This window comes from Numenius arquata, chromosome 11 (genome assembly GCF_964106895.1).
Source record: "Numenius arquata chromosome 11, bNumArq3.hap1.1, whole genome shotgun sequence".
NCBI classification, from domain to species: Eukaryota; Metazoa; Chordata; class Aves; order Charadriiformes; family Scolopacidae; genus Numenius; species Numenius arquata.
In genome coordinates this window covers 25,052,809-25,122,271 of record NC_133586.1, presented here as the reverse complement: position 1 = coordinate 25,122,271, position 69,463 = coordinate 25,052,809, and the positions used below count along the sequence as shown (strand labels likewise).

At 50.6% G+C, this 69,463-nt stretch overlaps 2 protein-coding genes across 2 annotated transcripts; one reads left to right on the top strand and one right to left on the bottom strand.

Annotated features, from left to right (window-relative positions):
- Positions 1 to 4,781: 4,781 nt before the first annotated feature.
- On the bottom strand, positions 4,782 to 11,477 carry STING1 (stimulator of interferon response cGAMP interactor 1). Its single transcript, XM_074156462.1, has 6 exons — positions 11,233 to 11,477; positions 10,446 to 10,626; positions 9,482 to 9,590; positions 9,085 to 9,326; positions 7,360 to 7,546; positions 4,782 to 4,972 (listed from the first exon to the last, which is right to left on the bottom strand). The coding sequence occupies exons 1-6, from the start codon at positions 11,475 to 11,477 to the stop codon at positions 4,782 to 4,784; spliced, it is 1,155 nt and encodes a 384-aa protein (XP_074012563.1).
- An 18,203-nt stretch (positions 11,478 to 29,680) lies between these two features.
- UBE2D2 (ubiquitin conjugating enzyme E2 D2) lies at positions 29,681 to 60,733 on the top strand. Its single transcript, XM_074156604.1, has 7 exons — positions 29,681 to 30,251; positions 39,755 to 39,818; positions 44,249 to 44,280; positions 44,372 to 44,449; positions 44,538 to 44,643; positions 57,225 to 57,318; positions 59,056 to 60,733. The coding sequence occupies exons 1-7, from the start codon at positions 30,228 to 30,230 to the stop codon at positions 59,099 to 59,101; spliced, it is 444 nt and encodes a 147-aa protein (XP_074012705.1). The 5' UTR covers positions 29,681 to 30,227; the 3' UTR covers positions 59,102 to 60,733.
- Positions 60,734 to 69,463: the final 8,730 nt, after the last annotated feature.

The window sequence follows — 69,463 nt, the reverse complement described above, 5'->3', positions numbered from 1 at the left end:
TCAGCTATGGGTCTCTCCATAAGGCCTCTCCTTCATCCTGAGGGCAGGGAAGAGCTTCTCAGGCTATGGAGCATTCCAGGTGTTGGGATCAGCAAGACCACCCTGCTGCTGGTGGGGCTGGTGGGCTGTGACTGTCTTGGTCTTTAGCTCTTTGAGGCCTGGATGCCTGGGACCCAGCAGCCCCACTGCAGAGCTGACTGGAGAGCTCAGCTCCTCATCCCACACATCCTCACCCACTGGAGAAGCAGCGGAGAGAGGAAGAAGTAGGGCAAGAGCAGTGCCAGCCACCTCTCACTGCTGCACTGAGCCCATCCGTGAGTCATCCCCATGGCTGTGTGCTTCCTCCAGGGATAAGCCAGAGCTGGGCCTCATAGCCCTGTGTCAGGCACCTTTCCATGATGGTTGGGCTTGGGGCCATGCTCCTGTCCCCCACAGCTTGTGCTCGGGGGGCTGAGGTTGAAGATGCCCCCTAAATCTGCTCATCAGCCCTCACGGCCCTGGTGGTCCCTCCACGTTTGGCTCCAGGTCAAGGTTGTGCCTGTGCCCCTCACACACTTCTGCCTCCCCTGGCAGCCATGGCACTGGGGCACAGGGCCCGAGCACTGTGTGATGACCAGGAACATCTGGGGGGTTTGTCCCCTCATGGCGGTAGGCACAGTGGGGCATGGGGCTGCCCTGGTGCATCCCAGCAGTGGCCAGGCTGCCCTGTACTGCTGACACCCTGTGGCACCTCCAACCACCCCAGAAAGTAGGGAGTCCTGAGCCCAGTCTGATGTGGAACACTGCAATTAGCACAAAGTGAGTTGATTTATGCTGTTGGGGAGCCCAAGGGGAAACTGGTTGTCTTCTGTTTGCCAGCTTGGGCAGCAAGCTTCCACTTCTTCTGAGGTTTTCTGATTCTCCTGCTGCTCTGATTCAGCTCTGCCTGCGACTCACTCTGCTCACAAAGGCTTTCCCTTTGCCATTTGCTTGAACAAGGTTGTCCTGTCAGGTTTCCTCTGGGCTTGTGCCTTTCTTTCTGCTAATGTGGGCTGAGCTCGCCAACCGTCCTCAGCCCAACCTGACTGGGTGATGGGCAAGATAAGTGCCCATGTGGGAAGGGAGCAGGGAATCAGGAAGGAGATGGTGTTTGTGTCCTGGTGGATTTGAAGGTGCAAACCCTCAGGGACTGCGGTGGTGCTGGCTTTGCTGCTCAGGCAGCCACCTCTGGCTGTTCCCGTGTTGCTGAGCTCAGCCCTGATGCCGTGCATTTACCTTCAATCTTAGCAGCATTTGCTCTGTGCCCTTGGGAACGCTGCTCCAAAAGAGGAGGTGCGTGATGAGGACCCATGTCCCACTGCCCCATGCCCCAGGGCTGGACCCCTTGGGCACAGCACTGTGCTCCATGCACCCAAGGGTAGATGTCTCCTACCACGAGCAGGAGGTCCCTTGCCTGCTCCCACCTCTCCAGCCAGAGCAGCACCAGGCATTTGGCACATCCCGGAGGCCTTGACAAAGATCCCTGACACCTCTGCAAACCAGCAGGCCAAGAGAAGCTGGCTCTTTGCAGTGGCCTTTGCTGTCACAAACCCTCCCTTAACAGCCCTTTCATCTGTTGTTTTTGTCTTTTACACAGATGCAGTACCCAGAGATTAGGCTGCAGATTAAGGCTTTACTAAATCCTGAAATGGGTTCCAATTTCCAGTCCCAGCAGGACCAACATGCAGTTGAATCTCCTCTGTAAGCTTGCTGGGCTGGAGCCAGGGGGCGGCATGTCCCACCAAGTTCTCCTACGTGCATGAAAGATGGAGCCCTGTTATTCACCCCGGGGTGCTTTGCTGAGGGGCAGCTGCCAGGTAAGAGCAGTTTTACCCTGGGAAGGAAAGGTTGGGAGAGACAGAAGGAACTAGAGCTGTTTCATGAGTGGCTTTAGATGGGAGAGGAGTAAGTTGTAGCTGATCCTTCTTTACTCAGGGTCGCACTGTGGGCAGAAGGTCTCAGCACAGAATATACTTCCAGGCCAGGAGAGTGCTACCAGCCTGCGAGGGCCAGCAAACACTGTCCTACAGGGCTCAGAGGGCTCGCAGGCATCCCTGGCACCTTGCCACACTGGCACTGCATGAGGGAAAGGACATCCAGGGGCTCACTGGCCCTGGGCTTGTTGCCCAGGAGCCTGAGGAGGTCCCAGGGCCCTTTTGAATCCCAGAGGCTTCAAAAGGTGGTCAAGGAGCTGAGTTACAGGCTCTCTGTGCCTTAGTCTGGGTCTCTTAGGGCAGTTTAAAGTGCTCAGCTCTGCAGGCTTCATGTGGCTGAGCTGCTGGTGGCCGGTGGTGGAGGATTTTCCAGGCTGCCTTTTTCCCAGCAGAAATTGCAATCATCCAAGCTTTCATCCATCTGTTCAAAATAGTCCACCCAGGTTTTTCTCCTTCCACTCGCAGGGGAACTCTGGGTGGTGTGACCATGCTTCTGAGATGAGCCCAGTGAGCTCTTTTTGGAGGAAACAAGGCTGAAGGAGCACTGTCATGTCAGCCCCAGCCTGTGCTCACCCAGCCCTTCCCATCAGTGTCTGTCTGTCTTGGGTGAGCCTGCGCAGCCACAAACACTGTCGCCTTGGCCTGGCAGTGACAAAGAAACCCAGTGCCCTGCCATGATCCCAGCAGCTGTGGTTGGCTCTGTGCTCCTGGCTGTTTTTTTTACCCTTGCAGTGCATTGCGGCCCTTGCACAGGCTGTGCATGCCCAGACCGATGGAAGCTGGGCTCCTGGAAGGAGCAGCTTGCTGTGTGCTGCTGGCAGGTGCCATGTGGCAAGAACATGGTGAGGCTGGGCAGCCATGGCTCTGTGAGGAGCCTGAGACTGCTGCTAAAGAGATTGCGTACCTGGCACCCGGCCATCGGCCACCAGGCCCAGACAGGACTTGAGGGGCCCTAACCACATTGGAAAAATAGCAGTAGAAAGGCTGGCTTAGCTGGATACTCACCAATGTCCACAGAGGTGGCAGCATCTTGGGACTGTCGTGTGTCTGGATCCAGGCATAGTCACCCAGGAAGCCGTGAGTGGAACCAGGAGGGAACCAGGCACAGGAATCTCGTTGCCATCCTCAGCCATGTGGCCAGGTCACCTCCTCTGGGTCCCTGGACTCCACAATCCCCTTGGGGGTGGCTACAGCTGTGGCTGGGCCCAAGTGCTGGAAGTTCAGGCTGAGGGCGAATGGGAGCTCTCAAGGGGCCTCAATTCTTTTGCCAAAGTCTTGGGAGTTGGGAGGGACCAAAGGGAACACATCCATGTAGGGGTGCTGCAACATCAGAGGGTAATGAGACAACTGAGCTGCCTCCTGCCTCCCCTTCCCTCCCAGGGCAGAACTGGCTGGCCAGATCCTCCTTCAGCTCTTGGCAAAACGGGAAACTGAGGCATGGACCAGTGGCTCTGGCCCCTGCTCTATGGCCTTGTCAAGCTGCACCCCAGCAAAGCTCTGCCATGATCTCTGGCAAGCAACAAGCCCTGGGGCGACCATTCTGCCCTGTGGCCCACAGGTCTGGCCATGCTGTGTCACTCATGCTTGGTTGCTTGAGGGACTGGCTGGTTTCCCTGCCCCATGGCTGGCCCTGGTCTTGCGGGGCACCTTTGGGACTTTGCTGTCTTCCCAGCTGCCCACCATGGGGACTATTTCTCAGCTGCTTGCCAGGCCCTGGCAGTCCCTTGGGAGCAGGCTCCATCCCTCACAAGCTGGGGCTCTCTGGCAAGTGTGGCCTTATGTGGGGTGCCCGGTCATTGGGGCTGGCATGGCTACAGCCACTTTTTCAGCCTAGGCATCTCCAGGCAGATCCTGGAGGAGCATCTAGATGGGCAGAGCCAAGAAATCATGTGTCTCAGAGCCGCGCATGTCCTCTGCCCTGCTTCTGCCTGACTGCATGGGGCCCAAGTAGGCTGGGGGGGCCCAGCTTGCTGTACATCTTGGGGGTACCTCACCCCCAGGCATGGAGGGCTGAGCAGACATGTGATGTCTTGCACCAAAAACCCCCATGCAGATTGTCCCAGGACTGCACCCTGCCCCTTTCCCACAGCTCCAGGGGGTCTGGCACATCCCTTGGGGCTGGAGAAACACTTCTGCAGGGTGCTTGGGATGAATGTGGGCACAAAGGGCATCAGCAGGCACTGCAGATGGCTCTCGGCATGAAATTACTGGATGGAGCAAAGTCAGGGAGGTTTCCCGCACTGTGGGGCCACTGAATGTCAGAGCTCCCCAGGCCTGACCACCTCTTCCTCCACCGTCACATCCCAAGTGTGTGGAAAGTGAGGATGCTCGTGTGTGACTGCATGATGGGTCCATCAGGCCGGAGGGTGCCTTGGAAGTCCTTGTCCCCGCAGAAGCCATCGGATTAGCCAGGCCACGCTGGATGTGTTGGACTTAGTGCACACTTAGATACTCGTGGCTGGGATTTCCAAAGCCCTGTCCAACACCACAGGATGTCCAAGGGCAGATATCATGCTCAAGATTCAGGATAATGCAACCTAGTCCAGAGGAAAATGCTTTATATGATATGAATCAAAGCAGATGGAAAAAAACCACACACAGATTCATATATGAGATACATACAACAAAGAAAATGGGAAGTATGTCACAGGACTGTGGTTTGAGCCAGCTGTTCCCAGTAAACACGATGCACAGGAGGTTTTGGTGGGCAGTTCCTGCAGGAGGTTGGGGATCGCTGCCACAGGCAGCACTTGCTGCGAGAGGAAGGGGCTTGGGGAAGGGGGAGCGGAGCCCCGAAGCGGTGGTGAGGGGCTGGGCAGCGATGGTGCTTTAGAAGCCGTCGCTTCGCAGAGGCTGCGGCAGGTCTGCATCACTGATCTGGAGGTTGAGCTCTGTTGAGCTGAGGGTCACGGATGGGTTGTGCGGCTGGTTCTCCTCGTACATGGCGTACTCCTGACGTTGCTCCCGCAGGTGCCAGAGGATCTCTCTGGACAAGGAGTGGGTCTCTGCTTCACCCAACTCTGCAACAGGAGAAAGACAAAACTCACCTTCGCTGGTCTGGGCTGAGGCAGGGCTCTGGGCAGGGAGCAGAGCAGAGTCTCTGGGAGATGCCCCAAAATATGCAGAACTTCCTGAGAAGTCAAAATATGGTTCTTACTTCCCCCTTCCAGCATGCCAGAAGAAAGAAAATATAACACAAAATGCAGGAAGGAGAGTTAAATACATTTTGCTGGTTTCCCAGCAGTGCTTGTTGTGATGGGAACAACCTCATTGGATAGAAATGCTTCTCCCCGTCAGGGAGAGCGCTGAATTTCCTCTGAAAAACAATGAGATTCATTTCAGCAAGAAGCAGCAAGCTGTTTTCAAGCCCTGCTGCTCTGGCAGAGGTGAGGAGAAGGGAAATTAAGAGGAAGAAGGGACAGCCCAGCTCCTGCTTGTCCCCTGTCAGGAGGAATGCCACCAAGCCAGCACACCCCAATACCCGTCCCAATGCTGGGGAAGGCTTGACGGCCCCAGCCATTTTTCCCAGGAACACCAGCAGGAAAGGAAGCTGCTCCTTCGCCTGGACGCCTGCTGGTTGTACGTAATCCTTGAGGGAGCTTTCTTGCTGCCACAGCAGAAAATTTCTTTTCTCAGATCCTGCACCTGGGAAGGAATAATCCCGTACACCAGTACAGATTAGGAGTTGACCTGCTGGAGAGCAGCTCTGCAGAGAGGGACCCGGGAGTCCTGGTGGACAACAAGTTGACCAGAAGCAGCAATGTGCCCTTGTGGCCAAGAAGGCCAATGGTCTCCTGGGAAGCGTTCAAAAGAGCATGGCCAGCGGGGGGAGGGAGGTCATCCTCCCCCCTCTGCTCTGCCCTGGGGAGGCCCCATCTGGAGCACTGGGACCAGTTCTGGGCCCCCCAGTTCCAGAAGGACAGGGAACTGCTGGAGAGAGTCCAGCAAAGGGCTACAAAGATGATGAGGGGCTGGACCATCTCTCTGCTGGGGTGTCCCGGTTTGAAGTAAAACCGAACCAATTTTCTGTTCTGTAACTTTACATCCTAGCTAGGCCTCCTCTAACTCTCTGAAATTAACGGCATATTGTGGAGAAAACTGCTCGTTCTCAGAATGATAAGCCCAATGTTTGTGCTCCATGCCAAGGAATGGTATGCAGGGAGGCCCTTGCTTATACTTATTGCTGTAACAACCAAGGTCAGCCAATTTCGTTATTTGCCCCCTTAGAGGGTCGGAAACGGAAAAAACATAGAGGGGTCACATCAGTGGGGAGGAGTGGACAGGACAGGTGACCCAAACCTGACCAACTGGGGTATTCCATCCCATCTGCCCCATGCTCAGTATAAAAGCTGAGGGATCAAAGGGTCAACCCCCTTCCTGCGATGGCCGATGTCCAGAGAGGACTCTGTCTGTTCATCTGCCTTTGATCCCGATCCGTGTGTTCCTGACTCCAGAGCTGGAATCCAGTTCCCATTTGTGACTGAGTCCAGTCTGGGACTTCCCCAGTGCCTGCCGGTGACGTGACTGTCATCCTGGGAGCTTGATACGGTTTTGTATATATTGTATCTATTTCATTATTTTCATCTTTATTTTTATTTTAATATTAATTCTTCATTAAAGTAGTTTAGTTCATTCTAAACTTCTGAATCTCCTTATCTCTTTCTCCTCCTCTCTCCTCTTTTGGGGGGGAGAAGGGGGGGAAGGGCCGTCTGTCGGTCTGGTTTTGGTAAATTCGGCCGAAACCACGACATGGGGAAAGCCTGAGGGACCTGGGGCTGTTCAGCTGGAGAAGAGCAGACTGAGGGGGGATCTCATTGATGCTGAGCAATAGCTAAAGGGCGGGTGGCAAGAGGATGGGGCCAGACTCTTCTCAGTGGTGCCCAGGGACAGGACAAGGGGCAATGGGCACAAACTGGGATGCGGGAAATCCGCATCACGAAAGTGAGGAACAACTTCTTTCCTGTGAGGGTGGCAGAGCCCTGGAAGAGGCTGCCCAGAGAGGGTTTGGAGTCTCCTTCTCTGGAGAGATTCCAAACCCACCTGGATGCTTCCCTGTCTAACCTGCTCTGGGTGACTCTGCTCTGGCAGGGGGTTAGACTAGATGATCTTCAGAGGTCCCTTCCAACCCCCACCATTCTGTGATTCTGTGGGTGCCTCTGGGGACTTCAATGGGGTCCAGCTCTGCCAGCATCCTCCCCACTCCTCTGAGACCCACAGCAAGAAGTCTATCTGTGTAGGGAAGCAGCAGGGCAGGGACCCCTGTACCCATGTGAGTGGGGATATCAGCCAAGCGCTCCATAGATCCTTCCCTCCTTCCCCTTCTTTGCCCTGATCTGAAGTCACTCCAGGGCTGGGGGCACAGAGCCGCAGTGCTCGGCACCCCTACCCTCTTCCCTTCTTGACTCACCCTGGTATGCAATGAGCCGGTAGGTACCCGCACACTCCTTGGAGTCTTTCAGGATCTCCTCCAAAGTCCTGTAGAAAAGCTTGGCCTGCTCCAGGCGGTCCTCCCGGCTGAAGGCAGCGCACTCATCCTGGGACATGGCGTAGAGGGACTGCAGTGGCGTGGCATACTCGACTGCGCAGGGCCAGAGCTGCGGGGATGGAAGAAAAAGAAGTGGGGGCAGGAGGACCAAGCACCTGGCAAAGGGCTGCCAGTGGACCCTGGTGCTGAGCCCTTAAGACCCCTCTGCAGCGCCGTGGCCTGCCCTGCACTGGACCCCTAGGACAGGGACACTGCCCTGTGTTGAGCGACTCTTCTCTCAGGGAGGTGGGTACAGCCATGCCGTGGTGGGCTCAGGAAGCTCTCTCCCTCCCACAGGACCCCAGGGTGCAGCCACCGGCTTTGGTAGCACCCCCAAGCCACGGTCTGGGGAGTGATTTTCCCCATGAAGTTTGGTCCTTCGTGGAGATGCCCCTTGCCCGTGTCTGACCGCACCTTCCTGGTGACTTTTCTGCTAGAGGAGGGGAGGTCTGAGCATCATAATGGAGAGTAGGAGAACTGAGGAGGATAAACGCTGGGAAGGTGAATGCACAGCTAGAAAGAGGCTGAGCAAACAAACAAGGAGAGATTTGTTAAGGCCATAAAAAATCCAGGGAGGAGCAGGGTTACCAGTAAGTCTTATACTGGCCAAACTGGAAAGTTTAATGAAGTGCATTGAAAGGAAGAGGGGCAGAATCCCTGGGTAAAGGCAGTGTAGCAGGAAGAGCTACCAGCCTCAGAGGGCAGGTGCCAAGGATGGGAGCTGGCATCGCCACCGTGCATGGGCTCACCCGCCACTGGGCAGCAAGTGCAGGGACAGATTTTACTGACAACACGCAGTGGGTCAGGACAGGTCCAGGCTGCAGAGCTGCTGGAGCTCACTCGGTGCCGAGTGACTCAGCAGGAGACTGGCAGATGAAACACAGCATCATAGCAGGAAAAACCCGGCGCTGACTGTACTTCCCCAGGAGCAGGGCCAGGAAAGACGTTCTGGAGTCCCTGCAGAAGGGGCTTTAAAAGCTGCAGCTCAGCACTCAGCCATCATCAAAGGGCAAGTTAGGGAGACCCAGATGAGGAGCATTGCTCTGCCAACACCTCTGTCCACGACCATGTCAGCAGGACCAATGGGTTCCCTCCTCCAAGGGTGCAGGGGCAGAGGCCCGTCTGCCTGGAGATGTGGATGGAGATGAATGTGGTGTGAGATGGAGGGATTTAGGTCTCGTCAGCCCAGAAGAGGTGACTGGGGGGAGAGAGTCAAATTTATATAATGACTCACACAAACGTTCTCAAGCACCTCTTTACAACAAAAGGAAATATTCATTTGTCCCATGGGAAGTGATGCTCTGGACCCCATATCTGTTTTTTTCTGCTCAGTTTTCTGCTGTTTTCCAGACTTAAATCAACTCCTGGAGGGGTTAAGTGGAGCCCAACGTCCCTGCCGGGGCTGAGCCTGGGAGGAGGCAGCCAGGAGGAAGGGGTGCAGGTGGCCGGCATGGACAGGACCTCTCCATCTTGCAGAAACCTGCTGAAACCTCAGAGTACCTAATAGGAGGGGGGACACTGTCCTGCCCTTGTGGCCACTTCTGGGCTGGGATCTGAGGCCAGGAAGACCTTTGGGCTGATGTATGCCGGCTGCTCTCCCCACTTCACCTTTACCTTGTCTTCATCCCTGATCATGTAGAGACTGTGCTTGTAGACCCTTTTTTTGGTGCCAGCTCGAGTCAGGGTGGTTTCACTGAGGTCTGTCAGGTACTGGATGTTGCTGTCAGCTTTCTCCAGGTCATCATAGATGTCACAGCTCAGAGGGACCAAGATGTGGAGCTTCCAGGTCTCCCTGCAGGCCAGCACATTGGGATTGGCTCTGCTGAATTCCTCCATCGCCTTTTTCACCCCTGGTGGAAGAGAGCATCGGGCAGAGGTGCCTGGTGTGAGTACAGCTCCCTTCTACCGTGCTCCGTTTCCCTGCTAATACTGTAAAAGTGGGAGGATCGTTATTAGGAGCTATTTCTATCCATAGGCAGGATAATGCAGGGAAACAGCTACGTACGTGGCAGGACTATTTTTAGGTACCCAACATAATAAGACCAGGCAAGCCCATGAGCGACATTCTGCTTGGACCTCTCAGACATCTCAGATATTTCCACCGCTGAGGGCTTCTGTGGAGGGAAGGACAGACAGACGGGTGGTGATGAAAGTAGCCACCTGGGCTCTTCTTCAGCCCTTGGTTCTCTACAGGGGCTGGAGACCAGCCACCTTCTCCAAAGAGATCTGGAGAGCGAGCAGCCCTGCTGCCCCCTTCCACCACCACCTCAGGCCGCGGGGCCAAGAGCCTTGGTACCCACACAGCCCTTGCAGATGAGGCTGATGCTGGGGTGAGCTGGGCATCTTTGGCTGCCCCCTCCATGGGGATTGCGTGTCCTAGTGCTTCCAGCATGTGGGAGGAGACATCCCAGCACCTGATGGTGGGATTTCCAGGGCCACCAGTGGACCCTGCCAGCTCGGTGTGTTCAGTTAGGTGGAAATGGGTGTTGAGTCCCTACCGGCACCTGACAGCTGCCCTCCCCAAAGCACCTTCGTGACCGCTCTCCCCTTCCAGCTCTGCTGGGGAACAGCAGAGCCCTCACAGTGCTGCAGAGGTACCTGGAGCTTGGCTAATTAACCCTTTGGAGACCACACAGGCTCCTCTCTCCCCTCAAGCACCAGCTTGACTGACAGATTTAAAAATACCCTGGTTTTTTGTGTGTCAGTGGGGCTGTGGCTGCGGCAGGGCTGCTGCCAGCGCCCCGGGGCTCTATGCTCATTAAAAGGCAGCCTGTCCCTCCCACCGGCGCGTGTGGCAGCATGGGGCCGAGGAGATCAGCTCCTCGGAGCTGAGCTAACCAGAGTGTTTCTCCCACTGTGGGGCTGTACGTGGCCGGGGACACGCAGAGCCGGGCCATGTGTCCCCATGGCTGCTCACAGCTGAAGTGTTCCCTGGGAAGGTGGCTGGGCTAGAGGTGTTGGTGCCTTACCTGGAGCCCCAGAGCGAGGATGAGGAGCTCGCACAGGCTGGCCAGGCCAAGGTGGAGGCCAAGTGGCTGCCCATCTCCATGGAGAAGAGCCACGTAGGCTGAGCCGCAGATGAGCAGCATGGGCCCGTGCCAGTGCAGGGAGAAGCAGGCACTCAGCACCCTCCAGAAGCTGCCATGGTGCCTGAGTGGGAGAGACAGGAGACAGGGGACAGGCTGGTGGCCACCCGCGTGCCATCCCCATCTACAGCCCATGGAGCACTGGCCAGGGTATGCTCCCACCTCCCTGCCAGTGCCATTGGCCTCCCAGAACAGTGCGGAGCCGAGGAGCCCCATGGGTCCCTGCTCAGCACACCCAGGGTGCCCCCAGCCGGGAAGGGGCTTGGCTCTCTTGCTGCACCCATGGGTCTCAGAGGGGAGCAGATGCCATGTCGCCCTGGACAGCAAGGGAGGACCATCTCCAACATCCCCCTGCCCTCCTGCACTGGGTGGTGAGGAGAGGCTGGGGGCTGAGATGTGTTCCCCAGGGAAAAGGAACAGTAGTGAGTGACTATGGAGGGGAGAGCACGAGGTCCATAGATCTGGACAGGCAGGAGACAGGGAAAGGAGGAGAGGGAGGAAGAGAATAGAAGAGACAGGAGGGTAATGGAGAGCAGTGGGTGCTGCTGGGGCACAGCAGAGCATTGGCACAGAGTGGGGGTAGAGCCAAGGAGCAGATCCCCCCACAACCCCCAGAGACTGCTCTGCCCTTGTCCCCAGGGTGGTCCCAGGAGCCCGGGAGATGGCTCACCTGGATTGGAGGTGGAAGATCTCCTCAGCCAGGTAGCAGATGCCCTTGAGCAGGGCCCTGATCTCCAGGGCCATGAAGTGGAAGGTGAGGCTGCGGGCGGCAGGCAGGAGGGGCTCCCCAGCCAGGTACAGCGCCATGGCACACAGGGCCAGCAGCAGGAAGGTGGCAAGCCGCGCTCGCCCTCCCCGGGCCCTGGGGATGAGCAGGGCAGCGGCGTTGCTTGGCCGCCACGATTCCTGAGACATCTGCAGCAGAGAGGGGAGACCAGCAGCAATGATTGGCCCCAGCACCCACAGCAGCACTGCGGGGAGTAGAGAATCCCGCGCTGGCTGAGCACCCCAGAGCGTGCAGCAGAGCCGTCCCTTCCTCTGTGAGCTGCGAGGGTGCAGCTGCTTCTGGGGAGGTTCCCTGGCGTGCTGCCCGGGCCACTTCAGGGCTGCCCCCTGTGCCCACATGGACTAAGCAAGGTGGAGCCCGGCTGGCCACCCTGCTCCCAAATTGATGCCAGCCCTCCCTGCTCCTCCATCGTTCCTCTTGCCGCACTCACTGGAGCAGTTACCAGCTGCGAGACTGGCCACCACCTGCGTTTCCTGCACGGCTGTTAATGGTCTCTGTGGTCCAGCCTGGGCAGCCGCGGTTCTTCTTGGAGGCTGCTGCTGCCACAGAGACTTGGAGCCGCTGCACCATATGGGCTTCTGGTGCCACGGGTGGAGCTGCACACTTACCAGCATGGAGAAAAATGAAATCGAAAGCAGGTTTTCGCGGCTGCCAGCAGCTCACAGAAAGCACCAGAGCCCTCCCACGGGGGGACCCTGAGGTCTCCTGGGCAGCGCTGGGCGGATGTGGCAGGTTTCGACATGGGCTGACACCTCTGGGAAGCCCCACCGTATCTGTCAGGTCATAGTGGGGCTGAGCTGAGCTGGAATGAGGAAGGAGAGCAGAATTTATTGAGATAATTGAATTTATTAAGTGCAGTGGGTTTCCAGAAGCGAAACAGAAGTACATTCCTGCTGAGCAGAGAGGGTGACTCACCATGGCTTCCCCCACCCCGCGCAGCTCCGGGAGGTGCTGGCCAGTGAGGCCCTCAAACCTCTCAGGTCCTAGTGACCGCAGACGCTGAGCAGCTGAGGAACTCAAGGCTGCTTTTGACTCAGTTGTTTTTGCTGGGGTTTGCCCTCAAATCTCCCAGGTCCCTGGTCAGAGCAGCAAAGTCTGCAGCGGTGAGGCATCACCGAGAGGAATATCAGCTTGGGGCACACACAGAAGCCAATAGGACCGTGTGAGCAGCACTTGAAGATGCTGAGGGAGCTGGCTGATGCCAGGGCAAGGCTCCTCCCTGACCTCTTCAAAAGCTTATAGCAATCATGAGGTTCCTGATGAGTGGGAGGAGGCAAACATCACACACAACTTTGAGCAGGGTGAGAAAGAGGGCCTGGTGAACTACAACCTGCCCAATGTCACCTCTGTCCCTGGGAAGGTGACGGAGCAAATCCTCTGGGCAATCGCCGCTGAGCACCTGAAGGATGAGAAGGGAACAGCCAGGGATTTATGGAGGGCACATCACATCGACCCACCTGAGTGTCTTATGAGGAGAGATAACTGTCCGTGTGGATAAGGGGAGAACCTTCACTTTGGCAAAGCTTTCACTGTGGTCTCCTGTGGGCTCTGTGTAGCCAGACTGGGCAGACACTGGCTGGGTAAAGGGATGCACCGCTCCAGGGGAACCCACACGCTCGACTACCTCTCTGAGATGCCTACGCCCCAATGCGCACAGAGTGGGGAGTAAACAGGAAGAACTAGAGATCTGCATGTGGTCACAGGGCTGTGATCTCACTGCAGTTACAGAGATGTGGTGGGAGAGCTCACGTGGCTGGAATGCCGGCATGAATGGCTTTTTAGGAAAGACAGGCCAGAAGGCGAGGTGGTGGAGTCAGTCTTTATGTGAGATTGCAACTGGAACGGAGTTCTGCCCCAGGGGTGGACGAAGAATGTGTTTAGAGCTTATGGGTAAGAATTAAGGGGCAGGTTAATATGGGAGACGCTTGTGGGTGTTTGCTACAGGCCATGGGATCAGGAAGGGGAAGCTGATGGGGCCTTCTACAGACAGCTGGTAGGCAATTCCACCACTTCCCTGGGCAGCCTGTTCCAGTGCCTGATAACCCTTTCAGTGAAGAATTTTTTCCCAATATCCATCCTAAACCTCCCCTGGTGCAACCTGAGGCCGTTTCCTCTTGTCCCATCGCCTGTTCCTTGGGAGAAGAGACCGACCCCCCCTGGCTACACCCTCCTTTCAGGGAGTTGTAGAGAGCGAGAAGGTCTCCCCTCAGCCTCCTCTTCTGCAGGCTGAACATCCCCAGCTCCCTCAGCCGCTCCTCACAAGACTTGTTCTCCAGACCCCTCACCAGCTCCGTTGCCCTTCTCTGGACCCGCTCCAGCACCTCAACATCTTTCCTGGAGTGAGTGGTGACAAAAAGTACTGTGATTGCTGCAGCCAAGGCTATCACTAACCGAGATGTTACAAAGCAGGTGTCCTGGTTTAAGGTTTCTTGGTTTGTTAGTAGTGGGTCCAGTGGTGCCTCATTCCTGTTTGGCACATCTAACATCTGTATGAGGAAGCAGCCCTCTATGCACTCCAGGAAGTGTATTTTCTTCCAACAAATGTGTGGGTAGTTGAAGTCACCCTTAAGAACCAGGTCCTGTTGACCCGAAGCTTGCTTAAGTGACCCAAGTATTGCTTTGTTGGCCTTATTGTCTTGGTTTGGAGGTCAGTAGCAGATACCTACTGTAATGCCCCCCTTGGAGACAACCCCTCTGATCTTGACCCAGAGGCATTCGATAGGGCTTTCACAGTTGCCATAGTTGACATCTATACGTGCAAGGTTCTCCTTAACATAGAGCATGACAATTTCCACCCTTGGGATCATCCAGAAGAGCTGAGCTGGCTCATAACACAACATGGGCTGCTTTCTAGGAGGGCCTTGGTGCGCTGGTTGGGGCTGGGGCAGGGATCAGCCTCTCATGACATACCAGTGGCCGTGGGCCGAGTGGACAGCTGTAGCCAGGACTTGGCTTAGGTGGGGAAGGGTTTCAGAGAGAAACCCTGAGGTTTCTCAGGCCTGAGAAGAGGCCTGAGAATTTGTAATAACCTGGAAAAAATAATATAAAAATCCTGCAGTGGCAGGAGGTGAGATCCCTTGCAGGTACCCAGATGCTGTGAATTTGCTTGAAGTCTCCCCCACCGCTGGAGACCCATTGGTCGCCCTGTATGAGGTGCCTCATGTATGTATGAGGTGGATTAACCCAGGAGCTGTGCGAGGCTGAAGGTGGTCGGGAGCAGGTGGTGGATGTGTGTGGCACGTCCCCAACCAAAAGCCAGGCCAGGAGCACGGTGCATTCCCTGGTATCTGCTGGGTGAAGGGCTGCTCCTGGTGAGCAGGGCAGGCTCCAGGCGTGACAGAGCCCTGATGGGCCCTGCAGCAGCGCTCACTCCTTGGTTTTTTTTGCATCATGTGCTGTTGCCTCATGAAAGCCAACAGAGCTTCAGCCAAAAGGCAGGCTGCCCAGTGACAGCTTTACACAGGGGATGCCTGCAGGTACAGGGCTTGGATGCCAGGCTGGTGTTAGAAGTGGCTTTGGTCCCTTGGCTAAAAAAGTGCAGCAGTTGGTGTTTTCAGAGCTGCAATTGCACCACCTGTGTACCCTCAGAGGTCCTGCACACTGACAGGTCTTGCTTTACTGCCCACCCTAGCGAAAATGGAGCGCTGCATGGTAGGCCCCATCTGGAGCACTGTGTCCAGTTCTGGGCTCCCCAGTTCCAGAAGGACAGGGAACTGCTGGAGAGGGTAGAGCAGAGGGCTACAAAGATGATGAGGGGCCTGGAGCATCTCTCTTAGGAGGAAAGGCTGAGGGACTTGGGGCTTTTTAGTCTGGAGAAGAGAAGACTGAGGGGGGATCTGATCAACGCCTATAAATACTTAAAGGGAGGGTGTCAGGAGGATGGGGCCGTTTTTTTTCAGTGCTGCCCAGTGACAGGACAAGAGGAAATGGGCACAAACTTGTATATAAGAAGTTCCACCTAAACATGAGGAGGAACTTCTTCACTTTGAGGGTTGCAGAGTCCTGGAACAGGCTGCCCAGGGAGGTGGTGGAGTCTCCTTCTCTGGAGACATTCAAACCCACCTGGACATGTTCCTGTGCAACCTGCTCTAGGTGGACCTGCTTTGGCAGGGGGGTTGGACTAGATGATCTCCAGAGGTCCCTTCCAATCCCATAGCATTCTGTGATTCTGTGATTCTATGTTGCACCAGGCTGCGTGAACTGGATGACCCTCTGGTGCGGTGAGGAGCCATCCATGTGCCGGGTAAAATCTTGCAGCAGCAGGCAAGCTGCTTCCTCCAGCCCCTGAGCACGTCATCTCTCACTCATTCAGCAAAGCAGTTTCATTGAAGGACAAAAGAGGTGACAGTCCAGGGAGCCAGGGAGGTGTCCTGGCCAAAGGATTTGGTAATTGCCCCCCTCGTCTTCAGACTGTGCAGGGTCCTGATCTTCCCTCATGAAGTCCACATGGAGATCGGGAGCCTTTCCAGCCATGTGCCGAGCTTGGGAGAGCCTTTGCCTGGCCCTGACCCTTCAGCAACGATGAGCTTAAAATCCCAACAGCAGCACGGACCATCATGGGGCTGCTCTGAGGGCTGTGTGCCCCTTACCCATTAGGGCTCTTCCTTCTTCTGTGGTGCCAGAGAGAGTTTTTATCCATTTAATAAGCGCTAGTGGGTCAGTCTGTGATTTATGCAGTTTTCTTTTGATCCCCTGTAAACTGTCAGCAACCACGGCATCCTGTGGCACCGCGGCCCCAATTACACCTTGGGTGGAGAAGTAATTTTTGCTTGTTTTGAAGCTGTCACAGGCCAGAGATGTCTGAGGTTCAACTGTTCTTGTGCTGGGAGAGACGCGAACCACCCGCCCTTTCCTCCCTCCCAGATCACTGATGGCTTCTGACCTCAGGCATCTCTTTCCCAGGCTGGAGCATCCCAGGTACTCGTTCTTCAAAAAGAAGCTGTTTTCTACTTGATTGTGCTGGTCAAAATGCTTTGAATAGCTCCTCCCAGTCCCCTCCAGGTCTGACCCTTCCAGGTCTCAGCCCAGATCCCTGGGAGGCTCCTGCTGGGCCCCCCTCTGCTCACAAACGTGTGCTCTTGCTCTCTATCCTCCAGCAGGCGCATACTCTCCTGCCCTTTGTCACCAGTCGCCCTGGCACTGAGGCTGCGGAAAGGGAAGTGGGTGGCTGTGTCTCCTCTGGCCGCCCACCACATGTGCCCTGGGAACCCGACCAGGCTGAGATGAGAACAAGTGAAACTGTAACAGAATAAATGGCCGTGTATGCGCACGCCTTTTGGTCGCTTTGGGGTTATTTTTACAGGTATCTTCCAGCCTGCAGGACAAGCAAAGATGGCTTTGGGGACAGAGCCACGAAAAGCTTGCTGACAGCCAGTGGCTGGTCGGCGCTGCAGTCCCAGGGACCCCTGGAAAACTGCTCTTGCCCTGACGCATAGAGTCCCTCTTCTGCAGCAAAGGAGGGGCAGTCTTTTTAGACAGGATCTGGGGAGCCCCAGGAGCCAACAGAGCATCTTCTGAACTGCAAAACAGTGGGTCTTCACCCGAACACGTTTTTCGGTGACAGTGTTCCCCCTTCCTCCCCAGCAGGCAGCTCGCAGCTCTGCTGGGATTGTCCCATGCAACAGGACAGCACAGAAACCCTGGCCAGATCCCACTGGGGCAGTGCTGTAAAGGCACAGAAGAAGACCTGGCAGCTGACCCTAGGAGACTGCCATTCATACAGCCATGGGGAAAAACACAACCTGGGGATGAAGAGAGGAGAAGGAGGTGAGCGTGTGGGATGGAGGGAGGTTGTCTCTCTGAAAAAAGTACTTTGGAGAGTCGAGAGCGGCAGGGAGCAGCCTGGGAACTGTGCTTGGAGCTCCCAGAAGTCCCCTCTGTGAGCTCCTGAGTGGGAGGAGGCCACATTGAGGAGATGCTGTCCAGAGGTGAGGAGAGCAGGGGTGAGCTGGGACAGTGCCTGGGGGGCGCTGGGAGGGCAGCGGGCACACGGGGGGGCTGAGCAGGGCAGCCCCTGAGGCGGGAACAAGGGGCAATGGCGGGGTGGAAAGCAGAGCCTGACTGCCAGAGGGAGGTGCCAGGCTTGCTTTCTCCATGCGAGCAGGTGCAATGACACGTGTAAATATCCTGTTTCTTTCCTTGTTCCTCCTCTCTCAACAACTTACAGGAAATTTATTGTCACCTCCGTGGTCAGGACGTGCATCCGAGGGAGATTTACTGGCACTGTCATGGCCAGAGAGGAGGGATTTACAGGAGCCTGTCCCCACAACACAGACAGGTAGACCCGGGGCATAACATGGAAGTCTCTGATTTACAATACCCACGGAAGCCCAAACTGCCCAGGAAGTTTTTAGCAAGCTGGGAACATGGGAATTAACAATTCAGGGCCTGCCTGTAGCCGTCAGCACTGCCTGGATTTCTGCCCGAAAAGCTCCTGTTGTTTCTTTTTGTCTGGAATGGTTAAACTTCCCAGCAGCTCCCCAGCCTGGGACTCGGCTAGAAGCTCTGGGTCTAGCCCTCTTCTTTTATTTCCTGCCTCTGATGCCGATCCCCAGCCTCCTGCTGAGACTGGCACGGCTGGAAGCGGGGCCGGGCTCTGCAATTGCTTGTTCCAGAAACCTGCGCCTGGTGGAGGGGAGCTGGAGAGGATGGGTCTGATCTTGAGCGATGGGGAAGCTTTTGACCCTCCTGGTCAAGCAAAGTCTCGGTATTCAAGTTTGTCTCCTGCGTCCCACATGGTGGCAGGAGCAGGCTGAGGTGTGCCCACCACGGTCAGAGCTGTTTGTGGGGCTGTGCTGTCAGCTACACCCACATTTGCACCAAAACCAGGAAAAGCCTGCAAAAAAAATACTGGAATTTGGGAGAAGACAGGGTGGTAAATATCAAAACCAAAAACCACATCAGCAAAACAGTAAGACAAGCCTTTGGAACCTGTAAAATCCAGCAATACTTTTTCAGGTTTGGATCTTTTTGCACTTTTTTTTTTCTTGTAGAAAAATCCATGAAGCTCAAAAATAAAAAAACAAAACCCTTCATTCTCTGCTTTATCTAAAGAAAGAATAATATGCAATTTCTGGACTAACTTAGTTTTAGACACATTTAACTGAGAATAAGAACAAGTCACCTTAAAACCTACTTCTGTTAGGTTTTAAAATTGTGACAGTCCTGGATTTGATTCATTCAGCAAATGGCAAAGGACTCTAGATACGGAAAAGGAAAATCACTTTGGAGCAGGGGCAGGTGACACCATCGGGTTTGTTAAAGAGCCTCCAACTTGTTTGGCCACTGCTGGACTTCTGCTGCTGGGGTCCGAATCCAGCCCCTCTGCAGCAGAGAAAAACACTGGATCTGCGTAAGGAGCTCCAGCAGCTGCTCTGGCACCTCTAACCCAGACAGTCCAAGGGGGGGAGATGCTCTGCACCCCCAGCAGAGCTGGCTACTCCTGGGGAGCTTGGGGAGGGCAGGTGACAGCGTGGTGAGGGGCTGAGGAGGCCCCACAGAGAGTGAGGGTACGGGAAAGGGCAGAGTGAAAGCTAATGGGAGGCATGAGAGGGGGGTGGGAAGGAAGGAAGGGAGGAAGGGAGGGAGGGAGGGAGGGAGGGAGGAAGGGAGGGAGGGAGAGAGGGAGGAAGGAAGGAAGGAAGGAAGGAAGGAAGGAAGGAAGGAAGGAAGGAAGGGAGGGAGGGAGGAAGGGAGGAAGGAAGGGAGGGAGGAAGGGAGGGAGACAGGGAGGAAGGGAGGAAGGTTGGAAGGAAGGAAGGGAGGGAGGGAGAGAGGGAGGGACGGAGGGAGGGAGGAAGGAAGGAAGGAAGGAAGAAAGGAAGGGAGGGAGGGAGGAAGGGAGGGAGAGAGGGAGGGAGGGAGGAAGGAAGGAAGGAAGGAAGGAAGGAAGGAAGGAAGGAAGGAAGGAAAGAAGGAAGGAAGGAAGGAAGGAAGGAAGGAAGGAAGGAAGGAAGGACGGACGGGAGTGTCGTGGTTTCGGCTGAATTTACCAAAACCAGACCGACAGATGGCCCTCCCCCCCGCTTCTCCCCCCCAAAAGAGGAGAGAGGAGGAGAAAGAGATAAGGAGATTCAGAAGTTTAGAATGAACTAAACTACTTTAATGAAGAATTAATATTAAAATAAAAATAAAGATGGAAATAATGAAATAGATACAATATATACAAAACTGTATCAAGCTCCCAGGATGACAGTCACGTCACCGGCAGGCACTGGGGAAGTCCCAGACTGGACTCAGTCACAAATGGGAACTGGATTCCAGCTCTGGAGTCAGGAACACACGGATCGGGATCAAAGGCAGATGAACAGACAGAGTCCTCTCTGGACGTCGGCCATCGCAGGAAGGGGGTTGACCCTTTGATCCCTCAGCCTTTATACTGAGCATGGGGCAGATGGGATGGAATACCCCAGTTGGTCAGGTTTGGGTCACCTGTCCTGTCCACTCCTCCCCACTTATGTGACCCCTCTACGTTTTTTCCATTTCCGACCCTCTAAGGGGGCAAATAACGAAATTGGCTGACCTTGGTTGTTATGGCAATAAGTATAAGCAAGGGCCTCCCTGCATACCATTCCTTGGCATGGAGCACAAACATTGGGCTTATCATTCTGAGAACGAGCAGTGTTCTCCACAATATGCCGTTAATTTCAGAGAGTTAGAGGAGGCCTAGCTAGGATGTAAAGTTACAGAACAGAAAATTGGTTCGGTTTTACTTCAAACCGGGACAGGGAAGGAGGGAGGGAGGGAGGGAGGGAGAGAGGAAGGAAGGAAGGAAGGAAAGGAAGGAAGGAAGGAAGGAAGGAAGGAAGGAAGGAAGGAAGGAAGGAAGGAAGGAAGGAAGGAAGGAAGGAAGGAAGGAAGGAAGGAAGGAAAGGAAGGAAGGAAAGGAAGGGAGGGAGGGAGGGAGGAAGGAAGGAAGGAAGGAAGGAAGGAAGGAAGGAAGGAAGGAAGGAAGGAAGGAAAGGAAGGAAGGAAAGGAAGGAAGGAAAGGAAGGAAGGAAGGGAGGAAGGGAGGAAGGGAGGAAGGGAGGAAGGAAGGAAGGAAGGAAGGAAAGGAAGGAAGGAAGGGAGGAAGGAAGGAAGGAAAGGAAGGAAGGAAGGGAGGAAGGAAGGAAGGAAAGGAAGGAAGGAAGGGAGGGAGGGAGGAAGGGAGGAAGGAAGGAAGGAAGGAAGGAAGGAAGGAAGGAAGGAAGGAAGGGAGGGAGGGAGGGAGGGAGGGAGGAAAGGAGGAAGGGAAGGAGGGAAGGAGGAAGGGAGGAGGCGGCTTCAGAGCTGGCAGGGCTGGCGAGGAGGAAGGTGTCTCACCTCCGGGAGCAGTCCCGGGTGCACGGTGTGTACTGGGGCTCGGCTCCTGGCTTTGCTTTAACAAACCAGACTTTGCGGGTGAATGGCAGGTTTGGTGGCTGCTGATGGGAACCTTCTCTGGGACACCTCCAAGCAGCTCAAAGGGCAGCTGAGGAAGGTCTCAGTGCTCCTCATTGCATTACATGAATTTTCAGGCAATGCTGCCAGTGAAAGAGATGGTTTTGTCCTCTTCTGGGGGGCTTCCTCCAGCCTGTTTCCTTGTGTTGGCGTGAGTGATTTCAAAAAGAACCAGATCAGCTCAGAGTTCTGGGTGCCAGGTAACCTCGGGTGAAGGTAGTTACTGTTGGGTCAGGTGATGGAACTGAAGCACAACTGTGTGTTGGAGAACATTTGCTTCCTGGGGCAGGGGGGCAGAACTGCTTCTTACAGCAACAGCTCGTATTTAGATGACTTCAAGCCATTTGTGAATTTGTATCTTCTGCCTCCAATGCCAGAGATTAGGACAAATAATAATACACAAGGAGAAGGTTCTGTCCTGCCAGGAGAAGCGTGTTACATATCCAGGATATGCAGAGTCACAGAATCACAGAATGATATGGGGTTGGAAGGGACCTCTGGAGATCATCTAGTCCAACCCCCTGCCAAAGCAGGTCCTCCTAAGAGCAGGTTGCACAGGTGGGTTTTAAACGTCTCCTGAGATGGAGACTCCACCACCTCTCTGGGGAGCCTGTTCCAGGCCTCTGCCACCTTAAAGTGAAGAAGTTCCTCCTCATGTTTAGATGGAACTTCTCATGTTCAAGTTTGTGCCTGTTTTGAGTCCTGAGCAAGCTAGAGATGGGCGCTGTGCCCCTTCTGTGACATCAGAGACAGTATCACTGCGATTGACATTTCTGATGCCTTCAGCCCACAGCAATGTGTTGCCTGCTGGAAATTTGCTCGTGGACAAAGTGGTGGTGGTAACTCCTGGATTTTCCTTTGCGGTTGTTTCAGTTTATTCTTTGCCTTTCCCTGAAGCTGAAGATCCCAGGTTGTTCTGTGGCAGGATACTGGGCTGGAAGAGTTTATAATGGTCACAGAATTGTAGAATTGTCTCAGTTGGAAGGTACCTTTCAGATCATCAAGTCCAACCATCAACCTAACACTGACAAAAACCATCACTAACCCGTGTCCCTCAGCACCACGTCTGCCCGGCTTTTAAATCCCTTCAGGGATGGTGACTCCACCACTTCCCTGGGCAGCCCATTCCAAGGCTTGACAACCCTTTCGGTGTAAAAAAATTTCCTAATATCCATCCTAAACCTCCCCTGGTGCAACCTGAGGCCGTTTCCTGTTGTCCCTCACCTGTGACTTGGGAGAAGAGACCGACCCCCCCTGGCTACACCCTCCTTTCAGGGAGTTGTAGAGAGCGAGAAGGTCTCCCCTCAGCCTCCTTTTCTCCAGGCTGAACACCCCCAGCTCCCTCAGCCGCTCCTCACAAGACTTGCAGTCCAGACCAGCTCCGTTTGCCCTTTGTTGATGTGTTATGAGAAATCCTACCTCCTGTCTTCCCACTCTTGGCAATCTCTTGGTCATGTTTGGGGTTGAAATGACTCCCGTGTTCAAGCCTGGGGCAGCTGGTGCCATAGGACAAATTGGCAGAGACCTTGCCACTCTGTTGCCTCGGTGGGTGATGGAGGGTACCTCTGTTGGGCTCAGGGGGCCAGTTTCACCTTCCTACCGTGTAGCATCACAAACTCGGGGCTCCCTGACTGTCCCCAAGTTTCTGATTCCGGTTGTGAACAGATTCCAATCATTTTATAATAAAACACATCTTCAGATTTCAAAATTCATGTCTGGGAATGATTGCACGTATTTTCTTCCTGGTTGTGATTTCCTACGTTCCACTGACATGTGGTCTTGGACACATAATTGGCAGGATTGGGCCGAGAGCGTTTCTAGAGCTCTTCACCTGGGCTGAAAATCCACAGAATTAGCTCCTGGAGAACTGTTGCTGTGGATACTGATGGGTCTGGTCTCTCGATGGAGAGGACGATGGAGAAAAAACACTATAGCAGACTTACAGGTTGCCCTGGCACCTGAGCACAGCCGAGCCTAGGACTCACAGCTGGAGAAGGAAAAAGTGTGGGTTATGTGGTGGGAGTCTCCATGTGACATACATCGCAACTTGTGTATGTAAGTTCAGCCCAGAAGTTGGGGTTTTTTTAGAAATGCTTTGAACTTCTTTGCTGTGAGGGTGGTGAGACCCTGGCCCAGGTTGCCCAGAGAAGCTGTGGCTGCCCCATCCCTGGAGGGGTTCAAGGCCAGGTTGGAGGGGGCTTGGAGCAACCTGGTCTGGTGGGAGGTGTCCCTGCCCAGAGCAGGGGCTGGGACTGGATGGGCTTTAAGGTCCCTTCCAACCCAAACCAGTCTATGATTCTACAACTGAGGTGCTGCTGAATCCCCTCTGAGCCTGAGAGGCTTTCAGCTGCTACCCTGGCCAACTCACCCCAGGGTCTGCAAGCTTCTGCACCAGGATTGCCATGGTTCCTGCTTCTGCAGATGAACCAGACTGGACCTCAGCTCACTCTCCCATTGGTAAGTGACTCTGCAGGGGGTAACAGAGGAAGAATTTGTGTGAAATTGTACATTAGGGTGGTACTGCTGGGCAGAGTGACTCTGGGACAGGAGCTGTGCTGAGAAGAGCCGTCACTACACCAGCTCTTCTGCCGCTTCAGTGGACAGGGCTCCAGCTGCTCCTGGAGGAAACTCTAGCCAGAAGGGGAAAAAGCGGCCTCAGAATCTGTTCTTTAAAGACATGAGGTTTTAGCAGCTCTGGAGAAAAGCAATTCTCCTCAGTTCATGACTGCAGAAAGGGATGTGGGTCCTTTGCTGTTTGCCAAGGGGCAGGGGCAGAGCCTTCTTCTCCCCAACCCTTCACTCCACTTTCTCCACTCCTTCAGGTCCATTTTTCTATAGGTTTTTTAATTTGGAGCGTGCCCACTAGCGTCTCCCAACATTGGTAAAGTGTGGGTTTTTTTTCATTTTCCAGTTCAGTCTTACCTCTGGTTTAACCTGGCAGCAGCTAAACACCACACAGCCCCTCGCTCACTCCCCACAGTGTGATGTCATACAATCATGGAATGCTTTGGATGGGAAGGGACCTTAAAGCCCATCCAGTCCCAGCCCCTGCCCTGGGCAGGGACACCTCCCACTAGACCAGGTTGCTCCAAGCCCCCTCCAACCTGGCCTTGAACCCCTCCAGGGATGGGGCAGCCACAGCTTCTCTGGGCAACCTGGGCCAGGGTCTCACCACCCTCATAGCAAAGAATTTCTTCCCCAGATCCCATCTCAATCTCCCCTCTTTCAGTTTAAAACCCTTCCCCCTCGTCCTATGGCTCCCCTTCCTGATCAACAGTCCCTCCCCAGCTTTCCTGGAGCCCCTTGAGGGACTGGAAGGGGCTCGAAGGTCTCCCCGGAGCCTTCTCCAGGCTGAACCCCCCCAACTTTCTCAGCCTGTCCTCACAGCAGAGGGGCTCCAGCCCTTACAGCATCTCCGTGGCCTCCTCTGACCCTGCTCCAACAGGTCCGTGTCCTTCTGAGGTTGGTGACCCCAGAGCTGGAGGCAGCACTGGGCAGGGGGAGTCTCCCCAGAGCGGAGCAGAGGGGCAGAATTCCCCTCCTCATCCTGCTGGCCACGCTGCTGGGGATGCAGCCCAGGATGTGGGGGGCTTTCTGGGCTTGACTTAGTGTCAACACTGCTCAGCAACAACTAAACCATCACTGTGTTACCAACATCATTCTCATGCTGAATCCAAAGCACAGCACTACGCCCGCTACTATGAAGAAAATCAACTCTATCCCAGCCGAACCCAGGACACCCTCTTCAGAGTTATCTTTTTTCAATTTCTAACAAAGGCCTCACTGGTTACCGAAGCCTAGAAAAATCAGGTTTAGCCAGCTCGGCTGGGAAGTTTGTACTCCCTTAAATGTTTGTGCCTTGGCCTAAGGATATCTAGGGTTTTTTTTTCCCTGATACAGCCGTGCAGCCTGGCCCTGTCCAGCAGAGCTGATCAGAAGATGGTGAAGGAAAGGCACATGGAGGAGTCACCTGAGGATAAGGCAGGGCTCAGCTAACTCCTCTGGTGATGCTCTGCTGTTTCTCACACGGTGACCTTGGCATGGGGGGATGTTGGTGGGCACAGGCAGCAGATCACTCAGTGCTTCTCTTTGGAACAGAAGCCAAGAGCACAGAGGTGCCCCTGGGATGAGAGACCACAGCACCCTGGGTCTGCAGGACCAGCTCTGTCCCTGGGAGAGAGCAGGCAGGAAGCTGCGGGTGGGACGCCTCCTAAAATGCCATGGTGGGGTGTTCTGTGAGGGGCCGGCAGCAACCAGCATGGGGAGACAGCATCTGCCCAACAAGGAATGCTTTTTCTGCAGCAGGGGCTGCCATGGCTGGGGACCAGCTGAGAATGTTCACAGCACATGTGGCCCAAAGCATCTTCTCTGGTGCTGGCGAGCAGAACTCCTCCTTCTGGAGGACCAGGATATCATCTCATGTGGGACACAGAAAAGTGCATATGGGTTAATCCCACTGTCTTCATGTTTGGGCAGGAGCAGGAATCACAGAATCACAGAATGGTGGGGGTTGGAAGGGACCTCTGAAGATCATCTAGTCTAACCCCCTGCCAGAGCAGGGTCACCCAGAGCAGGTTAGACAGGGAAGCATCCAGGTGGGTTTGGAATCTCTCCAGAGAAGGAGACTCCAAACCCTCTCTGGGCAGCCTCTTCCAGGGCTCTGCCACCCTCACAGGAAAGAAGTTGTTCCTCACGTTGAGACGGAATTTCCCGCATCCCAGTTTGTGCCCATTGACCCTTGTCCTGTCCCTGGGCACTACTGAGAAGAGTCTGGCCCCATCCTCTTGCCACCCGCCCTTTAGCTATTGCTCAGCATCAATGAGATCCCCCCTCAGTCTGCTCTTCTCCAGCTGAACAGCCCCAAGTCCCTCAGCCTTTCCCCAGCAGAGAGATGGTCCAGTCCCTCATCATCTTTGTAGCCCTTTGCTGGACTCTCTCCAGCAGTTCCCTGTCCTTCTGGAACTGGGGGGCCCAGAATTGGTCCCAGTGCTCCAGATGGGGCCTCCCCAAGGCAGAGCAGAGGGGGAGGATGACCTCCCTCCCCCCGCTGGCCACGCTCTTTTGAATGCTCCCCAGGAGACCATCGGCCTTCTTGGCCACAAGGGCACATTGCTGCTTCTGGTCAACTTGTTGTCCACCAGGACTCCCGGGTCCCTCTCTGCAGAGCTGCTCTCCAGCAGGTCAACTCCTAATCTGTACTGGTGTACGGGATTATTCCTCCCCAGGTGCAGCACCCTACACTTGCCCTTGTTGAAGTTCATCAGGTTCGTCTCCACCCAACTCTCCAGCTTGTCCAGGTCTCGCTGGATGGCAGCAGAGCCTTCTGGTGTGTCAGCCACCCCTCCCAGCTCTGTGTCACCAGTAAACGTGCTGCGGGGACACTCTGTCCCCTCATCCAGGTCACCGATGAATATATTGAACAGGACTGGACCCAGTACTGGCCCCTGGGGAACACCACTGGCTACAGGCCTCCAACTGGACTCTGCGCCGCTGATCACCACCCTCTGAGCTCTGCCAACCATGCCAGTTCTCCATTCACCTCACTGCCCTCTCATCCAACCCACACCGCCTAAGGGAAGGGACTGAAACCTGCGGGAGGACACCTGCAAAAGTCATGGGTGAGGTGGAAGAGCAGCCAGGGAGAAAGGCAGCGGGTGGGACAGGGAAGTCCTAATGAGAGAAAGTAGAAATCAAGAGACAGCGGGGAGCTGGGCAGTGAGAAATCACTGCTGACAGGACCACGAAGGGGAAATCTCAACAACAAAGCTCAGCAAAGAGTGAAAGGAGATGGAAATCAGTGCGATGGGGCAAAAGGTCAGGAGGGGAAATCCTGACCCCAAGCTCAACAGGGCCAGGTATTCCCTGGCTCCGAGGTTAATGTTCCTTTCTGCCTGATCTTTTCTTGCATCTCATGGCATTTTTAGACATGTCCAAGCTCCAGTAATCTCTTGCCACATCAGGCAAAGGTCTAACTGTGAATGTTGAGGAAAATACCTTTGGGATGAGACACGGCCCCGTCTTCACTTCCCTGTGGCACGTGAACACCGATCCGCTTGCAGCTACGGAACAAATCTCAGAAGCTGCAACTAAAGGGACTGACCTTGTGAACAACAATGATGAAAATGACTTTTCTGCTTCCATTTCTTATCTCTTAGAGAAGTTCACATCCATCTGGCAAGAAACAGCAGATCACAGTTATCCCCGGTACTAACACCCCTACAAAAATCCTATCTTGTTTTCTTTTCAAAATTGTTTATTCCCTGGATTCAGTTTTACGATGCTTTATTACTCAGAGAGGAGTTTTCAAAGCTTGACAAGGAAAAAGCAGCAATCCAGGCTGTTTCTGTTGCCACTGTGAGCCAAAAAAATATTTCCAATTTGGGGAGAAAATCCAACACCTTTTCCTGAGAATACTGGAAAAAGATGAGTTTAATCTCAGCTGATGTGCAGACCTGTGAGAAGCAAAGCCTTCAGAGGCTGTGACTCGAAGGTATTTTGAAAACTCTCCCAGAAACAGTATGAAGAGCAGGCTGCCTGACCAGGATCAGACGTTGGCTGGGCAATAAGAGAGGAAAGCAGAAAATGTTGGAAGCAGTTTTGCCTCCGCCTCAGGACTGGGGGGAGCCCTAAGGGCCAGGACCACTTGGGATTTGAGCACTTCCAGCTCCCCGTGCTGGTGGAGACTGTTGTGGGAAGGGAGGACAGCACTTGTGCTGGGGGTGGCAAAGCAAGGACCTGGGGCAGGGTTGTCATCTGCTCTTCTGAAATCAAGGAGTGTCTGGCAACCGAAAAGAGGGAGAACAGGAAACCACAAAATGAACCAAAGTAGTTGGGAAAAAAAACCATTAGAAACCCATTTGTATGAATCTGTGATTTATTTTCTCCACACCAAACATGGAAGAGGAAAGGAAAATTAATTCAAAATGCACACTATGCTAAAGCCACCAAAAAAGACATCTTGAGTTTGTTGCAGAGAGGCTGGCAGCAGAGCCAGCAAGAGACGAGACCACAACTATTGCTGAGGGCAAGCACGGCTGGAGATCCTCACCTCCCCGTCGACCACTGCTGGCAGTAGGCAGCGGCAGACGGGCACCAGCTCGTCCTCGCCAGCACAACATCAGAAGTAGCACAGGGTTTCCAAACCCTGCCCGTTCAAAAGCAGCAAATTAATCCTTAATTTGGGTAGCTCTGCTGACTACAGGTGAGCGGCTGGCAGAAGGGTGCTTTAGCAAAGGGACAGCGTGCTAAAAAGCGGGAAGTTTTGGAGCTGAGCTCCAAGGCCAGAGCTGCTTCTTGCTGCTCAGAGTTGAGTATTTTACTCACCTCTAGAGTCTCCTGCTCAAGCCTTTCATCCCCCTCTGCCAAGAGATGCACAGGAGCTGTGGGATTGACAAGAACAGTGGAAAACAACCCTGCTGCAGTACCAGGTGAGGAGAAGACAGGCAGTAACAGAAAATCGTAGTATAATTCACTAAAAACACTAGTTACACAAGAGGGAAATCCCTAGGAAACCAGGCTTTCCTAGAAGTGCCTGTAAAGGAACAAAACCTGATGCCTTCTTGGAAAGTCTTACGACTTCCAACCATGATTAAAATTTTTCTTGGCATTTTTCTTACTCGACTCGGTAGCAGGGTTGCCAACTTGGAAGGGTGCACAGGGCACTGGCCATCACAGGGCTAAGCCGGAGGGGCAAGTGTCCAGTCCTGATCCAAAGCCAGCAATGGGAAGAGAAGTGGGACCAACACAAAAAAGACTCCAATTTGATGTATACTTTAAAACATTTCACTATTGCAAGATGTCCCACGGGCTTGTGTATGTGCAGGCAGTTTGGTTGCCAGGCTCAACTCCTCCACGGCACCTTGTTTGAACTCGTGCACAAAGTCCTTGTCCCACACCATCTCCTGTTCCCAGCCCCGTCCATTCAGTTTCTGATGGAAGGGAAGTTGCTCTTTTGTTCCTGAGCTAGCTGTTTGCGGCCACTGCCCACTCACGCCTCGGCCACACAAACAGGCTGTGCTCACGGGGCTCCGAGGTTCCCTGAAACCGCGTGGGACCCTTCAGCTCATTGATAGTCATCAGATTGTTTGAACTTTTTTTCTGACACAAGCTGTTCAGTCATCTGAGGACAATTGTCATGTTCGTCCACATGGGTGTTCTCCAAGGAAATGCGGGATGGAAATTAATTTTCTTCCACACTTAGAGGGTCCCGAGTCCTGCACTTGGTCGCTCACCTTGTGTTCTCCACTCAACACCCTGGTTTTGGTACCCTTGATAAGCCTGGTATTTGAGATACTTTGCTATATAAATACAAGTCTGTTCAATGGTTCAAGCCCTTACTATGCAGCCGTGCTGTGATCTGCTCTGTGTACTGTGATCCGTGCGTCTCCCTGGCCTAAAAACGCATCACCATGTCCCAGCCCTCTGCCACTACCCACGGGGAAGGGATGCCACAGGCCACCCCTGCCAGGCACACAGTGTCGCCAGCATCGCTCTTAGCGCCACTTAACGCGTCCCCGGGGGGCCCCTGCCCGTCCCGGGCGAGGGCACACGGCCGGCCTGCGCCCCGCAGGCCCCAGCCCTCCTCCGGGAACGGGCCTGGGGCCCTCTGCAGTCCCCAGCCTGGGGCCGGCCACCACCTCCCGGGGCAGGGATGGCCGCAAAGCAGCAGGAAGCGGCTCCCCGGGGCGCGGAGTCCCACCTGGGTCCCCGTACACCCGCCTGGGCCCGGGCCCAGGCGTCCCGTCCCTCAGGAGCCCCACGGCGCCGGCGCGGCCGGGACTTCTTCCCGCTCCGACTTCTCGCGAGGAGCCGCCCTCACGCGCAGCCGCCGCAGCGCCCACACTCGGAACTCCACGCAGCCCCCATATCCTTCCGCGCGCTCGCTCCCCCTCCCCCTTCTGGAGAGTTCTGCACGGCGTCCGCAGGCCAAATAGTCCCCGCCGCCCCCCCGCCGCTCCTCCTCTTTCCGGCCCGACCCTCCCTCTTCGCTCCCAGCCCGGCCGCGGACCCCGTCGCGGCGGCCGCCGACCGACGGCCGTGCGGCGGCGGCGCAGCGCGGCGGAGGAGGAGGCGGACGTGGGGGGTGGCGGTGTGTGTGAGAGCGCCGCGGCGGAGTGATACGCGGAAGGCCGGCGAGGAGGCGCCAGCGCATAAAGGGGCGGCGGAGGGATGCGGTAGGAGCTGCGAAAGCGGCAGCGGCAGCCAGCTCAAGCCCCGCCGCCAGCCCCGCAGCGCGCCCGGCCGCCCGCCGGCCCCCGCCCTCCCTCCCGCTGCTTTCTGGGGGGGGCTCCTCTTTCCCTTTCCCCCCCTTCTCTCTCTCCTTCCCCTCCCTCATTTCCCCTCCCTCCCGCCACCTCCGCGCTCCTCCCCCTCCCCCCTTTCCACCCCTCCCCCTCGGAAAATAGTCCCCGCGGGCTGCCCCCTCCCCGCCCGCCCCTCTTCGCCGCCTCGCGCACACAATGGCGCTGAAGAGAATCCACAAGGTAAGGGCAGGGCCGGGCCCCGCCGCCACCGGGGCCGGCCCCGCCGCGCCCGCCGGGCCCTCGCCTTACATAACCCCGCCAGGCCGCCGCCGCCCCGGGCCTGGCGGCAGGAGCAGGCTAGGCCGCAGCCCCCGATGCCGGCCCTGGCTGAGGGCGGGGCGGGGTACGGGCGCCTTCGCCCACCCGCGCTGAGGGGCCGGTGGGCCCCGCCGTGCCGGGAGCGGGGGAGCGGCTCCCCACAGGCCGGGCCCGGCTCGGCGCTTTGTTCGCTCCCTCTGGGAAGGTCTCCCCTGGCCGGGGGGAGTCCGTGCCCTGTCCCCGGGGCGGGGACGGGCCCAGGCGGCTCCTCGGGAGCAACGTGGCCCCCCCCGACACCCCGGAGGCCGGGCCGCGAGGGGGCGCCGGCGGCAGGGCAGGGCGGCGGGGCCGGAGGTGCGCAGCGGCTTCGGTGGCTGCTCTGGGGCGCGGGGAACCGCGCCGTGCCGGGTGGCAGCGGGGAGCCCCGAGCTGGAGTGGGGGCCGGCGGTCTCCGGAGAAGGAGCCCAGAGGTGCGGAGCGCTGCCCGCCTGGAAGTTCTGGCGTTGGCTCCTCCGGGAGTCGCTTCTCCCTCCCCGAGGAGCCACGGCCTCGGTAGGGCTGAGCGTAGTGAACTCGTCATCTTCAACTAGTCAAAACAACGCGATTTTTTGTTTTAATGGAGCCGGTGGTGCTCCATAACCTGAGTCATAGAGTGGATTCGTAGGGGGAGGCGTGCGAGGTGCCTTCTCCTCCCGGAGCACTGCGCTTGGTGTCCTGGCCTTCTAGAAAAACACTGCTGCTGAACCCCCTGCGGTCTGAGAACCCTACTTTGTTTGATCACCGTGGTGTCTCTTACCAGGAAAAAAAAAGAGGATTATTGAAATATACTTTTGTCTTGCTGACTCAGGGAGGGAATTTGTATCCTTTTCTTGCAAAACATGTAGTTGTCAGTTTGGAGTGTCCATGTAAGGTTCAGGTGTAGAAGCCGGTCCTTCCATAGGGTTTCTGTTCTTGATTACTGTGTGAATCTAATTTTTGTCTAGAACCAGGTGAACATGCTACCTAATATTTAAGATCAGTTTGCCAGCTCGTTTTGTAGGTAGTGTCAGATTTGGGTTACGTGTTAACATCTTTGCTTTGATTGTAGGTTATCTTGAAGTTTTTGTGAAGCTTCATGTGTCGTGCTGATAAAATTAAAGCTAAGGTGGAGAAGAAAATTGAAGAGAGCTTGAAGGCTCACGTATGCTTGTGGAATAAGTAGAGCTTGAAAGAGGTGGAATAAGTAGAGCCTGAAAGGGAAGGATTTGGAGTATAATTTCAGTGTATTGAAATTTCCAGGGAAGGGTATGGTAGTGGGTTACAGAAGGAAGTTGTGCTCCTGCTGGGTATCGCTTATCTGCAACATTCTGTCACTTTAGTGATACTCAATACACTGCGAAGACCATTCCCCACCTCGTTTGTGGGCTCCCAGGTGTTCCCAAAGCGCTTCCTCCTGGGGAGCGGATCCTGTGCCAGCTCTCAGAACGGACCAAGGGGACATGGCAGTGAATGCAGAGTGGGGTAAATGTGGCTGCTGGGGGTAGGGGGGACACACAGAACGTACAGGGCTTTTGTGGGGAGGGTGCATCTTCTATTGGGTAACTTGGGAAGCAGGAAAAACTGCTTTAGTGTAGTTTGGTGTGTGCTGAGGTTCAGGATTCAACACTCTCTCAGAGCACTGCTGTTTCTAGTCTGTGGTTTTTAACAGGAGAGAAGCTGAATGTGTCGAGTCTTTGTTAATGTTGGGCACTTGTGGAGCGGTTCTTCGTGCTGCTTTTCAAAGATAGAGTCCTGAGGGATAATGGGGACTGTCTGGTTACGAGAGTCTCTGAAAGCCTTGGGAAGTAGCGAGAGCATCGCCAGAGCAGTGGTGTGTATTGAGCTCTGCAAAGTACCTGGTTATTTCAGTGGAGTAAGTGTGGTGGCTGTTGAGGAGGAGGAGGATGGTAGGGGCTGTAGGCAGCATTTCCAACAAAGTGTGTGAAGGGAAATAAAACTGCTTGTTCCAGCTGTCTGGGTGCTTTCAAAGTTAGATAGGAGTTGAGCTACAGACTAGAAAGGAGTGCTCTTAATTTGAGTTACTGTGGTTGTCTCGCTTAACTACTTAAGTGGTTGTTTACAGCAGCTATTTTAAAACCCGTGGAGAGTGTTCATATCAGCTTGTTTTGGTTCTGGTCTCTGGGAAAAGCAGCGGTATCTTATGTGTAGTGACCATCTCTGTCGGGACAAGGAGGGGAACAGCAAGTTTCTGACCTTGGCTGTGGCACCTCGTGGCAGGAACAAAAGCCTGCAGAATGTGGATGGAGTCGGAATAATCCCAACAGAATTGAGTACAAAGAGGCGATGGGAAGTAAAGCTGCTGCTTAGGCATTTCTGGAGAGTATTATCGGTCTTGATACCAGTGTTCAGGTCTCAGTCTTGCCGCTGGCTCTCGTGCTTGGCAGTTGGGGTTTTATGCTCGACTGCAGACTACGAGGTTTTCTCCAAAACTTTTGTGTCCTTGGATAAGGTAGGGGTGAGAACTCAGAAGCAGAAAGTAAACCTCTGATACAGTGTTACCTGAAGCAGCCTCTTGCCTGTTGAGCTCCTCTGGGCTGGGAGAGGGGCAGAACAGGGAGGTTTTTGCAGCTGGGTAAGGACTGGTGGTGCAAGAACCTGCACGGTCCATCCCAGTGTGTCTCTGGTGGCCCTGCTGCTCCTGGGGATGTCCAGAGACTCCAGCTGGGATAAGGAGTCTGCAGCAGCTGTTCTTTAGACAGATGCTCCCAAAGAGCTGGGACTTGAGACCTGCCATTGCGTTGCTGCTGGGATTACTCACTGCAGTCTTTCAGGCAGTGGTGGGCTTACTTCTCCTTAGGTGCTTCCTGCCTCAAGGCCTTGGACTCTTGTCTGGTGAGAAATGTTTGGGCAATGATGGCAGCCAGAGTCCCCATTAAGTGTGGGGATAAGAATGAAGTGTAACAATTTAATTGTTATTTATATACATATATAACTATGGTCTGCTTTCTCATGGATATATTTTTATAAGAAAGGCAATGTGAAGATACCCAGGGGTGGAATGGGAGTGGTGATACTGGAAGGCTATAATGAATGGCTTCCCTTTTAAGGTTTAAGCCAAAGCACTTCGGATTGAGCCGCATCCCTGGCTGTGGTGCTTCTCTTTAGGAAATGCGTTACCTATAACGGAATAACCAGGGCACCGTTTGGAGCTCTTGGAATGGGAGAGCATGTGAAAGGTTGGTTTACTGTTTTTATGGGTTCTCCCATATGAACTGCTTGATGGACCCTGCACTGAGGGGGATGGGGAAATCAAAGCCATGCTCCGACCCTGCTGAAGCACAAACATCTTCTTATAGTAGAGGAATGGTGATTTATACCGCTTGTACCAAACACTGGGTAATGCTTTGCAGAACTAAACTGTGCGTTCCATAGCGATGTCCCTGTTGAGCTGCAGAAGATGATGGGTTTGCCTGTAGCCCGGAGCTGCTTGACCTGAGGTGCTCCAGGGTCCCTTTTGCCAAAATGAAGAGTGCCCGTGGGCAGGATGCGGAGGCTCTGGCTGGTTGAAGGACGTGTGTGTTCACCCAGTTGTACACATGCAACCTGCGCTGAGCGAACTTTGTGTTACTTCTGCACTACCAGTTCTGCTTTACAGCAGCCGGTGGGAACAACTTGCTGCTTCCGTTACGGCCTCTCGCTGCGTTCGTGGAGCTGCCAGCGCAGCCCATCTGTGTTAAATCTTGTGTGTCGCTAGCACAGAGAATGCTGGTTAAGCTTCTAGTAGCTAGAGCTAGGCTTTTTGGTACTCTGCTTTCACACCAGGAGGAAGTTAGACATTGCTTTGGTCTTGCTATTCAGGCTTTTTTAAAAGAAAAAAAAAAAAGGTGACTGTTACATCAGAGCTTGTTTATAACGTGTACCTCAGTTATTCCTGTATTTCATGCAGCTTGACTCTTCTCGTGCTCCTCACTTAACTGCTTCCCTTCTGACTTTTGCCGAGTCTTGTAAGAACTCAAAGTCAATGATCTGAGCTGTTTCAAGCATTGAAAAAGCAGATTCTGTCAAAGGGAAGGGATTAAAATCTTTCTGAAGATTAAAATGCTTCTGTTAACAGGGGTAGTAGTGATTGCAAAGGTCCTGTAGGGCAGGAGAGCAGCTATGGATGCTGTAGGGAGCTGGTGATCTGACCTTGGTGTGGTGTGTGGGCACTGCCTGGCACAGGTACGGCTTGGCAAGGGGAGAGCGGAGCCCAGCCGAGTGTGTGTGGGTACAGGCCCTTACCTGCACCCAACACAGCACTGTCAGCGACAGGCAGAGGTAGAACCCTCTGGGCCAAGGAACGTGTAGCAGGTTCTCACCCAACCTGATGTCTCCATCCGCTGTGGTCCTGCTGCTGAGGTGAGGTGGAGCGCTGCCGGTTTGAATTTGGCCCTGGCACTGCTCCCCTGAAAGCCACTAACAACTCGTGGCTGGAAGTTCCTTTTTGTTTCGATAAATCACGATTTTGTGACATAGCCCTAGACTGCTTGTCACAGAGGGTTCAGGGGCTGCAGGCAAATAAACTTGCTAAAGTCAGATTAAAAGCTTACACCAGCAACCTGAAGCAAAAATTAGGCCTATAATCAAGCTGATGATGTGGTCTCCGAGTAAATTACAGCCCAAACTGGAGTAGGGAGGAAAAACTATGCAGTCCAACTTAAAGGGACTTTGGATAGTCTTTGGTTGGAGGTGCACATCTAGTGTGTTGGGGTGTATTTGGGGAACTCTACAAGGTTTATTAAAATAGCTGGAACTGACTGCTAAAGGATGCTGGCTTTTACCTGCTTGATTGGCTTCTTGATGTTGCCGGTTATGTTGGTTTTTCATACTAAAGGCTGTATTACCATTAAGGTAGTCCTTAAAACTAGTCTTATCTTCCAGACAAACAGTTTTTAGCAGGAACATGTTAGACTAGGGAGGGAATTGTTGTCTAGAAGAATAAATTTGAACTTTTCTAACAAATGTCTTTGGAGCTTACGATTAAAAGTAATTATAACTCGAAACGTGCAGGGTTAAATTTTAAGACTTAAAACACTTGTGTTTGATCATGCTTTAAAAACTTCTTGTGCGGTTGGTGAACTCCTTGATCAAGAGGCATTTAAAGTGCAATGTACTGACTGCTGGGAAGGAGGGTGGCCTGGATCTGAGTGACACTTGTGGCACTGGCTTCCCTGTGTCTCCTCAGGCCTTGCTGGCAGCTGGTGCCTTCCCTGACTTGGGAAGCACCACTTGGCATAAGCATGCTCCATCTTCCTTAAAATGCTCTCCTGGAACCCCTGAGTAGGGGCTTGTTTTGTTGGGGACTTAAAACACAATTAAATCTACTTTTGGAGCCTAAATGTCGGTTTCTTGTGTGAGTCTTGTAGCTGTTGGGACATCTAGTTCAAGGCTATAACAGCAGGAGTTCTGTTCAACTTGGCCTTTGGGCCAGACACCTGGAGCCTTGCTATGCTTTGTGCTGTGCTTCCACTTCCTCTTTTTTGCTGAGGAACTAATTAATACTTTTAACTGTAAGACATGTCAAGTTAATGGTATGATGGGCAGTGGTGGGCCCAGCCCCGAGGGGATTTTGCTGTAGGGGAGGCAGCAGAAACTCTAAGCTCTGTGAGTTGGCTTCCCAGCTGAAGGCAGTTCGGGGAGGGGTGGCCTCCTGGGAGCCAACTCAAACTGGAACTTCATCTAAAGGCCGCTGGAGTCATCACTGTTGAGTTCCTACAGCAAAGCCTTCTGCATGTGCTTAAGGATCAGGAGCTGTCTCGAAGGGTGACCAGCTACAGCTTTCTTCAGGTTTTGGATTAAAATCAGCACTGTCAAGGTCAGACTTGATTATTGACTGGTGAGTCTTCCCCAGATCACAGGGGAATAGAGCAGCCTTGTAGGTTAGGTTCCCACACGTGCAGTCATGGGGGGCTTCTAGGTGATACTGAACTGTAACTGAATCCCATAAAAAAAATCCTGTTCCAGTTTTATCAGAGCTCCAGAGTCATTTGTTCTGACTTTACAAACCAGTTGGTTCTCTCTGGCTGCAGAGCCCTTGCTGGGGCTGATGTTGTGCTAGCAGTACCTTGGAATCTGCGCAGAAATCTTCAAAAGGCAAAGTGACCTGTGGGCCAGATACTGAAGTGTGGCACTGTCTGTGGGTGCTTCGCTCCTCCTGCCTGGGTAAACGCAGCCATACGTTGCTGCCAGTCCTTTTTTCAGTCTTGGCCGGGCAGGTCTGACCAGTGAGCAGCGGAATTCTCACTGACATATCGGCAGCTTGAAGGGAATGGTGTGTTAAAGCCATCGTCTGTGCCCTGCCAGGACATCCGGTATCATGCTGGCCTCACTAGTGCGCAGAGGCAACTGGGGGTCTACTGGGGCCTCGAGGCTGTGCTCCAGAAGTGTCCTGTGCAGGTTAAATCTCCTCCTTGTTATTCGACCTCTTGTTCTACAAAAGGTAGGAGGTTTTGTATCGTAGGGGTTTGAATTGAGAATTATGGCTGAACTTTTCCAAGCTAAAAGTACTGCTTTTTACACGGGCCTTTTAATCTGTGATGTTTCAATCTGTGAATTTATAGAGCAGAACCTGAAATGCTGCCTTAGGTGAGAGCTGCATCGTGGAGACAAGTGGTATGGGTTGCAAGTCATCTCTTCCCAGTGAGATACTATATACCACTTCAGAAAAATCGAAGTATTCCTTCCAGCTGGAACTGAAGGTTGAAGAGATAGTATTTTGATGAGAAACAGGGCTGCTTTAAGTGTCGTTGTTGCCTCTGCTTCTGTGGTGAGGCTTGTCTTGTGTGGTATCACTGAAGGTCTGCTGTTTCATCCTGTCTGCTGAAGCAGCGCTTTTGGGCAGCGGGATGTGGGGTGAGCGTCGGGGCAGCTTTGGAGCTGGGTGTTCTACTAGAACATGTGCTCAGCCCGCGTTTATAACTATTTCCCCTTGATGGTAGGGAAGGTGCATGTCAGGTTCTTAAGACCACAAGCTCCTGTGGATTACATTTATGTGGAAAACATGGATTCTTACAGCTGTACTCCCTCCGAGTCTAGTGTTGTTGCACTGTATTTATGCATAAAACAGGAGTGAAGGGGATAAGAAGTGGTAAGAAAGAGAGACTTAGATGTGTTTTTTTCTTTAATAGATACGTTTGAGGTTTTGAGTACTGTAGCATTAAACTGTCTCTTCCAGAAGATTAGAGAGCATTTGGAAGTGGACCGGATTCTATACACCTTTAGAATGAGTAGGTGTTTTCCTGGTTTTAAATTTCCATGCCCAAATTTGTGCTTATGGAGACTCACTTTGTTCTTTGTAGCCAGGACTAGACTGGCCATGAAGATGATGTGTGGCCTTCAGGTGCCAATGGAGCTGTAAGTGGCCACATGTTACTTTGCACTGACTGCACAGGGTGGCCCTTGGCTTGTTGGTGCTGACACAGAGCATGGAGCTGGATGCTACTCTGTATTTTTCAGACCGTCGCTCTCTAAGTTGTATAGTACACGCACATCTCTAGGGTGGAGCAGTAATCTTCTGTTGCTTGGGGTGATACTTGACATATTTAATGTTCTGGAGTCACCGCAGTGAGGTGTCCAGCGGGTGGTGTGAAGTATGAGCGCCTTACTGACCTTCACGCTGGCTGATACCCCCAACCAGGAGGTAAGGAAGGAACCTGGCTTAGCTAAAGCTGGCTACTCTGAATTGACCTGCATAACTGACAACTCTGAAGGGCTTTTCTCCTTCAGAGGTTATCTGGAGGTGCTCTTCACCTTCAGGAGAAAGTAGGCTCTTCAGCAGATGTTGAATGCTCAACGTCTGCTCCTCCCCAAGTCCATGCTGAACCCTGAAGTGTGGCGGCAAGGTTTGCTTGGGTCAGCACTGTAGGAAGCTCAGTAGAAGCACTAGAAAAGCTTCAGTGGTCTGGTGTCACCTCAGGAGGCTTCCAGCTGGACTTAAAAAAAGTTGGGCGCTGCTGAGGGCAAACCCAAACTTGTGTATGCTTTGCAGTAGTGAGGGTGTGTGAAGCTTTGTATCCCCACTGCAGTCTTCTGTGGAATGGCTCACTGAGGGGAAAACCCCTGGATTCACTTGTTTAGCATAAGGCACCATTTTCCTGCTGTAACAGAAGAGTGTTTGGTTGGTGGTGGCCTCCCAGTTCATGGGAAGTAGAAGCTGGAACTCCCAGAGATCCATCTATTCAAGAGCCTAAATACTGCCTGTAAATAACAAAAGGCCATTAAGTGACATGCTTTTTCCATTCCTGCAATCAGCTTGTCTGGATCATTGTCCTTAAATGTTTTGTCTAGCAAAAGCTTCAGATAAGTCTGGTATCTGAAACTCCCCCTGGACTGTTGCTGGTGACCCTTGGGGGCTGGGAGGTGAGAAGCCGAAGGTACAGTGGGCCAGGGACAGCATGGGAGCGTTTCCCAACCCCCTGAATGCTGGATTTAGTTGTCCTCCTAATGGTTGTCTGATGTAGATGTTTAGCTTTCTAGACTGAGTGGGCACGGAAAATTAGCTTGGGCCTGTCATGCAAAGCAGGTCAGTGGCTGAGCCAGAAATAGCAAAGTTTGACTTTAAGTTTTACTCTATTTGCATTTCCCACTAAATGTCCATTTCCTGAGCAAATTGCTTATGTGAATTACTGGTGACAGTGTGGACTTTTTTTTCTTCTCATCTGGGCTGAAATTTTGTTTCAAATTGAAAGTTGGTATAATTCAGAAATTATTCTATTCCGAATCACTCAACCTGCTTAGCCCGAAAATTGAGACTCATAGTAGGATTTCTTCAGAGGAAAACTTGAGTGGCGCAGGTACTTGAAAAGTGAGGATTTCCCTCTGTGGGCTGGCAGTTCTGTAGGTGCAGAAGGCCTTGTGTTCTATTCCCTTTAACCCCCTGTAGTCACACATCTGGAGATGAAACAACTGCAGGTTATTGAAGGTTTGTATACGGCAAAAAGGCTTGAGGTGATAAACTAGATCACTGCAGCCTGATCAAGCGGGAGCTGCTACAATATGGGGGATAAAATAAGGCTGATACTGGGAGTCGTTGGATTGAGGCCACCTTATCTCTCTCTGACCTGGAGATAGTGGTGTATATAATACCCTGATAATGCTTGGGGTTTCTGAAGTTGTTATCAATGAAGGCAAACCTGATAGACCCTATGACTTGATGAGGATTGCAGTGTCTTAATGGAGTGTGGAAACCTAGAGAGGTAACAGATATATGTACCAAAGGTGTTCCCTGGATTTAAGATACAACTTTGCTTTCTGGGGTCCTGGCTGCTAGTTTTGTGGTGTTTTGGGAAACTCACTGATGTGTTATGTTTGTGAGCAAGAACGATAACCAGAGTGCTTCTAGCAGTGTTTTTTAGCAATAATGTAATTGGATTTGAAATTAAATGAAATAAACTGTTCCTGTTTTCTAGGAGTTGAATGATCTGGCACGTGATCCTCCAGCACAGTGTTCAGCAGGGCCTGTTGGTGATGACAGTAAGTATCTCCTATTGGCAAACACTGGCAGTCTCCAACTATTTTCCTTCTAAAACAGGATGCCCTGTTCCTTAGTAAGACCCTTTCTGTTACTTTTACTCCACATCCTAATCTTACATTTGCTGCCCTTCTGTATCCCCTGGTACTTTCCTTGTATATCACTGGATATCTCGGTCACGCTCGTGGTATTGATTGGACAACTGTGCGCTGAAGGCACCTTAAGTTACACCTTTCAGAGTAACTGATGTTCTTACGGGGTGTGCTGTCTGCAGAAGTCAGTAACTTCAGTAGCTCTGTGGCCAAATCAGAGAGCAGCTTCAGACAGCTTTCTGAAGTTCCTTCTTACCTGAATTATATGTAGTGTCCTGTAGAAGTAAATTACTCTGCTGTACCCCTAGATGGGAGTACAGCAAGGACAGGGTTAACTGTGCTGAGCACAGTTTTGGCTCTTTATTTTTAGGCAGGATTTAACTCAATTTGAACTATTACTTGTGGCTTTCTCAATAAGCAAAATCAGAATGTCTAAATGCTGCTGTTGTCACTAACCTGTGGCTTGATTTGGATGTAGCTGCTTAGATGTGAGATGGGAAGTGCAGGTGGAGCATCCATCGGTACACGTGGTCCTGCTATATTTAAAAACTACTCAAATCAGTTGGCCCTGCCAGGCTCCATATAGGGGATACCCTGGGACGGCCTTTCTGGCCTACAGACCAGCTGGTTGTGTTTCCTGTACAGGGTGGTTTATCTGGTGTGTGATTTGAAGTTATTCTGTCCTTTTCAAAGCTCAAGGAACTGTGTTTAAAGCAGGACAAAACCACACAGTTATTCTTTAAAATCCTACTGTGAATTTTTTGTCTAACATCATTTTATATTGGGAAGATCCACTGTCGTCTAGTATACGTGTCTTCCCCTTCTCTCTAGGAACAAATACATCATGCGTCTTAGCTTAATGGTGTTGATATGGGTGCTTCTTTATCTTAGTTCTAGGTAATGTTCTGAGTCTGCTTTGATTAGCTGTCAATAAGGCAACTAAATTACTGTCCTGTACTTTATGGTGGTTTTCTGAGGGGCCTTGCAGTGGCTTTGCAAGCTCTGCAGTCTTCCCCACATTAACTAGGATTTTATACTTCTGCTGAACAAGTTTTTTGCAGCAGCATTAAACTCCCGGTCGTAGCTTAGGTGAGCAAGATCAGTAGGATGTTTGCAGTGAGACAAGACCACTTGGAAATTCACCTTTTGCTTTATAACTTTACTATGGGCCTTGGGGTAAATTCAGGTACTTGCATTATGCATTAAGTGCTTAAAATGCCTGAAATGGGGAATGTGCTCAAGAGTCTCTCTTGCAACAGCCCTGCTGTGCAGAAAAGGCTACATGAGAACACATGGCAGCTCTGACTGGGCTGCCCATTAAACATCAAACTTGCTGTGGGACATGGTCTGTGGCCACTGTGCTGTTCAGTGGAGTGTCTGCGCTCCTGAGAGTAGGGGATATTTAAGTAGGGAACCCCTCCATCTATGCTTTAAGGTGTCTTTTCTGAAAGGAAAAATTAGCTGCCGAGATATTTCTGAATCATTTCTGAACTATTCAGAAGTTCTGAAGTGAATAGAAACTTCTACATTCCTATAGAAATCTAGGACTAGATTAAAAAAACACTTGAAACCTGCAAATGAAAATACTGGAATTAGTGGAGATGTTACTGTTCATCAGTCCTTTCAGACAAGTGAAAGCGGTGTTTGGTTTTGAGGGGTTTTAGCAGTAGCGTCCACCTGCTTCTAGTTACTCCACAACTTCATTCTGAAGTTTTTTGAAGAAGCTTGTAGTTTCATGGAAGAGAAATGACTCAAATGTAGAGCCAGTCTGAGAGGCTTTTCTTTCCTTAAATTAGCGAGTGTGATTTGGGCCATGATAAACTACTTCATAATTTCCGAAGACTATCATAGGTGATGGAGATGGTCTGGTAAAGGAGGTGGTGACAAAAGTAGGTGAATGCTTATAATGGAAGCTTACTACTGAATACGTAAAGCTTTAAAGTAATATTCAGTTCTTCTCCTTGTGCCACCTTTCTGAAAGACCTCTGATTAAAGACTTTCACCCAGAGTCGTTGGGTGAGACGTACACCCAAACTGTTACTAAATGGGCAGGGGTGGCAGCAACAGGAAGGTGCCTTCTCTGAGATCCTTCTGCTGTGGGTCTGCCTCGGTTGCCCTGTCAGAAGGACATTTCTCTGAGTTCAGGACACACTGTGCTTGCAAAGTGCTGTCTCGTGGCTCATCCAGCCGCTGTAAACCCTCCCCAGCTGTGAGCTTCTTGTCCCTGTCGTTCATAAACTTTGGAAAGTGAAGAGCTGTTTCTGTGAACTGCAGGGACAGGATTTTCTCTCTTGAGGTAATGTAGTCCTCACCCTCTTCCTCCTACCTCTGGCCTTGGTTTTGGAAATATGCTCGGGACTGGATCACACTGGGTACTTCCAGAGTGCTCTGCAGTGGCTTCGTTCACTTCCAAATTTACCTGTGCTCAACTATGGGAAGTCAGCCACCCCCTTACTCTGTAAATAACTCTGGGTGGCTGCTTTCAAAGTAAAGAATCAACTGAGGTAGGCTCTGCATGACAAATCCATCTTTTGGTTCTTCAAACTTGTCCTGCATCCCATGAGAATCTAAAGCTTAGATTAAGCAAGAACATACCTTGAGGCTGGGGTGGGAGTTGCAGTAGGAAAACCTCACAACAAAACAAACTGCCCTTCCAGCTTATAAAAAAGTTAGGATTCAGTGTGAAAGCATTTTTCTTTCTGGTTTCTTGTTTGGTTTCAGCCAGTAGTTGGTTATATCAGCTTCTCTCTTCAGCGTGCAGAGGTTTGCAGGTTGTCTCCCATGCTGTCTGTACCCCAGTGCAGTCACAGTGGATCTTATCAGCACCTGGTGGTGCCTGTGAGATTCTTGGTGGTTTTTCTGGGATTAATCACAGTCTTCACTGCTGGGTTTCTGCTGCCCCTTAGCCCTCTTGTCTTGAGTTTCTCAGTGTCCTCCTGCAGGTGATGGGGAGTTCTGTGAAGCTGCCTGAACCTTTTAAAATGGGTGCACACTAAGTATGAACTCATGAGCCGCTGTCTTGATTTCCTGGCTGAGTGTAGAGTTTCTCAAAGCGCTGGTGGGTGTTATCAGCTGCTGGTCCTGGTTACAAACTGCTGCTCTGACCAAACACTCTTCTCCCCTTGCCTTGGCAGGGCTGTTCCCACTCTGATTTTTTTTTTGTTTTGTTTTTTTGTTTCCCCTTCCTTGTATGAGATCACTCCCAGCTGTAATGCCTGTGCCGTGTGTAATTAAAAACTGCCTATGCTAGATTGGAGTGAGTAGTGCTGCTCTGGGCTAGAATTACTTTTGGCACAGGTAGCTCTGAAAGCTGGAGACAACACTTGCAAGTTAAGAACACGGCTGCAGATGGCTTCAGCTTCTGTGGCTTGAAGACTTACCTTACAACAACTGGAGTCTTCTCCCCAGTCCTGAAAGTGCCATGGAGCTGACATCCATGTGGAAGGAAACCTCCCGTGAGACTCTTCCACAAATAATTTAAGCTGCTCTTTGCACAGGCTGGTGCTAGAGCCTTTGGAGAACACAGGAACCACGAGAACTTCCTGATGTGCCTCATACAGATTAACAGCTTTGATTGTTTTCCTTGTGTTCTGCAGCATAAAGACATTCTCCATGAATCTTCTGTATTACCAGATTAAGATGTTCTCTTGGACAGATGCATACGAGTGAGACTTAATTTTTGTCCATTTAACCCAAAGTGTATATGTACAAGCACATCCTGGGCCCGAGTATTGAGCAGGCTGTTGTTTTTGCATTCTCTTAAGATTTATATTGCTTTTTGCTGCTTTAATGACATCTTGAAGCCTCTGTGGAGACTAAGCTTAAACATTCAGTCAAGATACCACTGGCTTAGGTTACCTCTCTATATATGGTATATGCAACGCTTAGGCTTCCTCTCCATTTAATTAAGGATCTGTGTAGGAGAGATTCTGCCCAAGAAAGAGCAACCTACAGCAAAGGTACAAGGTGAATCAAAACCTAAGAGGGCAGTCATTGGAAACAGGGCTTTGATTCAAGTGCTTCATTGGAAACAACAAAGCTGAACTGGCAAATCTGTCAGGTGTGAAATGTCGACTGCATAAATCTGGGGTTTTATTGTCAAGGAGTTTTTTGCAGGGCACAACATGTGTGTGGTACCACAGCAATCCCAAAGTGTGGACCAAGTGGATGTGGAGCCTTGGGTACTTTGCTCTGTCTCTGCTTAATTTTATGGCTTGTTTCCCTGCAGCCTTTCAGAAGGCTTTGTTTTTAAAATAGACTTTTCTGTGCTGCTTTGTCTGGAATTAAGTAGTTCATTACTTGAGCTTCTCCAAACTGAAGTAAATCTTTCTCTTTTTCAGTGTTCCATTGGCAAGCTACAATAATGGGACCAGTAAGTATGAGAGAATTGATGTTCATAGCTTCTTATGACTAGTCTTCTTGTAATAACTCCTCAAATTGCAATGATTCTTTTTCATTAACAGAATGACAGTCCCTATCAAGGTGGTGTATTTTTCTTGACAATTCACTTCCCAACAGATTATCCCTTCAAACCACCTAAGGTGAGTGGCTTGTACTGTAAATCCGTTCATTACCCTGTGGTGTGATGTACATTTGTGAGCCTACACTGAAATTTTCCTTCTTCTGCAGGTTGCATTTACAACAAGAATCTATCATCCAAATATTAACAGTAATGGCAGCATTTGTCTTGATATTCTACGATCACAGTGGTCCCCAGCACTAACTATTTCAAAAGGTACCTCTAATGCTCATTTAATTTTACTCTGCTGAAATGAATTACTGATTTGGATTTCGAGTGTAAAAAAAACCTGCTTCTTTCCTGCTGTCAACCATTTCTGTGGTCACTGCTTCAATCTTGTGACTCCGCTTGTGGCCAGTTTGGCCAGTTCATGAGTGCGGGATGCTCTGGATGTCCGATGTCCCTGTGGCCTTGGGGGCACCGCTCAGCTTTGCCTGTGGATCAGATAAGTCTTGCTACACCAAGTACATCTTCCCACCTCGCCTCAGTGTGAAAACACTTATACTAAAACAAAAAAAAAAAACAACCCGTAAAACCAAACCCTCCAAATTTAAGCTAGTATATGACAATGGAAGATTTCAATGTTCAAAATGCAGACCAAGTGAAATGTGTAGGGGAACAGCTGTGGCCTTTAAAAAACACTAAACCTGCTTTAATTCTTTGTCATATTAAAAAAAAAAAATAAATAAATCTCCTTTTCAAAGGAAGATCAGAACTCCACGTGGGTCATTTTTTTAACAAAACTTTCAATGACATGGACTACTAAAACATGTTCTAAAACTTAACTAGCTTGTACTGTCTTAATTTTTTTTTTTTTAGCTGAAAACCTCTTGGTCCCTGTGAGCTGTGTTAGCTTGTGGGGCACTGGAATATATCCTTTGCCTGGTAAAGCAGCATTCACGTTGTTTAATGCAAACAGGAGGTTTTAAACACTTTGAAAGAAAAACAAGGATTGAATTTTATTGATATTTTTTTTTTTTTTTTTCTGGCTATTGGGAGTGTAGCTCCACAGTTTGTAGATCTAGCCATGGCAGTTGAGAATATATTTGGTCTCTTCTGTGCCTGGACCATGTCCTGACCACTCTGCACCTTCACGCTGTCTTTGTAATTAAATGCTGCAGATATATGTTTAATTACAGCATCCTTCAGACTGTGTCCCAGCTCTACCAGCCTCTTCTTGTTGCCTGTAATTCTTCCCTTGAACTACGCTCTTTGGTTCAGAGATGACTCCTGGTGCCCCTCCCTTGCATGCTGTAACTGCCTTCCTTTTACTGACCTCACACGACTTCCTGCCTTCTCTGTCTGGGTAAAGGCTTCTGCGTTTGTAGAACCAGATGGAAAGGCAAAGCGATATCTTGACTTGTCTTTTAACTGAAGCAAATCCGTTTGTGCACGAAGCTGAAAGTCTTCACTGTGACTTGAAAGAACTGAAGAAATGGTGTGTCAGTAAAGGGAGGATCAGTGTCAGGTTGAGGCAGCTTTCCTTACAAAAGCTTTCAGTCAAGTACTAGCTGCTGTTAGTTAGTTGCTAAGTTAGTACTAAATTCTGTCATCTATTATGTTTTGATTAAAGTGCTGTGTAATTGGTTAGGATACTATAGTTGGAGGATATGTAATGTGACATGGTGTCTTCCATTTGTTTTAGAGGGTCTAAAATGACCGTATGGGCAGTGGGGTGATGGATAGCACGTTTGAAAATACAGGAGGATAGTCTGGAATTAGGACAGTTGGAAAAAGATGGGGCAAGAATTTTAAAGGTTGGTTTAAAGGCCATTAGCTAATTGCCTGTTAATGACTGTCAGCTTTAGTCACAAAATACATCTCAACATTAGTTTTGCAACATCTCCTTCTATTCTTTGCCTTGAACTCTTTTTTTTTTTTTCCCTCATCCTCTTCAGACTGCAGCCTGGTGGCTTGGCTAGAGTAAACCATGGGATACTTAGCCCCTCCTATCGCCCTGTCTCCCACTTGCAGCTCCCTGGGAATAGGTGTCTTTGTATTGCTGATAGCTTCTTACTCATTGCAGGAGGGTTCATGTGAAACTCTCCTTCATACAGGACAAAACGCATACGGGGGTAATCGGTGAGAAAACAATCTTGTTCAAGTTCCCTTGGTATTCATTTCATGAAGGAATTAAAGGCAGCAAAAGAAGTTTTTATGGGTCGTTCCATAGAAATTCAGAATACTTCCCTCAAATAACAGGGATTTCTCATCAGAAACATCCCAGTAAGAGGCAAGAGCTGATACTTAAAAGAAGCATTCCCATCTTTAACAAGTATAAATAAATTCCACAAAGGCAACTTCAATCATTTAGGGTGAAAAATCTTGTTTTCAGTCAGTTTAGAACTGTGTCTTTGCAGACTTTAGGGCTATTTCAGCTCTCTAGTAACTCCTTGATAGCCTTCTTAAAGAATAAATGTGTTGCTAGTAGGAAAAGCTGTTGGGTTAGGTAATTAAAAGTGAATAACAAGACTTGAGCTGTTCAGTATGAAGGTTACACCTCTTCCAAAGCAACAATTTAGTATTTGTAATACAGATTTCTTAGAGTACTTCCTAAATTTTGTCCCCCTTTTAAAAGGGGATGCTATTGGGAGCAAGCTGTTTGAATTCAAAAATCTGTAAGCAGATGCCTAGAACACAGCTTTAAAAGAAGTGTACTTTCTTTACTGATAGAGAAATTGGGGAATATTAGAAAGAGTTCTTCTAGGAGACAGCTTATCAGACACAGCTTCCTTCTCCTGAGGCATCTGCTGGGCAGCATTACAGAATCACAGAATCTTAGTGGTTGGAAGGGACCTTTGAGATCATCGAGTCCAACCACATTAAAAAACAAACAAAAAAAACCACAACATACAAAAACAAGCAAACAAACAAAAAAAAGCACCCACCAACTAAACCCCACACCCACAACCTCATACACATTGTCAGATGTGATGTTGTAATTAATGTGTGGTACATGAACATGTTTTTCACTTTAGCCTGCAAAGGGGAAGGGGTATGCAGTGACTTCCCTTTAATCTACAATGCCACTTTTTGTGGTGGGAAGAGTGTGAAAAATCGTGTTAGTGTCACTTAATCATGCCAGTGAAGTGGTAAAGGTAGAGGTCTTGGCTCCTCGTGCTCCGGAGGGCAGTTGGGAGACCTGTTTTGGGAGCCTGTCCCTGCCCTCTCTGCTGGGTAAGATAGCAAGGGCTCCAAAACTGTTGGAGCAGTTTTATTTCAGACAGCTAAATAAATAAGGACACTTCTTTCTATAACCAATTTGATAACATGATCTTTGCTATGACAGTAGAGGTGACGAGCATCTTATGGTTGTGTTTTGTCTTTCTCAATGTTTGCCCCTCCTAGACTTGGTGAAAGGGGTTCTGAGGAATTGGGAGAACACCACTGAGTGCCTCAGTACAATTGCTGATTTGCATTAGTAGTTCTGAAGTAAGTGTTCTTTAAAGAATACGTATCGGAAAATAAATAATCTCAAAATACAGTCTTAAACACCTTGGAGGTTAATTTAAACTCCGAAGCTTAAGCAGGATGCACAGGCTTAAATTAAAAATGTTATCGCAAAGTCTGCATAAATAAGAATCCCTGTTGTCTTAAACAGGACAATATAGTATTTTAACCTGACGATAACTGTTTGGCCATTTTTGGGGAAATTCCACTTGAATTTGGTGAGTGGATGAGCAAGAGCTAAGCTTCAGTAAGTGTCAGGCTTGCCCTGTGCCCTCCCACTTCTCCCCACAGTGTTTTATAACTATTAAAACATGGAGCTTCTATTAAGTGTGTTGGTGAATGGCAGGGGGTGACTTCAGTCGCCTTCACTCGAGCAGCATGAGCTGAACTCCAAAGCTCTTCCATGCAGTGTGAATTTTCTGTGGTGCTGCTCTTACAGGGGTTCAATAATGGCTTTATTAAGCCTTCACTGGGTGGGAACTCCCAAGTACCCAGCAACCTGAATGAACTTGATCTTCACAGTCTTCAAAATCAGGAAGCTGGTTTCTGATCTTCCTCTTGGCTTTTAATTTGCCTGTTGTAGTGCTTAACCAAATGATGTGGGAGGGATGTGACTTTGTCACATCGCTTGGATCAGTCTCTATATTTATGCTGAGATAGGGTTGTATGGGGAGCTTTAATTCTTGCATTTCAGCTCTTTTTCTACTTTAACGTAGACACGTGTGTATCTCCCCAGATACTGCCCATGCTGCAAAGGCAGCACTAGGAGGGGAGTTGCCAGCAGGTTGAAGAAGGTAATCCTTCTCTGCTCAGCACCGGTGGGGCAGTACCTGGTGGAGCTGTGTCCAGTGCTGGGCTCCCCAGAACAAGTGTCCTGGTTTGAGTCTCATCTCAGTGGCCAGTCAGGTCCAAACTGTGACAACAAGAGAGACAGGGATGTACTGGGGAGAGTCCAGTGAACGTTCATGAACATGAAGGGACTGGAGCATCTCTTATGAGGACAGGCTGAGAGAGCTGGGACTGTTCAGCCTTGAGAAGAGGAGGATCAGGGGGTCTTAGTGTATATAAAACCTGCAGGGAGGGTGCAGAGAGGACAGAGCCAGGCTCTTTGTGGTGCCCAGTGACAGGGCAAGAGGCTGGGGGTACAAACTGAAATACAGGAGGGCCCCTGTGAACATCAGAAAACGCGTTTTTTCACTGTGAGGGTGACTGAGCCCTGGCACAGGTTGCCCAGGGAGGTTGTGGAGTCTCCATCCTTGGAGATATTCAAAAGGCTCCTGGACAATGGGTCCAGGTGGCACTGCCTGAGCATGGGGGTTGGATAAGATGACCTCCAGATGTCCCTTTCAACCTCAATCAGACTGTGATACACAGGGCAAAACTTAACTGTTCTTTTCTTGTCACCAGAAATTGTTGAACTGACTTAGCAGGAATTCGAGTTGGTTTGAAACAAGAAGTTTAAACTGCTCAGATTTAAAGGTATACTTCCTGTGAGCCCGGGTAAGATTGCTGGAAGAGTTTGGAATGGGACTATGGTTAAGAAATAGGATTGAACTCCAGCAGAGTCTGGAGTGGCTCTAATTTTTTTGGCTGCATCTTGCCCATTCGCAGTCAGAAGCCAGTTGTTTGGAAGCTTGCACTGGAACTTGCTGGGTGGAAGTGTTTTCAGTTGTGTTTTAATGTCAAAAGCTTAATGCTTGTCAGTGCTGATGAAACTCATTGACAACTGTATGCCTCGAAAGTTTGAAAAGTCTGGGGCCTGATACTCAAATGTATTGATTGTGTAGGCACATACTCCTTCCAGGAGTCAGCTTTCCTCCTATTTTTGAGGAATAAGAGATCTAAGTAGTAATGGTCCTCAGCCTGGAGGCTCTTGGCTGTCAGGCTGATGATTAGCAAATGATTAGCCCTGGCTAGTGTGAGAAGTAGGAGAGCTGGGTAAACCTCTGAAATGGAATTAAGAATTCCTCAGCAGTGGTATGTGTCCAAAATTCAAATTGCCACCAGCAGAGATGTTTTGTAATCCCCAGAGTAGCAGCCGAATTAAACCCAAGCCGACAAACTTGACTTTAATACGCGAACTTGGCTGCGTGATCTGGCTCAAAAAGCACAGCTCTGTCAGAACCTGGGGCCTGGTCTCCGGGAGGGTGACAAATCGCTTTCCATAGAAATAACTTACTGGGGTAATGCGTGTCGTTCACTTGGGGCACAGCGGGCAGGATGGGCTGCTTCCAGTACTATGAGCTTTTTGGTTATGTGGTGATCTTGAGACCCCTGTGTGACTTCAGCTGGGACAGGTAGCTGAGCACTATCCTGCTGTCCTGACAGTCTGGTGTCCAAAGGGGCTGTCTCGGTACCTTCTGGTACTGTAACAACAACTTCACTGGTGCTTCCCTAGAGGTGGATTTTTCTTTAGTGGGAGAAAACTGGCTTGGGGTCTGCTGAGGCACTTTGCCCCATGCAGGAGTTGAGTCTACAGGAATAACTTCCCTTTTAAAAGGCATCTTACCTATTCCCTTCATTCTCCTGATCGAGTAATGTGCTCTTAGTACAAAAGCTGAGGTAGCAGAGGTCTTCAAGGAGAGAGCTAAGGCTCTCACTCATATTCTCTTTTTGACTTAAGCTGCTTGGTGCCCAAGAAAACTCTTTGCTCCTCGGTGAATTCTAAATTGGCTCTTTTCCTCAGAGAGCAGGAACAGCACCAAACAGCTGTTGAATCACAATACAACCAGTTGAGATTTTTTTTTTTCTGGGTGGCTCATTACCTTGGAAGAATTGGTGCAGGCTTTTTATCTCCCTGCTGTGATTCAACTGGAGATTCCATTGCTCCTCAGTTGCCTTCCCTTATCCCAAAGGGTCCCACGGATGAGTGCTTTACTGGAGGAAGTTTTGTTTGCCTTTCCGGCTAGACCTAAACAGTAGTATCAGTAGTGACTGGTACCCTGTATTAAGGGGACAACTGGAGGTGGTGGATATTAGACCCATTCAGGCCCTGCAAACAAATTGAATGCGTTGAGTTTTGCGTTTGGAGGATGATTTCTGCATTAAGAAAGTGGAGATAATAATATGCTCTTGGCAGTCTTAGTGTCTTACCTGTCTCAGGCTTCTGCATCAAAAGCATCTTTACTTCTCGATTAACTGGGATGACTGTCCCAGCACTGGGTGATAAGGCAGAACTAGTACCAGTCTTTCTAGCCCTGATATCTAAAGAAACCAGAGGGTATAGCTTTTGGATCTCATGTTATAGAATGGTTCAGGTTAGAAGAGACCTTAAAGACCATCCAGTCCCACCCTCTGCCCTGGGCAGGGACACCTCCCACCAGACCAGGTTGCTCCAAGCCCCCTCCAGCCTGGCCTTGAACCCCTCCAGGGATGGGGCAGCCACAGCTTCTCTGGGCAACCTGGGCCAGATGCTCACCACCCTCACAGTAACAAATTTCTTCCCCAGATCCCATCTCAATCTCCCCTCTTTCAATGTCAAACCATTCCCCCTGGTCCTATCGCTACACTTGCCGATGACAAGTCCCTCCCCATCTCTCTTGCATCCCCCTGGAAGGGGCTCTGAGGTCTCCCCGAAGCCTTCTCTTCTCCAGGCTGAACCCCCCAACTCTCTCAGCCTGTCCTCACAGCAAGAGGGGCTCCAGCCCTCCCAGCATCTCTGTGGCCTCCTCTGGCCCGGCTCCAACAGGTCTATGGCCCCAGAGCTGGAGGCAGCACTGGGCAGGGGGAGTCTTCCCAGAGTGGAGCAGAGGGGCAGAACCCCCCCTTGCCCTGCTGGCCATGCTGCTGGGGATGCAGCCCAGGATGTGGGGGGCTTTCTGGGCTGCCAGTGCTTGTTGCTGGGGAGTGCTGAGCTTCTCATCCACCAACACCTCCAGGTCCTTCTCCTCAGGGCTGCTCTCCAGCCATTCTCTGCCCAGCCTGGATTTGTTCCTGGGATTGCTGTGACCCAGGTGCAGGATGTCATGCCCTAACAGGACTCAAATAGAGATTTTCAGTGATGACCTGGGCCGGTGAGCTTCTGTAGAACTCAACTTAGCCCACTTGACTTGAAGAATCAACACAACTTGTGCAAATGTATTGAATACTGTGGCTTGTACGTGGCTCTTCTAACTCCTAAAGACCACTTTCAGCCCCAACTGTATGCTCTCGCCATGCAAGGGTGTGTCATAGCTGTGTGATGCACTTCATTACAACATTAGCAGAAGCTGATTGCCATGTATGAATTGCTACCACCTCTTGACTTCCTTCTCTTGTTGACACTCTAGGGAAGATGTCTGTCTTCTGGCTGTTGAGCTTGTTCCCTCCAGCTGGAGCTGAAGACTTACGGCTTTTAAAAGAGTCTATTCACCTCCTGAGTTCCAGGAGCTTTGACGTGCCTCTTAGATTCATACGGGCCAATAGATGTTCCAGTAGACAGATGGTGGTTTAGATGGTTTTATGTATTGCTCGTTTGGCTAGTGCTGGAAGGACCTGTGGAGAGCTGACCTTATGAGTCGTCCTGACTCATGACTGAGCTGCTTTGTAGCAGGAGCAGCTCAGCTATGGAGTTTACATACTGAATTTGCATCTACCTGCTCTTTGTCTGAGGTGTGGCGCAACCAGGAAGATGAAATCACTCATCAGACATGGCAGACGACTCTTAATGGTGTAAGAGTGTGGTACAGAAGCCTGCTGAGAAACTGAGGTGGATCATGCAGTGACAAACTGTAGCTGAACTTGTTAACAAGCTATAAATGGCGTGATCTTCTGCACAGAGGAGCTGCCGTGAGAAAGATTGTCCTTAAATTTTGGAGTGTTATGTACTCTGTAAAGGGAAGTCACTGCTAGACCTCCCTTTGCCTCAGAGAGCATGTTGCTGGAGCATTCCTGATGTTAAGTGGTCGTTCAGTGTGATGAGAGTGTGTTTGTATCACTGCTCTACAAGGAAGTCCATTACTCTTTAAGAAACAATTTGTTCACAGTCTTCCTGCTGGATTAGTTTGGTTCTCCTGGTTCCTAGGTTGTTGGGAAGTCCTTGGTCTGTGCCAGTCCATGGCAGTAGGAAGCCCAGTAAGGGCTAAGTGGTTTTCATTGTTTGCAGTAGATGGATGGGTATCACGGTTGAAGTGTTGGAGTTAAGTAGGCTGCGTGCTTGGTGAAATAAAACGAAGCTGAAGCAAAATCAACTGCTGAATGAAAAGGGCCTTTAAACTGACAATGTTTTAAGTTACTTAAAGTTTTGCTACAGACTGGACTGCTTTGATAGTTAAGAATGAAAAGATGAGAAACAGCTCTGTACTTGAACCCCTTGAATAAATGGGATGTAATACTTCTCTATTTTGCTGTTACTGTCAAAAATCCGAACTTAAATTCTGAAAAGTGCACACTTTTTTTCAGTGAAAGACTCGAAGGGATGCTCTGAAGCTGATACCGGAGCAGCTTTGCCTGTGGTCCTGCAGGATGGGTAGGACAAGGTGTAAACCAGTGTCACCTTGGGTAGTTACGCAACCTCATTGTGCAGTTAAAGCACTTGATGAACTATTTTAAAATTGTCTTCTACTAATGTTGTAGTCATTTTAGTAGTAAGTGTTAAGGCTTTGCTATGAAATTCATTGCAATAATCCTTGATTGCAGAAGGGTGGTCTGATGATTCTTTCTTCCACAGTGTTGGTTTAATTAGTGATTCTGATGCATCAAAGAACTCCTGACACATTTAAAAGGGTTACTCCCTCTCTCCTCTTGTACTTGGGCTCCTTAAACTTTTTATGAGAAGATGCCTTTTTCCAAGGGGCTTTCTGTAGTGGTCTGGAGGCTCCTTACATTGGTTGGTGTAAAACATGTGGACGTGCAGTGTTCCAGTGGGAAAGCTCAAGAGAAACGTCCTTAACTTATTTTGGACAAATAGCTGGATCCAGCAGGCTATTAAAATTAAACCAGTTTAGATAACTCAGTTAAAAATGTTTTTCTTGCTGAGGCTATACAGATAAAAAAGGAAAGATGTGAAGTTAATCAGCAAGAGCAAGCATAGTGGAGAATAGTTTTGATTAATGAAGATGAACAAAAATAAAACAAAGCAGCTGAATGTGGCTGTGCAGCTTGGAGCCAAATAATTGTGTCCCATTCTTATTCAAGGTTTTTGGAGTAATACTTGCAAGTGAACTGCTGAGGAATGAAATCTAGAAATGTTTTTTGAAGTGAGCAGGCTGCCAAAATTAATCACGGGAGGCATTCAGCTACTGATGGAGTTCTAACAAACCACAGACCATGTTAGTAAAGAGTATGGGCAATGTGGGATTTTTTTTTTTTTTTACTGCCCAGTGAGTAGCAGCGACACCCTTGTGTTGAGAGCCTGCAGACCAAGAACTAGAACTCCTGGGCTGAGACAGGAACTCTCCTGTTCCTTTCAGCAGAGGAGGTGCTGTCCAGGGCAGGCTTGCATCTGGAGGACACAAAGTGACACCCTGGTTGTCCTGGTGCCTGTGCTGACCACCACCTGAGCACCACCTTGGCCTGGTGCTTTAAGCAGATGGTGGGGTGGGGTTTGTAAGGCTGATGTTCCTCCTTGTGCACCTCATGCCCCACCCAGTACCACCAGTGGTGGGGAAAGGGGCATTATGGTGGCTGGGGAAGGTGGGCAGAGAGGGCTGGACAGACTTGCAGCTTGGTTCTGCTGACGGAGGGAGAACTGCCCCGTTCAAAAACGTCCTTGGTTATTAAAGGGCTGTGGTAAGATAAAACTTGAGGGAGTAGTTCTAATAGTTGACCAGAAAACTTTGATTGGATTTCCTGTGGCTTCTGTTAAAGGGAGGGGACAGATGTTGGCTTTTCGACTCGTCCTACGAGCTGAAGGAACTTCAGTCACCAGAGCAGTGGAGTCTGAAAAATACAAAGAAAGGACCTACAGGAAAATAGCTGGAGAAATGACTGTGTTTGAAGCTGACGAACAGCAGCTGGGTGTAGTGTGGCAGAGAGATTCCCACTGCTGAACAATAATGTGGGTTTTAGCAGTGTATCTGGAGGGGGCAAAAAAAACCAGTGCTGAAGGTGATAGAAAGTGCTGCAGGTACTGAATGTGCTGTGCCCCTTGCTAAGGGACAGCAGTTCAGGACTAGTGGCTTCTACGTGTCTCCAGCACAAAATGAAAGTCTTCACACTCTGAACCTGCATTCTGAGGAGTAGTTGAATAAATGGTCTGAGTGCCAGTTGATGATGGAGAATAATTATCTCTTTCAAAAGTGTGCCACAGAAAATCAGGAAAAGGAGGAAGAGGTTGTTCTTCATTCTAGACCAAGAAATATGTTCACTTAAATCAGGAACACTTTGTTACTAAGCATGTTCTAGAAGCATTTAAGTTGAAATTGATAATTCATTAGTGAAGGGTCTACCGAAATGTGTAGGAAAATGGAATTAATTAGGTTTCTGGGTTCTTGCTGTTCTCATCACTGAGCAAGTAGCTCAGTTAAGACCAAGTGAAGCTTTCACTTTTGTCTAGCTTTGAAAATCTTTGCCAGTTTACATGAATATTGGCCAAGAAGCATCCTGGTCTGTGTCAGCAGGACTGGGGCACTGACCGTCCCCCTGTAGTGGGCACTGGGGAGGCCCCACCTCGAGGGCTGTGTCCAGTTTTGGGCCCCTTACCACAAAAAAGACATTGAGATGCTGGAGTGGGTCCAGAGAAGGGCAACGGAGCTGGTGAGGGGTCTGGAGCACAAGTCTTGTGAGGAGTGGCTGAGGGAGCTGGGGGTGTTCAGCCTGCAGAAGAGGAGGCTGAGGGGAGACCTTCTCGCTCTCTACAACTCCCTGAAAGGAGGGTATAGCCAGGGGGGATCGGTCTCTTCTCCCAAGGAACAGGTGATGGGACAAGAAGAACTTGTCAAGTTGCACCAGGGGAGGTTTAGGATGGATATTGGGAAAAAAATTCTTCACTGAAAGGGTTATCAGGCACTGGAACAGGCTGCCCAGGGAAGTGGTGGAGTCACCATCCATGGAAGTATTTAAAAGGCATGTAGATGTGGCACTGAAGGACATGAGTTAGTGGTGGCCTTGGCAGTGCTGGGTTGGTGGTTGGACTCTTAAAGGTCTTTTACAACCTAAATGATGCTGTGCATGTGAGCCCTATTCTCCCCTTTATCTCTGTCTGTATTTTAGCTGTTCTTAGTTTTGTAATCTTTGTTTTAAACTACCTTAAAAACAAAGAAACCAACCCCAGCGCCCACTGCCCCCAGGCAGAGCAGTGGAACAGCAGCACTACTGAAGCATCAGCTTCATCAGAGAAGCATCAGCTTCATCAGAGAACCGCTCCTTCAGCGCGGTGGCTCTGCCTCTTGCTCCAGCAACCCATGGAAGTTGGAACAGATTTGTGTTCAGCGCCTTCAAACTTCTCACCGCTGTCACCTCCAGCTCGCTTGGAGGACGTGCTGTGACACCGCCACTGTTGCTGAAGGGACACGGGGTGGTACTGTCTGATTCAACCAGGCTGAGAGAGAGCACCACAAGGGAATGTTTGGCATTTCTTAGGGGGGAGGAGACATCCCTGACATGCCTCCCTCGTGTAGGGTTGTCCCAATGTGCTTTGCTTATAACTTGCTGCCTCCTTGTCTCTTCCCCTTCGGTGTGAGTGCAGGAATGCGCACGTGCTGTTTGTAGCTTTGCAGGCATACTTACAGGGATGAAGGTTGACAGTGCACTGAGTGGTGTCATAGGAGCGGGATGTGGCTTCTGGGATTATATACAGTATATATTTATAGTGAAACTTGGAAGTTCAGGGCTTTGGGGTTGGTACGAGTGCAATAAGCTATGCTTTCTTGATTCATTTTGAATACCGTTCTGCAATTAATCCATCTTAACCTACCTTATGCTCCGAAAGTAATTGGATAAAGCCTCTTAATTCTCTGCCAGACTAGCATTTTCTTTTTAATAATTCTAAAGTAGCTGTGAGCAGCGCACGTGTCTTTCACCTCAGTTGGATCTGTGCTGTTTGACTCTTTGATTAGTGCTCTGCAAGTCGCTAACAATGAGGTCATCTGGTTTGGGGAAAAGCTGAATTTCAAGTGCAAAAGCGAGGCTGTTTTTCTGGGAAGGCTCCAGGTACAGTTTCGGATAGCAGACTCCTGCCCGCTAATTTAAGGCGGTAGTCAGATACACCCTATCCACCATCTGATGTTTAAAATTATGTTTAGAAACTTGTCATGCAAAGTTGTGTAGTTAAAGGGTAAGGATTTTTGTTCAAAATCACTTGGCTGAAATATTGCTGCTCTTAGACATGTTAAAATGATGCAAAAGGGAAGACAGTGTGGGGACTGACTTCTACAGGTGTCTTCAGCTGCACTTGAACTCTAATTCAGTATCTCTTTTTCTCTCCCTAGTACTTTTGTCCATCTGTTCTCTGTTGTGTGATCCCAATCCAGATGATCCTTTAGTGCCTGAGATTGCACGGATCTACAAAACAGATAGAGAAAAGTGAGTATGGAAGCCAAAAACTATGTAATATTCTTGACAGAGCAGAATCCATGCTTTAATAGTAAAGGGGAACTGAAAGGACCTGCTTCTTGGAAAAGAGTGTGAACTTTGATTTGCCTTTTTCACTTTAACTGTGGTCTTTTCAGAGATTTTTTTTTTTTTTCCTGGGATCTGGAGCACAGCTATTTTAGCATTGCTGTAGGAAGAAGGTATATAGGCCAGTAGAAGTGAGGGATGTAGAGGCCACTTCTGTGGGTTTGTTACTGCTTTTTTATTCCACACAATGGTCTTTCATTAGTGTTGTAGCTATTAATTACAGGTTTTATTGATTTAATGAAAATGTGATGTGAATAATGCAAATCTGTTCCATATGGAGCTCTGAAGTTGAATGTGGCCAGCCTTTAAGAGCCCTCACTGCCTGCTTTAATTCCACATAACCAGCAGAGGGAGAACAAGTTACTCTAATAGGAGAATATTTCCATCTAGCTATTGGTGATGGAGTTGGACAAGCAAAGAAATACCAAAAATACCCTATTTCATCTTCATTTTACAGCACAAGGGCAGAACAAGTGGTGTAGGGGTGGGATGGGAGGACTCCGAGCTCCTATGAAGTAAACAACAAGAATGGAGAGAACTCTAGGACCTCTAATGAGAAGATTTAAATTGCTTTCTTTAAAAGCAGCAGCTTAATGACCGTTGTAAACGCTTTTTTACCTCACTGTTCCCTTCCAGATGTGATCAGTAGTGTTAATTTCTGAAGCTACATGGTCATCTGATGAGAAGGAGATAGGAAGGAAACTTGCTTACTCTACTGCATACTTGAGGAGCAGTGTTAGAGGAGTTCATGCATCCTGTTTTTAATGAGAGCTGCAAGAGTAGCAGTACGTATTTCGAGACGCAGCCAACAGTGACTGACTCCACTTAATATATGCAGGACTCTCGCCTGTTTTTTCCAAAAATAGGGAAATAATTTCCAGCCCAAGAACCTAGTCAGTGTATGTAACTGGGAAGCTCTTACGCTCTAAGTGTCTTAAGCTTTTTCTACAGATTGCATAGAACAAGAACAACTCGTCTTGTTGTCAGAAATAAGCTTTTATCAGTGCTGTTAATCATGGTGTTTCACACCGATATCCTGAGCTTCCTCTAGCAGTGACTCTGGCTACAGAGGGCATTTGGGTACAAAAAGCTACAAGTGGCTTGGGAAAAGGAGCATATTATGCCTTTGGAATGAAAAAAAAGTCTGGTGGACAAATTGTGGTGTCCTGGTAGTTACTGAAATAGCCAAATGTAGCATGAAACAAGCCTGTCGGGGTTTGGCAGCCAAGCAGATACCAGGTATTAGGCTTCACTTTCTAAGGGAAGAAGAAGAATGAGGCGGGAGGGAAACATTAATCTGTTTTTTCCAGAATGTGAACTTGCAGTAAGTTTCCCCAGGGATGTGGCAGTTGGGGGCTGGGGGAGGTGCAGGCAAAACACTGCTCAGGCCCGCCCAGTTTTGTGGCTTGAATCGTGAAGATCTCATATTCCTGTGGTAAATATGACTAGTTGTTTCTTTTCCATGAAGTACTGTGGCCTTTGTTTCCCCTGTTTGCCTGATAGTTCAGTTTGCTCTTAAACTTTACAAATTCATGCTAGTTCTGGAGAAAATGTAAGTTCATGCCCTGTGTAGACTAGACTGCTGGAGCTGGAATACTGTTGGGATGTTATGTTAAGTAAATCCTCTTTTTATACATACAGGTACAACAGAATAGCTCGGGAATGGACTCAGAAGTATGCGATGTAATTAAAGAAATTATTGGATAACCTCTACAAATAAAGATAGGGGAACTCTGAAAGAGAAAGTCCTTTTGATTTCCATTTGACTGCTTTCTATGAGCCCACGCCTCATCTTCCCCTGTGCACATGTTTACCTGATACAGCAGTGCTGCGTGTTGTACATACTTGGAACAACAAAATAGAAATACTGTATTTCCCCGTACCAACATTGACTCCTAGCAGAGAAGTGTGTGTGTGAAAAGCTGGTTCTTCAGTCATAACTTTGTGAGCCTAAAAGCATTCCCTGTTTGATTTAAATTGGGTAATAAAATGTGAAGGGAAGAGTTATGGTGGATTTCATATTTCTAGGGATGGTGTTGCTGATACGTGAAGGCTTTTAAGTGGAATCCTTTTAAACTCATAACAGTTATGAAAAGCAAGGTGAAGAACTTGAAGCTGTTTCTGTATTCATTTTATTCTGAAGGACCTACACCTTAGGTAAATGTTATGACCAATGAGATAAACTGTACCCACATCCTGTGTTTAAGGTCGAAGTTTAACCGGTCAACATTTAAATGGATTGGAGCTATTAGTGCATCAAGTGATGTTGATTTGTTTCAACTCTCTCCCCTCCTTCATACTTTTTTTTTTTTTTTGGTTTGTATGTGGTTTCTCAGTTAATACATAGCTAATAGCTCTTATTTTTCTTAAGTTTTTTTAACTGCTTAGGTCTTTCTGGATGTAAGGGTAAAAAAAAAATCCATTTGACAGAAAACTTGTGTATATTTAAAGACCCAACCGCTCCCCTGGAGCTTGTACGTTCAAGAATGATTAATCTGTGTAATAAACTGATTACTACAGTCATTACATATAACTTTGTGTGAATAGGCTTTTAATTTTGAGAGCAGTTTGTTACAGGCTAAAACTAATGGTGGATCTCTCCAACTTTTGCATTGGCGACTGGTTTGTATTTGGAAGTCATGAAGCCGTTTGGTTTGCATCACACCAGGCTTTTGCACCCCAACAGGACAACCATAAGCTTAAGCACTTCCGTGAAATCAGGATGTGTAGTGTGCCAGGAACTTGACTGTTAAACCAAATAAGCAGTTTACTAAAGGAGAATCGGAGCGACGTTTTTACAAAGCCTAACGGTATTATTCCCACTTGCATGGGACCTAACACAATGCATATGTACTGTAGGTAAGTGAAACCTTCTGTAACTAAAACAATGGATGTAAAAGGGTAAAAAAAGAAAAAAAAACCTACCAAACACATCAGCACAAACTTTCATAAAATGTAGCTTTTACATAATTACTTTGCACTAAACATTTGCAAATGTTCATACAGTTTTAAATTGTACTTGTATGTGTCTTTTTTTGAACAAAGTCTTCACTTGAATCTAGTGGAAAAAAAAATAATAATGTAGTTTGAAACTTTTCTTTGTATACAAGTGTATTTGCCAGCATCATTGGTGTGAAATAGGTGAGTCTGCAAGTTTATCTCCTCTTAGTAGAATTGTAAACGAAGCCATCGACTATGATGGAGAGGCTGTGGCCTCCAGCTCTCCAGCCACGGGGCTCCGGCCCAGCCATTTCCAAATGCATCTTTACACTCTTGCACAAATGAGGAATAAATGTCCACTGCTTTTGGTCTAAACCTGTGCCACTTGTCTCATCTCTCCATGTCCTCGTGTGCTCCGCACCTCCGGATGGCAATGTTGGCTGTGTTTCTTGGAGTCCTCTTGCAGCAAGCTGTAGGTGAACCCCGGGAATGGTGTGTGTCTCCAGCTGCCCTGGTGCTCGAACACTGCTTTGGGGACACAGTGGCTCTGAAGTGGTGGAGTTTTAAAAGCTTGAAAAGCAATGGAGCATGTGGCCGTGTTTCCTTGGCTGAGTGACAGTAGGGGTGACAGCTACAGGGGAGGGGGAGAAAGGCTGTGCAGGAGGATGAACCTGGGCATAGGGTCATCTTAAACCCTTGGTGCTCCTGCATTGTGCCACAAGGTGTTGGTGTCTCCTGGTTTAGGAAGCAGAATGTGGCCTCTCACTGAAATGTGGCCATGGATAAAAACTTGTGTGGTCAAAACCAGAGCGTGAGCTGGTGGCTGCTGGTGTCCCTTGGGTTTGTGTTAACCTGTCACCATGCCTGGCACTCAACTGCTCCAACGGGCAGGGTCACACTCCTGCCAGACATGCTGTGGCCCAGGGAGAGAGGTGGTGGAGTCCTGTCCCTGAGGCTCTGCAGCAGGGTATTAGGTGTGGAAAGTGCAGGGAGGGTGGTTGGAGCGATGGCAAACCTCACAGCACCCTCATTTTGGGGGGATTCCCCTTGACTGCTAGAGAAGTGAGCTACTGGAGAATGAGTTTAGTGGTGGATTTGGCTGTTTTTTGGCATTGGAAGTCGGTGGAAGAGCTCAGAGGCCGGGACAGGAGAGAGAAGGGAGCAGGAAGGAGGGTGAGGTTGAGGACAATGGTTTCCTGTTCTGGAAGGGTGGCAGTTGTACATGTTGGGTGACAGGAAAATGGATTGAAACAGCCCTGATTGTTACAGCAGCTTCAGCCTGGATAGTAATTAACGTATTTGCTTGTGTTGGGACGATGGTCTTGTACTTGCAATGAAGCGTGTGACCAGATGGAACATTCTTGCCGATGGTGTGACAGTTGTGTGGGACAGTAAGAGCAAGTCTGGTGACCCGAGAGAAGGGAGGGCGTTTGCTGGCTGTGTGTTGGGGAGGGCTGGGCTGTGAAATAGATGAAGGAGCCTTTATTTTTTTATTTTCTAGGATTTAACTTAAAGCCTGTTCCAGTTTAGCCTTTTTTGGGACTAGAAACCTGTTCTTTTGAAACTCTGTGTGGTGTATGTTCTCATGTGAAATGGCACAAGGAGCCGGCGGCTCTCGTTGCCTTTCTAGGAACTCTGAGCTTGTCACTTCATGAACTTTTTCAGTCCCTGTCCATTTTTTTTACTTGATTTAGTAGTTTAATTAAACTACTTCACTTTGCATGGCTTTTTGTGCTGGGACTTCTGTGGCTGTAGGTTGTATGTGTGATTTTCTATGTTTTTTTTTTTCCTTCTGTCATGTGCTAAGCAAATGTGTTTTATTTAAAAAATAAATAAATAAAAATAATGCTAGTCTGCTTAGATTCCCCCAGCTCTGGCAGTGCTGTGCAGCTGAAGTGCTGTGCCTGGATGCGTTAATGTGTTCCTCAGCGTCCGTCCACTGCGACAGAGCCAAGGGAGGACAAACCATCCCAGTTCCCTGAGCCCAACCCAGCGTGAACAGCTGGGGGTGTTTGGGACATGCCGTAGGGAGTGTTCCCAGGGGCTGTTTGTGTGCAGTGCTCACGTGTGGGGAAACGCAGCTCAAACTGGCCCAGCTCCGTACGGAGTAGCCCCCCCGGCAGCTGCAGGGGTTGCCAGTTGGCTTAAAGGTTACTGGGGCTTGGAGTCCGATGTCCATGGGCTGGGATGGAGCTGATTCGGGGCAGTGCTGAAGACCTGGCCACTCTGTGTGAAATACCTGGTGTGTCCTTCGGTAGTACGTACTGCTGCATTTCTTTGGTAGCTTTTTGACAACGCAGGAATGATTTATTACTTTTTTGGGGGGTGTTACTGCCTTGCTATAGCAATGCTTTCAAGTAAGCTGCATCCTGAAGCATCTAAAGGCTCTTCCGTTCAGTCTGCACCCATCAAGTGGTGGAGAAGGACCAGTGGGACAAAGCTGGGTATGACCTTGTGTCCCTGGTGTGCTCAGGAAAGCAAACCACAACCTGTCCCTTGCCACCAAAGGCCATGGCTGTCCTAGCTTTTACTTGCTGCTGCTGATAGAAATGCTGTGTTTTCTGATGGTCTTGATCATCTTCTTGCTACTCGCAGCAGCCAAAGGGCTCTAGAGCTGTTCTGGTTCCTGGGTGTGATGTGCAGTGGAAGATCAGGAGCCCAAAGCAAGGACAACGGGAAGCGCGTTGCCCAGTTGAAGCTGGTTTTCCTTGTGCCCTGAGCAGCTGTTGCTGGGGAGAGCGTGGCAGCGCCCTGGGTGTGTGGGACACGCAGAGGAAAACTGCTCAAAGAGGTTAAAACCTACTCTCTGTGTCACCTTGCTCTGAAGAACCAGGAGAACATTAACCATCTCTGAATGTGCCCAGCGCTTCCACCCCAGGTGGAGGAGTCCTTGGGCTGAGGCTCCTGTGAGAAGAAAAGCCCCATGGCACATTGGAGGAGGAGGAAAGCTGTCCTCTAGAGAACCTTGGAGCAACGTTGTCTCTCTCCTCCAGCACTGGGGAGCCCTCCCTCCCTCTCCCACAGAGAGCTAGAAAAGCATTTTATCCCCCGGTTATTGTTTCCTTCTATTCCTTGGCTCCTTTGTGTAGACTTAGAGGAGATCAGAGTTGGGAATCTTCATTGTTTGGGAGTTTGGCAGAAGCTGTTTCCTACAGGGACAAGAAAGGTGTTTTGATGGAAGGTTAAAAATGGGGGAGAAAAACCCTGATCTTTGGGTTCTGGGTGTGTGGAGACTGACCCCTGCCTGGGCGACCGTGGCCGGAGGCTCCGGGAGGGATTCCTGTGGCCCTGCCCTGAAGCCTGTGCCTCGCGCTGTGCTGACGCTGCCTGTGCTGTTGTCATGTGTTGAGATTTGATCACCATTAAATAATTCCCTTAAACTTACTGTGGCTTTGATTGCTTTTTGTTTTGCTTTACCTGTGCCTTTTTTTTTTCTTTTTAAATTTTTTTTTTTGCTCATTTGTTTTCTTCCCTCTTGTGGCTGCTCTCTCCCTCCTCCCTGGGGATCCAGTTCTGTGCTACCCTCTGCTCAGCTGTCTCCAGTCCCCTTCATCTTGGTTTTTTTCTTAATTTCCTGAAAGCCTGGCTTGCTCCCTGGACAGGGGCCGTGCTTTGTCGGCAGCGTGGTGCCCTGCTGCCCTTCTGCCCGCTGCAGAACCGTGTGTGCCCTCACCCAGTGCCGTCCCTGTCCTTGTCGGAAGCTGTGATTTCCCAGTGAGCTGCTGCCACCTCCTGTGTCCTTGGTTCAGTGTCCTCGCTCTTAGTCCTGCGGGGCTGGGACCAGCCCTGCTGCCAGAGCACAAGGCGTGGGTGGCACCAGAGGAAGCCGGAGCCATCCTGACTGTTGAGGGCTTCCCATAACTCACGACTCACCCTGGTGGCTTCATCCCCCCCCCCCCTCGGATTTGGCATAGGTTTGATTTCACTGTGTTTCTGCCTCTCAGCATCCCTCTTTTTCCCTTCCCCATCTTGAGAATATTTAGTCTTTATTGTCACATAGTTCGGTTGAAGCATCTCGGGGTGGGTGGGGATCGGATGTATGTACAATTCTTGCCCTCTCATGAACAATGTATTTATAACAAATACTTGTTACGGATAAATCTCTTTCCAAGTTGCTCAGTGAGAGATTTATGGGTGAGTTTATGTGGGCAGGTTGCTGGGTTGTATGCTCTCCTTCCATGCCCCAAGCTGTGGGGAGAAGTCGTCAGCTCCTGTTGATGGAAGCTCATGCTGGTCCAGAGCTTCTCACAGATGGCCGTGGGTCCACTGGGCCTGCAGAGCCGACTTGGGGAGTAATCACACAGGGTTTGTTGAAGGACCAAGTCATGGGGTGTGGATGCACCTTGGAATCTTGAATAAACTGGGAGCTGATGTTCGTGTGGTCACTGCGAGCTCTCAGTGGTCACAGTGTGGTCACTATCAGCTCTCAGGCTCAGCCCTGCCTTCCTGCCAAAGAGAAATCACGTTCATCGGCACGGGATCCAGCTGGACCCTGTTCTTCTCCAGCAGTGACCAAAATAAGATGGATGGGCAGCTGTGATGCTTGATCTGCACTTACTCCCAGCTGAAGAGTAGTACTTTGGGTGGACTTATGTGAACGTGTCCTCTCTGTCCCTACCTTTGTAATCTCTTCTTGTTTATCCATGTTTGATCTTGTCAATCCGAAGCAGTCCAGTGGTGCTGGTGATGATTGCAGGGCTTGGGGAAGGCAGAGCTTCTCGTGGGTGGTCAGCCAGGAACAGTCGGATAGAGGGAGCGTGGGCAGCTTAGAATGGCATCATTGGTTAGAGCTGGTGTTAAAACAGAATTGCTGTTAACCTTCTGCCCTAGAAAGCTCTGCTGGTGTGTGATGCCCCTGATAAACAATTTTTTTTTTTTCTTAACTGAAGGCAAGCACGGAGGGAGCCGCTTCCAAAGCCTGAGGGAGGGCGGTCTGTGCCATGGTGCCTGCCCTGATCTAAGCAGCTGCTTCGCTGCACCACCTTTTTGGTCTTGACTAGAGTGAACTTACAGTCTGCAAAGACTGAAAAATTTTGTGGGGCTTTTTTCTTGCTGGTCTTTGACTTTTTTTTTTTTTTTTTTAAAGGGCAACCTGTTGGGTTTTTTTTCCTGGTTTTTTTTTTTTTTTTTAGGGTTTTTGTTCTGTGGTATGTGGTGATGTTTTTTTCATGGTGATTTTTTTTTTGTTTGTTTTAAAATATCGAGTTATGTGACATTCTTCCTAGGTGGGTGCTGATAAGAGGACCCAACAGCCCAAGGGGAGTCGTGGACCATGGGACTCTCAAGCTGATGTTACAAGATGAACATGTACAGCATTGTGTCAGTTGTTGGGCAACACCTACCCCTGAAGGCAAAGTTTTGGAGGAGAGTGTGAAGTGGAGTGACCAGGACTGCGTTACACAGACCAGAGCCCTAAACTGGGACCAGTGATGGAAGGAGGGGAGGCGACGAGTGCCAGGGCTCTGGCCACGGGCAGGGTCTCATGTGTCCTGCTGCAGGGCTCAGCTCCCTGTCTCAGCGCCGGATGCTGGGAGGCATGAGCTCTTCCTCCAGGTGTGTTTTCCAGGTTCCTCTGACAGGAGGCGATGGGTGTCCTGAGGCCACAGACACCGTATCTCTGATTTCCCTCTCATTGGCATATGCGGTGCTTGTGTCCAACTGAAGCAGTGTGGTCCTGCCCTCACCCACGGAGGTGATGGAGGTGGCTCAGGAGAATATCTGGTGACAGCAGGTGGTGTCATCCTCTCTGCTCCCAGCGGTGGAGGTGGCATCTGGGCTGATCAGGCTGGGGGAAGGAACAAGCTGCCCGTGGGCCGCTGCAGCTGGTGGCAAGATGGGAAAAAGTGCCAATGATAATGTTCTGGATGGGGGGAGGCATTAATTCCTTACTCTGATGGAGCAGAGGGGAACATGGAGTAACCATTGCAGAGGTTTCCGACCTCCTTTCTCTCAAAACTGGTGTTTTGTGTCTAAACCCTCTCTGTGCTCAGCTGCTGGGACACCCCCGGTAGTTGTGCTTCTTGGGAGATTTGATTTCCCAGCCTTGTGTTCTCTTGAGCCAGCTGAAACTCTTATACAGCTTGGGAATGAGATATTTATTTTTTCCCCTTAACCTTGACCTAGAGCTTTGTGAGCCGATGCCATGATGCTCTCAGTGGCTGTTGGCGGGGTTCAATGTTGCTGGTTCAACGTGGGGTTCAGAAATTCTGCAGGGTGTTGTGCATGTCCCTCACCCCAGGCTTGGGAGCAGCCCCAGGATGTTCAGCGGTCCTGCCGTGGGTCACACTGAGCAGTTGGACAGCTTGGTGTCACCAGAGCTTCAAGAAAACCATCACTGCAGCTTTTGGCTTTGCCTCGGCTGCCGTGTGGCTTCCTTGCGTTGAGCTTCCTGCCCAGGGGTGGGGATGGAGGGATGCTCTGTGGTGCCCCAGCCGCTCTCCTCCTGGTAATTCTGTTCATGGCTTCCCTGGTTCCCCCCGCTTTTTTTTTTTTTTACCCCCATTGGCTGACACCTTGCAGGTCAGCAGCTGATTTTCAGGAAAACAGAGGGAATCGAGGGGAGGGGTTGGTGGAGGAGCAGGGTGGTGGTGTGACGCCCCTGGACGTCCCCGGACTGGTTGCTGTAACTCAGCAGGAGAAAGTGGCGTCTCGGCTCCAGAGACAGAGGTTTCCTGTGTAGCCCAGATGTGGCACTGGGGACCCTGGTGAGGTGTCAGCAGCGTGTGCTGCCTGTTGGTCTTGCCGAGGTAGTGACTGGGACTGACCCCGGTGGATTTATTACGTATATCAAGCTCCGTGTAAGTCTCTTTTTTTTTTTTTTTTTTTTTTTTTTTTCCTGTTGTAACCCTAAATACCACCAGAAAGTACTCGGTGTTTCAACTTGCAATCCCTTCTTGGAAAATGCTGATACAGAATCACAGAATAATAATGGGGTTGGAAGGGACCTCTGGAGATCATCTAAAGCAGGTCCACCCAGAGCAGGTTGCACAGGAACGTGTCCAGGTGGATTTTGAATGTCTCCAGAGAAGGAGGAACTCCCTCCAGAAGCCGTAGGAACTTCTCCCCATCCATGTTGGACACTTCTCAGAGGACAGGCTTTTGCCAAGCGGACGCTACTGGGTTTGTTGCTGGGTCTGAGATGAGAGGCAACAGGTAAACACAGACGCTCTGCTGGTACCTCCCTGTCTAAATGCCAAAATCTTTCCTCAAGTCAAATCTTGCCTTGCTCAAATAACTCAACTCACAAACGACATGGCCACCATGAGGCACCTGCCAAGAGAATCAGACTGCTCGTCCAGTGGTTGATGTGTGAGACTTCCCTGTGTCAGCGCTGCCTCCAGAGGAGCGTTGCTCTCAGCCGGCTCTCTGGGAGCTGCTGCAGCCCCAGCTCAGCCCCACCGAGGAGCAGATGGGGCAGACCTGGGAGCACCTCGAGCCCGCCATGCTGAGGGGAGCTGGGGAGCTGGGAGCCGCTCAGGACTCTCCCTGGGAGCTGAAAAGCTCAGATTCTCCACTTGGCTTGTACAACAGCTGTAAAAACTGCTCGGTGTTTCTAGGTGCAGGGTTTTTCCCCGGCTCTGCCCATGACTGTGACTCTCCTTGCAATTTTCTTCGCTGGGAGAGGAGCTGGTGCCCATGAGGAGACTGGGAGTGCTCGAAGCTCTCTCTGTGAATAGGGGATCTGCTGAATTCATGCTCCTTTCTTGGAGCCCAAGCCCCATCTGCCCCTCGTTCCCGGATGAGCCTTCACCCAACCCAGAAACTCCTTCCAAAGAGAAACCATCCTTCCTGCTCCAGGCTCCAGGTACCACTGGATGCTCCAGAGCTTCTCCAGGGAGGATCAAGAATGGCCCCATCTCCTCCCCACAGCCTGTGAGGGCTGTGGGGCTGAGGTAGAGCTGCCTGGCAGGCTGGGGCTGGCCCGCCACAAGCTGTGGTGGCCCTGGGGCTCACAGCACCCTCTCCAGCTCCCCTGGCCAGGCTGCAGTGTCACATCCTTGCTGCCTGTGGCTTTGCCCAGGAGAAGGGGGGATGCTGAGGCACCTATTCCCAGGCGAGGGATGCTGCTCCCAGCAGAGATGTGACACACTGGGTGGCTGTGGGGGGTTGTGGGGCAAAAGCCCCCCTTCTGCACTGCACAGTGGGGGAAACAAGGACGGGGGAAGGGACATGGTGGGGTGAATGGAGGGGAAGCAGCTTGACCCCCATGGGATTGGGGTGTTTATCACCTGGGTGTGATTTGTTGGGCCAGGTTTGGGCTTTCCAGCTGTGAGTGAAGCTGGGCACAAAGGGACTCCCAGGCGTGGGGATGCTGGGCGTCGGTGGGAGGTGAGGACAAGGGACTGGGGAGGGGGGACAGGGACAGCAGGGTGTCCCGGCTGGCGACTGGCCACCCCACTGGCAAGCCCATTGCATCAACGTGGTGTGGGTGAAAAAAATACAGCTGAAAATAGAAAAAAACGCCCCAGCAGGGCCAAAAATAGGAAATACCCTCCCACACACCCCAGTAAGGGGGTAGCCCCCAGTAAGGGGGTGCCCCGCCCAGCGGAGGGGCAGTACTGGGCAGCGGGACCCCCCCGCACCTCCCGGCCGGCGGGGAGCGGGGCCACCGATCCGCCGTGCTGCCAGGGGATGGCAGCAAAGGCCCGGGGAAGGCAGCGCCGCCCGTCCCCCGCCGGAGGGTCCCTCATCCCCTCCCCGCAGCCCCGGGCTGTCAGCGGGGCAGGGCACAGAAAGCCCTTTTATTCAGGAGGCTGCTATTATTATGATTTTTATTATTATATTTTATTATTGTTATAAAAATCAAGCTTCCATTCTCCCCCCTCAGCACCCCTAGATGAGCAGACATGCTCTGCGATGCTCCAGTGCCCCAGATTCTGCTCCCCCAAGTATCTCCTGGAGATGCAGAGGGCTTGTCCCGCTGCCGTGACCTGGGAGGGAACCTGGCAGCTGCTCAGCAGCCCCTGGGGAACCTGCTGAGCAACACAGGGTAGGACGTGGGGTGCCCCTGGCGCAGGGGAGGTGGGACGTCACCTTATTGCAGAACCCAGGCCAGGACGGGGGATGCTGGACCTGCCCACCCCTCCACCCCGTCTGGCAGGGGCACCCC

Excerpts from the sequence above, each read along its gene's own strand:
- UBE2D2 (XM_074156604.1), top strand. The coding sequence starts at position 30,228 with ATGGCGCTGAAGAGAATCCACAAG. Across the intron at positions 44,644-57,224 it reads AGCACTAACTATTTCAAAAG|TACTTTTGTCCATCTGTTCT; the intron begins GTACCTCTAATG and ends TTCTCTCCCTAG. Across the intron at positions 57,319-59,055 it reads TACAAAACAGATAGAGAAAA|GTACAACAGAATAGCTCGGG; the intron begins GTGAGTATGGAA and ends TTATACATACAG.
- STING1 (XM_074156462.1), bottom strand. The coding sequence starts at position 11,477 with ATGTCTCAGGAATCGTGGCGGCCAAGCAACGCCGCTGCCCTGCTCATC. Across the intron at positions 7,547-9,084 it reads GGGATGAAGACAAGGTAAAG|CTCTGGCCCTGCGCAGTCGA; the intron begins GTGAAGTGGGGA and ends CCATCCCCGCAG. Across the intron at positions 4,973-7,359 it reads CCGGCTCATTGCATACCAGG|AGTTGGGTGAAGCAGAGACC; the intron begins GTGAGTCAAGAA and ends CTCCTGTTGCAG.